This window comes from Tinamus guttatus, unplaced genomic scaffold (genome assembly GCF_059628265.1).
Source record: "Tinamus guttatus ecotype Peru unplaced genomic scaffold, ASM5962826v1 Tinamus_guttatus_pri_ptg000596l, whole genome shotgun sequence".
Taxonomy (NCBI): Eukaryota; Metazoa; Chordata; class Aves; order Tinamiformes; family Tinamidae; genus Tinamus; species Tinamus guttatus.
Genome location: NW_028289130.1, coordinates 3,030 through 74,129, shown reverse-complemented (window position 1 = coordinate 74,129; position 71,100 = coordinate 3,030). Strand labels below are relative to the sequence as shown.

General features: G+C 45.2%; 1 protein-coding gene and 1 pseudogene across 3 annotated transcripts; both read left to right on the top strand.

Annotated features, from left to right (window-relative positions):
* Positions 1-26,287: 26,287 nt before the first annotated feature.
* Positions 26,288-48,725, top strand: KIAA1958 (KIAA1958 ortholog). 3 transcript variants are annotated; one of them, XM_088534741.1, is made up of 5 exons: positions 26,288-27,428; positions 27,769-27,789; positions 29,564-29,599; positions 32,152-32,186; positions 47,518-48,725. In XM_088534741.1, the coding sequence occupies exons 1-5, from the start codon at positions 26,288-26,290 to the stop codon at positions 48,559-48,561; spliced, it is 2,277 nt and encodes a 758-aa protein (XP_088390867.1). In that variant the 3' UTR covers positions 48,562-48,725. The 3 variants fall into 3 exon arrangements, with proteins under 3 accessions (XP_088390867.1, XP_088390869.1, XP_088390870.1); XM_088534743.1 differs by lacking the exons at positions 27,769-27,789; positions 29,564-29,599; positions 32,152-32,186 and adding an exon at positions 37,439-37,453 and having other exon boundaries at positions 26,288-27,421; XM_088534744.1 differs by lacking the exons at positions 27,769-27,789; positions 29,564-29,599; positions 32,152-32,186 and having other exon boundaries at positions 47,516-48,725.
* A 13,531-nt stretch (positions 48,726-62,256) lies between these two features.
* Positions 62,257-69,751, top strand: LOC104565998 (uncharacterized protein KIAA1958 pseudogene; annotated as a pseudogene).
* The last annotated feature ends 1,349 nt before the right edge of the window (positions 69,752-71,100 follow it).

Genomic DNA, 71,100 nt, shown 5'->3' with positions numbered 1-71,100 from the left:
CCGCAGGTCTGGAGGAGAGCAAGTGGGAACAGCGTGGCCCGAGGGGAAAATCTTCAGTCCCTCAGTGGCCTGGGGATGATTTGCCCGTGCCAGGGCCAGGCAGGACTTCACTGTCCAAACGCAGAGCATTTGCAATGCTCTGCAAAGAGGAAAGGAGTCACTTTCCTCATGGCCATTGCAGATAGGAGGGGAGGCAATAACTTTCAGTAGGAAGGAAGGAATAAGAGGAAAGGTTAGGGCTAGAACTCAGAAAATGCTTTCTAATAAAATATCTAGCAAAGCCATGGGGTAACCACCTAGGGCCGTGAGGGGCCTGTCGCTGGAAGGCCTCAAAAACAGGTTGAGCGAGCAGCTGTCATGAGGGGCAGGGGAACTCTCTGATTCTGCTTTAGTGGAGCCCTGTGTTACTGGGATTTTTCTTTTGTGATTAAACCCCTTCATCCCTAAGAAGTTCTTTTCTTAGAGCAAGTATGTAATGGATTTTTCCCAAAACGACTGAAGGAAAACAACCTGAGATTTATTTTCCTTAAAGGAAATAATAACTTCTCTCATAAAGAGAGTCACAAAAAAGTAATGTCTGAATCTGAAGTTCTAAGTGACCATGAAGCACAGCCAGCTATTTAGCCTCTCAATGTAAACCTTGACTAGCTATGAACTGCAGGTGGATGCATGGAGGAGAGTCAGTGGAAAGCAATAGAAAATACTGCAGATAACAGAAAATTCTAATGTTGGCGTGTCTTCACCTTTATCATTGCCATGCTACTGATACCTTCCTAGAAGTAGTTGTTTACAAAAGCACTTCAGAAGAAAACAGTTTTAAAGCTCCTCTGTTGCTTGAACAAAACTACGTACTTAAACATTAGCTGAACTATAATCATGTGCTTCAGCACTGTTGTGCATAGGGAATTTCCAGAACGACAGCCTAAACGAAGGAAAGCTGTGTTTATGGTATGCACTCAGTGTTCCAGCATTTTCTTAATTTTTCTGTTTGTCTCATCTCCTTAATCCTACAATTGCATATCTTAATTTGTACACTTCTGACATCTCTGCGGTCTAAGCACAGAGAACAAAGAATGTATTTATGTTCCCCACTAAGTTGTCCCCTTGAAGTTGTGCTGAAACCCTCATTGCACCGTGATAGTTTGCAAAATCCTTTGCAACACACCATAAGGCGCCAGCATATTTTAGCTGGTAACACTCCAAATGTCATAGCTTCGATTCTGCAAAATATTGCAGGATGGAACTAAATTCATGAACTATTCTCAAAATGTAGAAACTGACTATTTTTTTTCTTCTTAATCTGTGATCCTTGGTGCTCAGCCAGTTTTATGTGGAAGACGCTGAAGTGTGCATTCAATGAGGCTATTTTCTACATCATGCAAATTATCCCTCTACAGCAGGCCCTAGTTCATACCAGGTCAGGACACTGTAATTTCACAGATTTTACAGTAACTTAAAGCTTTTTATAGAATCTTTGGTTTTATTTATTTTTTTAAGTAGGAAACCCAGTATTTCCTGTCTAAAATTCAGATTTCATGCTGCCTGTCTTTAGCCCTATTAGGAGGAAAAATCATGTCTGGCATTTTGGTTTTACTTAAAACATATTTTAGCCTCCTCTTCTGTAATTAAAAAAAAACAAGGATGCCTTTTTAAAACCTTAGTTCTTACTCACAGACTCAGCATTAAACTCTTTATACCCAAAAGGCAAACATTTATTGTGCAAACAGTAAACTACAATTGAAATTGTTCTGTAATGTGCCCTCCATAGACTGTGCCAGATGTACGAATCCTAGCAATTTCAGTAGACTTGATGAGTGTAACTGAGTATCCTTTTTGAAGGAATAGTTTATCGTTTGTTCTTTCCTTATTTTCATATCCTATTATATTGTGATATGCCTTTGAAAGTCTGTTGTTTTTTGTTTTACACCAAATGCTGGGAATAGCTTTAAACTTCCTGCTCCTCACCTTCCAGCTGCGACACGTCAGCCTAGATCGCAGCTGAAAACTCTTCACTTGGCTTGTGAACTCTTGCAATTCTAACCCTTTTGAGAGAGCTATGAGATGTCCCTGGAAAGAAGGGGTCTGGTGCTATTTTGTCTGTATATTTCTTTGCACTTGCTCTGTCTTCCCACCAAATTTTAGTAAATATGAAAATAAACAGTCATAATTGCCACCTTATCCCCCTGATCGGCTGAATCGTGCCTCATTCTTTCATATCTCTACAGATAACTATTGTGAAATAAGTGCGTTTTTTTTTTTTAAGTCTTTATAATGGATGAATGTTAAATACTCACCAGTGGGCTGGTGATTTCCAGATCTTTTAGGTTTAAGAGTATTTGTATATAGACAGAGAGTCTGCTGACAAACTTAAATTTAAAACTCATGTTCTCCAATCAGGGCATGCTAAAAACCCCATGTAAATAACCTGTGTTTGGAACCTGTCGGTTAATAATTTCTTTTGCACAGCAGAATATATCTAAGAACTGTATAAATGGGGTATTTTTTACTGAAGGGAATATCATGGATTAAATATATAACATAGGTATCCACCCATTTTGTCTGACATGATGCGTCGTGCCAGCCTGAAAACTGAGCATCCTGCTGAGCATTTGCTGAATGAGTGGTGCGATTTTATTGAAACAGGGGTAACTGATGAAGATTTTATAGGAAGAATTTCTACACGGACGGAGTGGTGAAGCCCTGGAACAGGCTGCCCAGGGCAGCGGTGGAGTTCCCTGTCCCCAGCAGTGTTCAGGAAACCTGTGGATGAGGCACCCAGGGATGTGGTTTAGCAGGCAGGGTGGGCATGGGCTTACGGTTGGACTCGGTGATCTCGAAGGTCTTTTCTAACCATGATGATTCTGTGATTCTGTGATTTCTTTGCTGGTGAGAACTGGACCCAAGGTTTAGACTTCACAGCTTTGTCTTGATTTCCTGGTGCGTAATTTATTAGGGGACTGTGAATAAAGAAGCCAGAAAGTTACATATGCAACATATATATAAATCCACAGTATGTGTAATTCTCCTCCCCTTATACTGCTTATATTTATACTTACTTGTCCCTAAAGGCTCAGTTCTTTAAAATACTCCATTGTCCCATTTTGGCACGATTCAGCAAAATGCAAGTGAGAGATCCTTCCAGAAACAGAGGGACTGGTCAGTTAATATTTGCAAATTTCAGTGGATAATTTAGTCAGTGCTCTTTTTCTCTTTTTTCTTTTTCTTTTTCCTTTTTCTCTTTCTCTTTCTTTTTCCTTTTTCTCTTTCTCTTTCTTTTTCTTCATTTTCCCTGAATTATCTGTTAGGATGTTTTTTTCCATCAGCTTTCTTGCCTGTTCATATAATCTGTTCTGCAGTATGGAGACTCACATCTCACTATGGAGGGATACAGCTGGCCTTCTTTGTAATGAATTCACATGTTCAAAAAAATCCGTCTGGCACAGGAAAAATATTTAAAAGTTAAATTTGGCTTTATGGTTTCTTTTGGACTTTGGAGTGAACACATTACAGTGAGCACTGCAAATAAGTTCTGCTTTGGAAGGGCTCCATGTGAGAGTGGAGCATTACTGGATATAGCATGAGACAATTTATATGGAAGGTGGTTACTTACCAGGACCTTTATTTGCAAGAAACATTCCAGAATTTAATTGAGTTCCCTTAAATATGCTGCATCTAGTTTACAGTATTGCATATACTACCATTAAAGTATTCCATTTGTACAGCCTTTTAATGATGGCTAAAATTTGTTTCAACCTAGCTGGAGGTCAAGGAGAAATAGCAGCTTGGAGCCATACAGTGAAGATATGCACTATTAATCATTGTAAATTTTGTTTTGTTTTTCAGTTGACATTCAATGCTTTCTGTTGGATAGTTAACCCTAAGCAACCTGCTTAGAGTCAGGCATTTAAAATTGTCTTTCCCACTGCTGACCTCCTAAATACTGATTAAACTGTTCTGCTGTGTTTGATTAGCTCTTCAGTTTACAGGCCATTTAGCTGGAGTGAAAGCATTTACATGGAATAACACTGTTCAGCTTAAGACAGAGAATAAATTCCTGGGACCACTTCAGTAGGTTTTATGGCATTAAAAGGTGCGGATCAAGAATGTGCGTACGTGAAGTGCTGGAAAATCTCAGGACTTGTCCTTTGGACGGATTTGGGAGGATTTGCTCTTCCCCTGGAGCAGAAGTCCCTGTTGCCCTGCCCATGGAAGATGATGACTTCCCTGGCACTGCTCCTGATAGCAGCGTGCTGCCCAGGGCTGTGCACCTCACACCGGGTGTGAGGAACATGCTTATTGAGAAGATACGTGCTGGGCAAATTGCTCTGTGTTTTGCTTCATGAGTGTTAATGCGATACTACTATAATAGTGCAGTTGAGAAGCTGGAAGTCTGAATGAAAACATTTAGACATCGGCTGTTCTGTGTCTCTCTCTGGCTGCCTCTGCCTGTGATTTCACCCCTTGTCTATGCTGTGTGGCATGGAAAGCAAGGTTTTCCTGTTCCCACTGGTGCAGTAAGAGGTAGAGCTATAATCTTACTCTGTATCTCTCCTTTTGATCAAATGACTCTTTTTCTAGCACAGATGCTTGTTGGTCAATGATCTTCATTGACAGTGGGATTTCTTCATTCCGTAGGATTTGCTGCTGTCTTTTTTTTTTTTTTTTTTTGGCAGACAGTAGTTTTCTGGAGTAAGTTGGGATGCCCAGTGCATATCCCTGCTCCTCCCCCAGGTCATTAACCAAAAGACTTCCCCATGCCTCTCCATGGGGATGTGGAAACATCTGTATGTGACTCCTGAGACCCCGGTCTGAGAAAGCCAACTAGGAGTCTGCTCAAATGCCCTATTTTTTCCCAGCCCTCACAGAAGTTATTTTCAGGGTCTTGAGAGTTGGCTGGCAAGTCAGTGAGAGGACTTGAAGGACAAACCTGGTTCCCTTACCGGTGCTCAGAAAATTTCCTGTAAAGTTAATGGTAATCTTCTGAGGAAAGCAAGCAGCAAGGAAGTCCTGGCTCTGCAGAGAGATTGGCACTTTTGTGTAGACAGACCTGCCCCTCCTTGGGGTTTTGTGTGCATTTTCTATTAGCCCCAAGCACAGGGTAAGAGTTAGAAAGAGAAGTTAGGAAGAGATCACCTAGAGAAGCACCTAGGAGAATACCCATCTAGACTGAAATTAGCCGCTGTTGCCATACAAGTCCTGTCACAGGAGCTATTATCTTGTGACACTCTTCTCATGCGCTCTGGCCTGCCCAGTTCATGGTTTTGGGGTGCAGCGGCAGTTTCTAGCTCAGAGCTTATGTCCTGGGACTTCTGTGCCCTGGGGACCAGGTTACCCTGGGTCTGCAAAGCTGTTCAGTGTAAATCCTCCTTCCTGCTGACCAACAGCTGGGAGAGTTGGACCCTGGCCTCATGACCAATGTCAGTGTCATCCGATAGCCAAGGTCCCCTCCAGAGGACAGGAAGGACCAGCGCTCCCTTTGCCTCCAGTGCTGCTGTGAATTGAAACCTACTCTCTCTGAAATGAGGCATTTGTCTAAACCTTATTGAAGATTAAGTAATTTGAGTCATATGGATCACTTCCATTTGCTGGATTCACGTTTTCTGTGGATTGACTATTTTGAGGAACTCTCACAGCCCACAGGACCTAGCAGTTTTCCTCCATGAGTACTGTGCAAATGTGATCCTACCTGGTTACCTTTGGTCAAGTGTTGGTTTTATTTTTGTTTCTTTGGGTTTGTTTCCTCCTTAATTATTATCTGTAGAGCAGTAAAAGATGCTTCTCAAAAATAATAGAAGTGTACCACTTTTCCTGTTTTTATGATACTGTAGGGAATTCAGAAGGTTGTCAAAGTAAAATCTCTGCTAATATGACATCATCCTATTTGAGAAACACTGTAATGTTTTTGTTGATTTTTTTTGTTGGTTTCTAGGGACAACATTACCACTTTTCACATGGTTTGACCCATTAGATTGTTTGGTAGAAACTATCTGTGTAGACAGCAAATTGAATTGATTTTACATTTCCAAGACACTTAAGATAGAAAACAGAAAAGACAGCACTAGATAAACATGCTGCATATATAATAATATTACTGCCAAGGAAATTTAATTCAGTCCTCAGTGATGGGTATGGGCAGATGTGTTGCATTCAGCTAGAGATAAGGTAATGCGTGCAGTGCAGTCTCAAGTAACTAGGAACAGAATGAAATAGATATTTTGCATTAGTTGTGTATTATTTATTGTAGCTCATATAAATGTGCAGCAGACACCTGATACTAGCACCAACTGCCTGGTATCAGATGCTGTGTCTGCATGTGGCAAGGGCAGGGTGTTGCTGTTGTTTGAATTTTCTGGACAAGAGTTGCCCCTGACCAGCTGGATTCAGAAAGAAGGAGAGAAGGAAGAAAACATGAAGCAGCAGGGGAGCCTGCAACTGTGTGAATAGGAAAGCAAGCTCTGGTGCACTAGGTAACCTTGTAGTTATGTGATTCTGCTCTTTGTATGTGAGATGAGAGTCTCAGTCTCCAGAAGGTTTATCTCAAAAGCCACATAAAGCCACATAAAGAAAGAACTGACTGTACTTCCGTACAAATCTCCAGAGGTAAAAACAGGTTTCAAATCAGGTTACCTAAGCAGGAGACTGAAGCTTCCCTCAAAATACTATGGCACGCGATGGTCTGCTTTGATTCCTACCCCGTCTCCCTTCAGCAGTGTCGCGGGGCTGTCCTCGGCGGGGTGTCTTTCGCAGCTCAGAAGCATGACTGCTGTTCTGCAGAGGGAGGAACTAAGTCAGAAAGACCTGCGCTGAAAACGACTTCGTTGCTTAACTCATTTCATTCAGTGTGAAATCAGAAACAGTGGAGTCCCTAGCTAATTTGAAGATGAGAAACACTCTCAGCTAGATGAACTCAGGCTCTCCAGCGCTGACTCAAGGGGACTTAATTGTTTAAGTCCCTTTTTACCTGTTCAGTGAAGAAGGGTGTCATGGAATTGGGCTAAAGCTGTTCACTTCTACTAAATGTATTGGAAAAGACTTTGTTTCAACATTTTTCCTAAGACAGAATACAAAGACAAAGCTTGTGCTTTGAAGGCTTTTTTTTTTCCCTTTGTACGATCGTATGGCTGATATTTCAGCTTGCCTGTGCAGTGACAGGTTTATAACTCAAGGAAAACAGTCTGTTCACCCCCTAATGATCAGAGTTGTTACCAAAGCACAAAGTCACAACAAGCCCGTCCCCAAGAAATGGAGACTGTGGGTCTGGCAATTTAACAGACCAGAGAGGTACAAAACAGAGAATTATGTGTAGCTCTTCCATCTGCATCACTGGGAGCTAGATCATTCATCATCCCTGAAGTCATGTGAAATTGACTTCGGAGAGAGATTCACTCTGCCAGCCTGTTAGAAAACTTGCTTGGTTATGAACTTGGGCAAAAATAATGAGAAACGCGTTCTGGAGAACACAGGGCTCTGCTGAAGAGTCTGGTGTGCCGCAGGCCCGGTGATATCTGCACCTCTCCACATGCAGGGAGGAAGCATTCGAGAAAAGAGGTGTAAGATCTGTGGGAGAAGCAAAGCCACCCAAGACTGAGTCCTGTTGGGTTTATGCTCTTGAACTGTGTCAGGGAGGAGACGAGCAGTACGAGGAATAAAGGAGGCATAAACTACTGGCTACAACCCATGTTGTGTCTGGACAACGTCATGGGCTCTCCTGGCAGTTTAAAGATAATCTGCTCTCATGTTCCTTTCTTGGCTCTTATGTCAGCAAGGGCTGGGAGCAGAGTCCTCCTTACCCACGGACAGGGTGACAGAGTTAGACTTTCATGATGAGACCCATGAACCATATTTCTCAGTGTCTGTTTGGGCATGACACTTGAGTGATGCCTTGAGGAGAAAAGAGCTACAGCAACATCATACCTCAAAATATAAATAAACAGAAGGTGGGGGGGAAAGAGTTCTCCAGCGCTGACCACTCCTCTCTGGTGCTGTGTGTAGCACGTGGGAACCTCCCGTGCTTCTCTGTACCTGCAGCATGCAGCGTGCCAGACGTGTCTGTGCAAAGGAATAAGCCTGCTTTTTGTTGTCGGAAAATGAAAGATTGCTTCTTTTCTCTTGCTCATGGGATGCATTTGCTCCTTGCCCGAGGGGAACATACAGTAACCTGGGCAGACAAACAAATTGACCATGAATATCCTGGGGCAAGGCACAGTGTTTGTTCTAACATAATTGTGTTTTGTTCTGTTTTGTTTTGTGTCCATAAAGCCCTCTGCAGTGCACGCTGGGGGCTGAGTGGGCTGGGAGTGGGAAGGGTCAGAGCGATGGGCATAGAAGATTTTCAGCTGTAAATGAAACCCATGGCTTGTCCTGCTGCCAGGTTTTTCCTCACAGTTAGCAGAAAAGGTCATCTAGAAACTACCATAAAGGGTAATCCTTGATTTTCTGTGGTAAGGTTGGTTTGAGAAATCCCACAGGGGCTGTAAGTTTAATCTCGGCGATGTTTGCTCATGCACTGCCCCTCAGGAGTGCTTGCCCCTGCTCCACCGTGCTGTATGAGGTGGAGAGCGCGTGCAGCTCCAGCTTCTGTACCCTCACCAAACTCTGCCCTGTTTTTGCAGTAGTGCCCACAACGGCACTAGTGATGTGTCCTGTGGCTTATATTCACCTTATAAAGGCAGCGGGGATGGGGAGGTGCTGTGGAAATCAATGAGTGTGTACACTGTCACTTGGCTTCTGGCCTACAGCCTTGGCCTGGTGCAGACCTCCCTGGCTGCATCACGTGTGGCTACAGGACCTGTGGTCCCAGTGCAGGAGCTGGACACGAAGGTGGTATGAGAGTGCCCCGATCTCCAGGACTTCCCGAACAGCCGGAGCAGAAGGGGGGAAAGTCAATGTGGAGCCTTATGGCCTCTCCCGTCACTCCAGGGGAACCCGCCGTGGGCTCGGTCGTGCGGCTCCGCTGCCCTCAGGCATCCTGTCCTTTTCTCCAGGCCCTTACGATTAGTAGTAGCATTTTGGGGGCAGCAGGATGCTCTGCGGCAGAATTTGGGAAGTTAGGCATTTACATGAGCCTGCTTGAACCTGGCAGTATTTGAATTAGTCCAGTAAAGACTGATTTTCCTACTAGTCCTTGTTAAAACAGGTCTTTAACTTTCTGTAGAAGCACTAGTTAGGGGCAATTTTACTCTTTTTCACTGGACAGTTTACTCCAGCAATAACATCAGCATTTCTGTTCCTCATGGAAGTTTGCTTAAAATATTTCCATTTTTTTCTGGTGACTTTTGGCTGACATTCTCTGCATAAGTATAGACCTTACCCTAATGCTAGTTGCTGGTATCCCAGGCATTGTGCATTAAAAATACTCTATGAGTAACAGAAATGAGCTGTTTGTTTTTAAAACACGAAAATAACAAATATATTTATGGAACAACAAAACAGAAAGTCCCAAATGATATTCCTCCAGATGGGCCCAAGATGGGAAGCTCCACAACTGAACTGTGGCTGTGGTTCGGATTTGCTCCACAAGTGTGTTGTGATAAACACCCATTCTGCTTTGTGTCGGGCAGGTCTGTGTCACCTGCCCAGCAGAGGTTTGTCAGCATGGCACTCGCCTTTGAAGACGAGATGTACCTCTTCCGCGCAGCTGCCTCACTTTCCCTGGTAACCTTAGGACTGAATTAGGGCCAAACCATTTATTTTGAGGCTGTTGAAGACGCTCTCCATGGGGCCCTGTGTGGGGTTGACCTGCTCTCTGCCCGAGCCTGGCCAGTGACACAGGGACTGAAGCGTTTTGACGGAGCGCCCCGGGAGGACAAACCTGAGCAGCTTGTGGGAAACCCTATCCTCGATGGCAGGTTGCTCTGATGCCCCCTTTTTGTCCCCTGCCCTTGGGGAAGAGCTTTGCCCCCAGCCTGCACAGTCTGTGTGCACAGGAGGGCAGTGGGAGGGAGGGCTACTCGTGCATTTCTTGTATCTTCAAAGGGCTGGCTCAAGTGTCACATTCTGTTGCTAGCAGAGAACCAGCGTTGCCTGCCAGAAAATGTGTATGTCCCAGGTACTGCTCTTTTATTGCCCTTCTTACTCCATCCATTGAATTGGACTCCAAACGTGAACAAACAGAAGCCTTAGCTTTGTATAACTTTTTTTTTTTTTCATGGCTAGTTACCAAGCACAGTGCTCTTACGAAATGTTTAATTTGCACAGCTGTTGTGCAGAGAGAGAAATCTGTTGATTGTCCTTTCCCTATCTATCATCTTTTAAAAGTGTGCAGCCAAGAGTTTTTAATTTCTTTCCTTTTTGTTTTTGGCAGATTTATTCTTGCGCTGCACAGCTATTCTAAACACAAGCCTTTTAAAATGCTCTGCATGTCTTTATTTTTGTTCGTATCTGCTGTAGAAGTATTTCTAGGCTTGCTTGTTCCAATCTGGCAGATATTAAGCAGGTTAAATTTCTCCTGACGTCCCTAAGTATTTTGCATGTTTTGGTGACTGCGCGATTAGACTCCAGTATAGTCTGATACTGCTCTGTCTTTGAATTGAAATCTGATTTAAGCAAAGCAGGCTGCACCTCAGAAAGCCAAAATGAAGACAGCCATACTTCAGGTTTCAAACTGCTTTGAGGGCTCGGGTGAAAGCAGAGTCTGCAGAGGGAACAGAGTGATTATCTTCTATCTCCTGCTGCTGCTTGCCTTTATAAAGTGTCAAGCTAAGGGCAGAAAATCTGCTCATTTTCCCCATGCTAATTGCCATGTGGCCTGGCTGAGGGTTTCTTGCAGTCCTGTGACTCTTTAAACAATATTGTCATGTGCTGTAGGCACTGGGAAGGAGGGACACCTCTTGTCCAGAGTGCATAAATGTTCCCAGTATACTCCGCATTAGGGAGACCCACAGGTGCCCCCAACAGACTTTCATGACCCTCTCAACCAGCTAAGTAAGTGGACTGTGGCCCATGCGAACACAACTTGAGACGCCTGAACTTTACAGATGTCCTCTGCTTTTTGTAAAGCCTATGGGTACATCGTTCCAGTGTAGTTTTCATGGACATTGACCATTATTGGCAATTTGGTAACAACCAGACTAATTATAGAAGAAATAGCATTTTTTCCTCCTCAAAAGTAGTATTTCGGTGCTTGTGGATCCATTCTAGTAGAATGGTTTAATCTGAAAGAGTGGACTCTCAGAGTGTGACTTGTCTAGATTGCTGGCCAGGTAAGCCCCATCAGCCAGAACATGTATTTCTGTCCTGCAAGTTCATCTCGCTGCGTGCAGCAGCGCCTGTCTGTGCTACAGCAAAGTCTGGGTCACAAATTCTCTCCAATCTTTTGCTGAGCCAGGACAGAGGCACGCTGGGCCTCTCTTGGATGGAGAGCAAAGTGTGTCCTTCCACCTGGCACGCTAGCAAAGCCCCCACGAAAGGGAGTGCTTTATCAGGGGCTGCTCAGCGGCATTGTTGTTGGCTTTGTACATGAAACGGGACTCCTGCTGAAGGTGCCAGCCCTCTCTGATCCGTGGAAGTCAGTGCATGAATGCTGCTGAAACCTTAGACTGAACTGGCAGGATCATCAGGGCTGGGACACTAAACAAAGCGGGGACATGAGCAGCTGTTCTGTGGTTTCGGTGGTAATACTGAAACCGAGATCCCACCCTCCCCTCTGCCGGGGCGCTCCCTTTACTTGCACGTGGGGAGGGAGGACAGGAACTATCCCTCAGACCTGGCAGATCTTGTTTTCTCCTGCCTTGCACGTGAGGGAGTGGCTGTTCAGGTGCGTGCAGAGTAAAGGTGAAGCAGTGTCCGTGCAAAATGGCGCTGAAAATCAGCACAAATCTTAGTTCTGGTGCAGGGCAGGGAGGAAATGTCCTGAAGTCGGAATTGTGAGTATCTCCCTTAGTGAGGGCGTGGAGTGTTGGTGCCTCAGCATGTGATCCTCTTGGGTTGCTCCCCATCGCATACAGATGTTGCGACCCGGACCGAGGTCTTGCCTTGGCAATGGCAGATAAGTGCCATTCAGGCAGGGGTGCTTATGGCCTCACCTCTTGTGGCAAAGCTCACTGCTCCCCCTGCTAGTGCTCCTACTGGTGAGCACTGGCAGCTGGAACAACCCAAAACTCATCCTGAACTCGATGTTCCTGAGGGATGTGAACATTGCCAGTCATTGACATCTGGAAGTGAAGCTCAGTAATTTACTCTCACTGCTAGTCACAGGTTTCCAGGTCCCCATAACATCAGGTTCATGTCCAGCTGCAGCCAATGACCTGCTGATATCTTCTCTCCAGCCTTCATGTTTGCAGAGGGAGTATGGGCAATGTGCAGGTGCAGTGTGCAGATGCCTAGCATGTTGTCCAGGTTTGCAAACACGTGTCCTGTGTGAAGAGAGCTGAGCTGTCCTCACAGGTTGTCATCTTCCAGACCCCCTTCCAATTGTCAAGGGCAATTTAAGCATTTTAATCTATATGCATTTTGGCCATGTGGGTTTTGCTGCAGACTTTCCTGGCGGAGAAGGGACAGCCGGGAGGGAGCTGACCATGGCTATGTCCCAACATCTCCCTGCGGCTCCATCCCAGAGCCGTGTTGAGCAGCGAGACCTGCGGTGTGTGCAGGGCCCCGCTGGCCACGATCGCGCAGCCCCGGCCGGGGCATCGGACGAGCCCTCAAACAGGCCGTCTGCTCTGGGGAAGCGTCGCAGACCCGCTGCTCCTAGGAATGGGAAAAGGCACCGACACCAGAGTGCACAGTGGAGACTCTTTTGCTTGGAACTGAGTGTAACACTGAATGGTCACCAGCTCTGCCTGGAGCAGCTCCTGCCGAGGGCCGAGGAGAGGAAGCCAAAGAAGAGCTTTTGGAAAAACAAAAACGAAACTCAGCAGCAACTCAAGAGAGCCATTCAGGGAAGCACAATGCACGCAGCCTCTGTGTTAGCGGCACTGCATTCTTTCTCATCATTTCTCTTTTTCATTTGGTGTCTAACTTATAAATAGGAGCTCATGTCCCTCCTCTGTATAGTTCAAAAATAGTCCTTCCAGGTTATGATTTATGTCCCCAAACAAGTTTAACAAAGGTATGTCCACATATTGGCTGAATTTGCATAGAAAGTTGTGTCTGTTACGTGTGAGGACTGCCTGTCTGCAAATGTGAATACACCGGTGACACAGTTGGATATCTGGGTATGCAATTTGTGCATAACCTTGCTGAAAAGCATGTAAAAATAATAAGACAGTGTACCTGAAATCCATGTCTTGCCTGACCTATGCTCTTCTTTTCCTGTTGACATATTTTCTAGTGTTGCTAATTAATTGCTAGCAAGTTGTTCATGTCTGTAGAGAGACTGAAGAAATTAGATATTGATATAGAATGACTATAGTGTATGACGCTTCAGCTTATATTTATGGGATAAAGCTTTATTTTTTTTTGTGATGAAATGGCTTTACATCGACTATATATTTCATACTAACTCTACCCAAAGCCAGATAAAAAAAAGAGAAACCACAGAAAATATTTAGTTGGAGGAATAATGAAGCGGTTGTAGTAAAAATATTTTCTGGGATCTTTGAAACCCATTATGTTTTAAGAAATATTTTGGTTTGTTGTCTGTCTTTTAATTGGCAAGTGAAGAGAAAGTCTGGAATGCCACAGATGGAAAGATTTCTGTTTTGAAGTTTTTATTCTGTTATCTTTGGAGAAAATAGTTTACTTACATGCATTTATTGAAGGTGGTTAGTGGTATGTTTTTTAAGTAATAGTATTCTATTTGGATAATGGTGATTGCAGCATGTCTAATTTTTGATGGGCAGAAGGAGAATGCATCTTGAAATAAATAAACTGCCACTTGCTGTTACAGCTATTCAGCTGTTTTTGTTAGCATGCATTTTGTTAGAAAGAGTTCTCGCTGAGGTTGTGAAATTGTGAAATAACCAATTTCAGCAGAAATGGGTAATTGTGGAAGGGATTTCCTCTTCTACTTCGTGTACTAGATCCAGCACAAATGAATCATAACATGCTAATGAAAATTGCAATGCTAGAGATATGTATTCCTGTTTTTTCTTACAGATAATCCTTCCATTTGCATAGAAGTAATGAATATATTGTTATTTTTGTTTGTTCTGCCAAATATTCAGACATCTAACATCAGACATGGTACATCTTAAGTAACATGTTGTTCTGAACTTCAGTAATCCAAAAATGACTGTTGGGTTTTTGAATCTCCAAAAGGAAATAAATGAGAGCTCTTGAGACTTTTGTGTCTTCTGTGCTAGAGATCTTATTCCAAAGAATGCCAGACACCAGTGTATCTATATGCAAAGTGGCAGAATAAATATTCTGGGCATTCTGTCTTTTTCTTGATCGCACACCATCCCTAAATCTCCATTTTGTTCTGGTCAAATCCTGTTTAAGAGAATTGTTCTTAAACACAAATTTAACTCTTTTGTCCAAAATTTTTAAACTTGCCTTCCTGAAGCTTTGGCAGGTTTTCAGGTACTTAGGGTCAGATTTTGCAGGTGTTTACATGCTTTCAGGGATTACTGAAAACCACTTTCAGTGCCTTTGATTATACAGGTCAACTGACCCAGCCGAGGCCTGAGGGACCCTTTCAATGTGTGTCCATCTAGGCCGTTGTTGGTGGAGTCCCATTAGGTCAAACCTCGCAAACCAGATCCAGGGCAAAAAAGCCTGGGAAAGCTCCGTGTCAGAGGTCTTGGTGTTGTGGCCTTTCCCGTGTTTCTTCTTCAGGAGGCTGCTTGCTCCATGGAGCTGATCCCGTATCTCTGTGCAGATGCAGCAGCGTGAGGCCATGAGTTCCTCTGAACTTTCAGGTGCTCTCAGCAAACACATCTGAGGAAAACTGAGATGTAACCGGTTTTAAACTTGGATTTAAACTTCAGGATAATCCAAGCTGATTAGACATATTATGTTAGATGCACACAGCTGGAAATGTTTCCAGAATTAATAATAAAAAAAAGCAAATAGTAGGCTCGAGGAACGATAGTATTCTGTCAATTTTTTATCCACTTGCTGTTGACTACAGTGTGTTACCCAATATTGCTAACTAACTGGATTACATTTGAATGCAAATCCTTGCCTTTACTGGCTCATCTCTAAGGCAGCTTTCATGTCACTGATTTTTCTACACCACTTCACAGCCTTTTTTAGTAACTTTATTAGGGACTCAACTGCACGTAATCTGTTATGCACGGTCGGATACCAGCCTGTTCACAGATTAATCTTCTGTCTTTTTATTTTCTGTGTTCTTAAAAGTCTCTTCTTTCTTGAAAACCTTTCTGCAAGGTTTTCTGAGGATTTTGATATCAAACTACAGGGCAGGACCTCAGCCTGATCCCCCTTAGTGTAATAGTAAGGATCATTATTGATACTTCAAAAAGTGCACTGTAAAGATATTTTCAGAATGTTATTCTTGCTGAGAATTCAGTCTCTGGACCAGAGGCCAATCTTTGTTAGACTCAAAAACAGCTCTGTGTTAAAAAATGATAAGTCTAGGATCCTTAAATTCTAGGATATAAAGGGCAATTTCATCCTCGCATAGAAAAGTTGAGTTTCTGTGATTGTTCTCACTCTGTGCAGAAAAAAAAGCTCCCTGTTTTTGTGTAGACAAGTAACAACGTGATTCCACTGGCCCCATTTAGCCAAGGAGGCAAATACTGTATGTTTTCAATATTGTCATCACTGCAGTATGTCAATTCTTCTCAGTTTAAACAGTCCCAAAGTGAGAGAAATCCTGCTTATAAAAAGTACAAGTCAAATCTGGAACCGTTACATGTCTCACAGACAAAAAATACTTGTGTTTTCTTGTGAGAAATAGCATGGTATAGCGCATATTGTCTGGGCTAGCAACTGAAAGCGTTAGTTTTCCACAAAGGAGAAGGGAGAGTTTGGCCTTTACAGCTTGTGGGTAGGCACACAATGGTATTCTTGGTTTTTTTTTATGAGCTATGTGCAGAGTTTCTTTTGATGTAAGTTCTAGGAAAAATGAGGGACCAAGGAAAAAGTCTTACCTGCAAGCTGTGTGTATGATCTCTCTTTCTGGAATTCTGGAATTAGAGAGAGCTTCACGCAAGCTTCATTGTAAACTCAGAAAATTAGAAAATTATACAGTTTAAAGATTTTCAAATGCACTGTGCTTTTTTTGTTGTTGTTTTAGAACACCACAAGCTGGGCCAAATACTGGTGTCTTTTATACAGTGAGGTTTTATATTGAGACCATCCCGAGAAATGGCGTGAAGAAACAGGCAATTTTGGAACTGATTTTAATAAACAGTACAAAAGAACCACGTCACGATACATAAGCCCCCTGTTAGTTACATAAAAGCCAGGCTTTTTCAAAACCTCAACCCTTTAAAATGTTATTGTCAATATGCTTTTCAGCAATGATTTACCAGAAAATGTGTTCTTTTCTTTAAACACGCCCTTTGCTGAATACAGAGCTAGCCAAACACGGGAGATGGTTAGGCCTGGCTTGATGCTGCAGCAAAGTTTCCTCTCCCTCCTTACAGACTCTAGTGCCTGGCCCGGGGCTCTGTACTGGCGCCCGGGCCGCGTTGACGCAGACGCCGCTGTTGGTGGAGCTCGTGGAGGTGCTGCCGGTGCGGCCTTGGCCCAAGGCCTGTCCCTAAAGAGGCACCCAGCGCTGCAGACCGAGGCCCGGCGCTGTCGTCTCCAAGCCCCCGATCCGTCCTCGTCCCGGAGGCTCGGCATCAGGCCCCGGATCATCCCGGAGGCTCGGCATCAGGCCCCGGGTCATCCTGGAGGCTCGGCGTCAGGCCCCGGATCATCCCGGAGGCTCATCAGGCCCCGGATCATCCCGGAGGCTCATCAGGCCCCGGATGCGCCTCTGCGTCCTGGCTTATTCACCGCGAGGCCAGTGCTGACAAAAGCGAGGCAGGGGCAGGTTGCCTGTGTTTCTGTGGTCGCGCCACCGTGTCGCGCCCCGCGTGATGCCGTGCTGCAGCTCCTGCATAAAGCATAGCCTGAAACTGCTCGAAGCAGAGGCGAGCATTTCTGTCACTTACGAGGGAGGCAGAATGGGAAGAAATGGGGCGAGAGTTTTTATTCCTGTTCCCTGAGGGCTTCCCCGCTTTCCTATGTTTCAGTCCCTCTCTGAGGGCTGCAGGGTGGGCTATGGGCTTTGGTGAATGCTTGGGAATTCCTGGGGAAAATCTGAGCCTCAAAAGAGCTGAGCTCGTGATGGGCTTTTCGTTCCCTCCAGAAAGGCTGTTCCCCAGGGCTGAGACACATCTCCACAACAGTCCGAGCACAGCCTGCGTTTTCACACATGACTTGCAAAGCTCTGGAAAGAGCTTTAGAGGAAAACAGGGAGTCTTGTCCCATGTGCAAGTAATGCAGCATGTAAAGCTATCCACTCATGATAAACTCCTCAGCAAGATATTGTTGGAGCCAGAGAATGGTAATTCAGCTGTTCCCCGAGCCACTCCTTTTTTTATATTAAATTTTGGCAGACAAAACTTCACTGGACCCCAAAAACACCATCTACCAAAGATAACTATACAAAAATTTTACGAGGAAAGGAGCTCACTTAAATCAGTTCCGGTTACCCAAAGAAGAAGGTCCAAGCTCACCCATCCAGGCAAGGGATGCAACCACATTATTTCTTCAGCAACTCATGAGATAGATAGATAAACATTGGTTCTGATTCAGTGCCCGCTCAAGTCAATGGAATCTTGCCTTCAGTGGTTTTAGATCAAGTGCTCCTTTGGCATGTGTTAGCTGGCTGTATCCCGACAGTTGTTGGTATCTCCTGTGTAGCCTGTTCCTTCTTCCAGAGGGCTGTCCTGCACTCGCACAGCGTACTTGTGTATACCAGAAATGAGCAACAGGCCTGTGATGATAGAAATATCAGAGCTGGGAACCTTCATTTTCACTTCATAGCAGTGCTTGACTTCACAGAAAAAGCATTTCACTGACAGAAGAATTTGGATTTGAAGGTGTAAGTGAGATCCATTACATTACATTATGCAACAACTATGAAAGAAGATAGAGACCCAATTAATGGCAATTGCACAGCTTCCCGTGGTCTTATATTCAGTGTGGACTTGCTTAGATCTTTCTTCTTGATACATCTTCTCTCCTGCTGCCAGCAGGAAGGTCATGAGTGTAGCAAGTAGAGGCGGGAGATGATACTTCCTCTCTGTCTTCTTCCCCTCTTCTGGAGTTTCAACCATTGTAGGAACACTGAAGTGAACGGAAAGTGAATTGTTGTTACCTGTGTGTGTTTATGTTTTTAAAAGCTGTTTAAACTCGATGCATTTTTATTTTTAAAATGCTACTTTGTAGAAGTTCTCCTAAATATAAATACATGTACACTGCATATCTACATGCGTATTGCTGTTTGGATGATGTACATCTATACATGGTCATCCTTGGCCCTTGCAGCAGCCAGCATTCTAAAATGCAAAAGTAAATATGAAGCGGCTCAAAGGGAGGTGAGGCATGGCTAGTTTCATCTTTATTGTGGGGGAGTATAATGCTTTGGCATTTCAGGAATGCAGAGCTTGGTGTGTGGGTTCAGTTTACGAACATTTGAAGCTACCAGCTTTGTTTTCACTCCGCCAAAACTCATCCACTGTAGAGGGGCAATGAAAATTATTGCATGGGTACAGCCTGCTCAAAACTCATTGGAGACATGACCAAGACAGGGAAGGTCTTCAGATTAGAATTTAGGCTATAGCCAGGAATAAAACCACGTACATGCACTACGCATGCAGTTGTGTTTATTCAGTGGTACATGCATAAGCAAAAACAGTACCAGTTGTAAGGGAATGTTTACACATGAGATTCTGGCTATTCATTTTGTGGGTGGAACTTGAAGCGTAAGTGTTGAGGCAGCGAAAACAACTGCAAAGAGACGAGCCAGGCAGGCTGTATTTCACCAGTGATGCACAGCATTGCGTATGAGTGGGGTGAAACAACAAGTCTGAATGCAGCTCTTGGAGGGCAGGTAAATGGGGGAATCACTTCCGTGCTAGGGCCCTGCCGTTTGTCTCGTTTCAGTCTGTGCCACTAAGGCACATGGTAGTGGTAGGGTAGTTCATGTAGTAGTCAGCAAGTTGGTACAACTGTTAGTGCTAGAATTCGCTTTCATTTGTCAGCCTGAAGAAACACAGCTGTCACGCTGGGGTACAGAGTCCATCTCTTCTCCCAGGTCTCTTCTGCAGACGATGGTGAGAAATGTCTGTGCTAAGGAAAATCTCTGTTTTTAGGGGCTATAAGAGAAGGCTTCAGGGATGAACTTAATAAACACCAAATTAAACAACAATTTTGATCGTGTGCTATGTTTACACTCTTCATACTTACATTAACACTATGTTAATAATTTGAGATCTTAGTGCTTAAAAATACCTCAAAATCTTCGCCTCGTCTAGCTGCACACTGCTGAATTGTAAGTGGTGTTGTGGATTAATTTTTTACAGGGTTTCCTTAGCACTGCCGTTCTGGGAAGATCATGATGGAGCATGGCCTTTACTGGAATATGCAGGAAAATGAAAGATGAAAATGAAATGAAAATGAAAAACCTCAAGTCCAGCACTGCTAAGTGCTTGGACTTCCTTGGCTTTGCAGATGCATGTTCAGCGCCTCTAGATGCATCCACAAACTGCAGCAAGCTCACTTTTCTTGCTCATCTGTGTCTTGGAAGGAAAATCCCTCCTTATAATGAAAAAGTGGTTTCTTACCATTGGCTGATGATCCTATTTCCTGCAAATTAAGATAACAAAAACAGACCTGTTCTCCTGAGAACTCAAGCCCAAAACTGCGAAGCATAGGAAATGGCTTGGACGAAGACGCATAGTTCAAGAATATATTGAGAGAGCCACAGTGAAGTGCAAGGGGCAGCGTGAGGACTGGGGCAGTTTGAAGAAACCTTAATTTAGAAGTTGGCATCTAGATGAGAAGCGAGGGTCTCAGTCGATGAGGTCCTGCTCAGAGAGATTTCATTGCACTTGCTGTACTGCTGCTGCCTTTTCACTTGCTCCTCTTGCTTTTGGCCTTTGTGTGACACTTCAGCCTTGCTGTGCAGCAACAAGGCTCATGAAGCTGGCCCTGTGCAACAGAAATCTACTGTGCTGCTTGTGGCTTTGCATCTGGTTAAGCATCAAACCCAGAGTCAGGTCCCTCAGTTCTGTTGCTGATGGATGAAACATGTAATTTTGCACAGGAAGCAGCTCTTGGGAGGCTCACAACCCTGTGGCAGTCTTCGAAGTGAGAAGAAGACCAGGCACCCAGCCCTAGTTCCAATCAAATCCTTCTCTTTCTCAGAAAACAGAATTTCACCAGCAAGCTGTTTTCCCTGCCTTCTGCACAGTTTCTGTGCTGAAGGCCTGCCACACTTGGCAAGGAGAGTGTCTTTCCTAAAGACTAGCCATCAGCTGAGGAGGAGCTGTGGTCTCACCAAACGAGGGTGAGAAACAACTGAGAGATTTTATGAATGGAGAATAGCACTGTCTGCCTAGGAAGATGCATGCATTGTCCTTTTTTCTTTCTACTTCACCCCAAACTCAAGAGTTCTTTGTGCTGCTCATTGGCTATAGGAACCAGAACTGAGGTTCATTGTGGATGAAATCCTGACCCACTTATTTAATAGCAAAACACCCACTAGAAGGCCAAGACACAAGAAAAAGGGCTCAGACATATGCAAAAGTAAAGTCACAAAGAGGTGTGCTGGAAATGTAGAGGTGGAAATTAGCATGCAGGTTTTGTTTTGTTCCCACTATATACCCTTATTTATTTCTAAATCAGCTGTATCATTTCTTGTGAAGCTGCTAAAAACACGTGTAAACACTACAAGATTACATAATTTGAAAGCAATCAATGAATTTGTTAAGGTGAAAGGTTGTTTTTCTCTTAAAGTAACCAGCTGTTGTCTGTACAAAGCTGCAACGGAGCAACAACAAATGAATAGAGCTGTGGGAATTCTCTGTATTTTAAAGATGCATAATGTTGTCAAACTATTCCAGGGGCTTGCATATCCGCCCTGAATTTGTGAACCTTTCCTCTGTAATTTACATCTTTTTATTTCCTTGAGAAACATTCAGTTAAAAACATGTTTTCCTAATTGAGGACAACCATGTGCTTAATATCAGAGATAGAAGCTTGTCTTTTCCCCTGGTGCTAGCACACCTAGTCGATTTACTCCTAGTTTCTAAACTGTAACTGTTTTCTGCAGATAAAAAGCATTTAAATATTAGATTTTGGCTATTGTAACTTTGATTTGAAATCCATGCTATCTAAAATGAGCAAATGAAGAATTCCTTTTAGTTTTGGTATTCAGGTTTTAGAGCTTTTCTGAAGCTGTTGGAAAGATACTTCCTGTTAACAGCAAAAATGATTTTTTGCATTGTAATCTAACTTGAGAATTTGGGCTTTAAGACAATGCTCAGTAGCGCTGATCTTGGCATAACATCCCAGGAGTTGGCTAACGTAGCCGTCCGTCTCACAAAAATCAGTACAAGTTCCTGAAATGCTCCTAAATAATGGTGGTAGAAGGGCTGGTAGAAGGGCCTTGAACATGCCAACTTGGGATGCACAGGCTCTTCTGTGTTAGTCTGTGTCGACTTGTCTGGTTATTCTGGGCAGGAAATCTGTCACTCCTTGCAAGTCTGTGGTAGGGCAGGATGTCAGTAAGGTTTTGTGTCATCTGTGCAACAAAATGTACTCCCTGCCCTTCCTGAGCGGCAGGTACACCAAAGCATGCTCCAGATGAAAGAACAGGAGGACACATTGCAGGTTTACCTCTTTTCTGCCAAGAAAAGAGCCTCCCAAGAGGTCCTAGGCCTCCCAAGACACCAGCAGGAACATCCTCATGCACACATAAGATGAAGAGCTGATGCAGCTTGGTCATTCCTCCCAAATGCTGCTAGTTTCTTCTCTGGGCAGGATAAAGGGTTCGTGGTGGCCACAGTTACCCATCGCTGTTAATCCTGGGATTGGCCTGGCATCCCGTTCTATAACCTCCCTTCTAAGGGGGGCTGTTCATCCTGCTGTGCGTAAGATCGGGTTGCAATTATATGAGTCAGGTCCCATACTGAAACAGGAAGGATGGGTTTTAAAGGTTCGTTCTTACATTACCATTCACTGGCCACCAACTGAATTGCTTGGGGCAAACACCTAGTTGTAGACACAGAAAAGTGTTCCTGTTGCAAAATCGATATTCTGGTTCAAGTTCTTACATACCTCAAGGAATGGTGTTGCAACCATAACTCTGTCTGGCATAGTATGTGCTGTGCACATATTCCTCACTACAGTGGCACGTTGTAAATGAGATTGTAAAAGCTAAACTTATCCGGCTATACAATCTGCTTCTTAATTTAGAGTCTAGGTAACTGTAGTGAATTTCCAGAACCTAGAGATGCTTCACACTGACTTACATATTGCTAGGTGCTGAACTGCAAAGACAGATCCTCTTAGCCATTTTTAATGCAGTTAAAATGTTGGTGCTATCCACACTGAAGATATGCAGCTTCTATTTGCCATCTACTCTGTCATTTCCAAGTCCCTGCGAGCAGGGTTTCAAGCATGAGTCCCCTTACCGAGTCTTGCCAGTCTGAATGAAGGACTTATATAATCTTTAAAATGTGATTTAGCAAATAACACCGGACTTCCAGCCAGCAACATGCTGTCTAAAGCTCCCTCTTCTGGAAGCCAGTTCTTTCTGTCCTCTGTGAGAACTCCATAGAACTCTTGAGTCCCTTTCTTCTTTCATGAAGCTTTCAAAGCAGACTTTCATGTCAAGATGTGTTCTTTGGAGCCATGAGAAATAGGAATTTTTCTGCAGACACCTTGTAACTTCAAGATTGCTTTGGTGTTTACCACTTTATATCTCCAAATTGAAGGATTTATGACTAGTCAGGTACTCGAGGATGGATTTGCTATGTGTCTATCAATCAGCCACATTTTCTCCTGGTTGAATCTGCTTTGCATTGTCAACTTCTGCTGCAATTTGTGAACCAAACACACGTAGCTCTCAAACAATTATGGTTTCGGATTTGTGTGTATGTGTATGTATTTTCCTGTGGTGGGATTTTCTTCCAAGTCTTTTCATTTATCAGTCAGCAGAGGAGCTGATGCCCATTCAGGACTGACAGTGCATCTTTAAAAAGTTTAAAATAAACAATAAAATGAAACTTTGGATGTTTTAAAGCTGTATCTTTAAAAGGAAAAACACTTTTTTACCTAGTAAGCTTGCAAGCCCGGCATCCTCTTGCATTTATTGTGCTGCATAAAGGCAGCAGTCCTGCAAGGAGTTTTGCATTGCAGATAATGCTGTGGTCTGGATTACTGCTGGTAACACTACATAAACTTATCATGTAGGGAATAAAAGAAGCTATTTTCCTAAAGATGCAGCTTTTCCCTGTTGGTCCATTATCGAGGACTTTCCTCCACGGTCATGTTCAGGCCCCTTGGCCAGTTTCAAAGGCATTTGAAAAAGACCTGGAAGTTTGTAAAAGATCTAGAAATTGCCACACTGCCTCCGTTCTTGACCTGGCAAGAAAGACATAGGGTCTGGGTACCAGTGAAGCCCCCGTAGTGAGTCTTACCATGGGGAAGGCTTCCCTATTTGGGAGCCCAGTTTTGTTTAGCACAGGCTGCCCCTGGACTGGACAGCTAGAGAGTGAGCACTGGGGAAATGGAGGCTGCAAAGCCATTCGATGTAGCTCACAGGTGGCTGCACAGAGGAAGGCAAGCACTAACTCTGCTCATTTTAGGGAAAGCATTTTCCAGAGGCAGTTTGCCACAGCGTAGTTGCGTTTTTGAGCCATATTTTGGTTGGTTTTGTGTCTGAAAATACTGCTGCAGAGGATGACAGGGGACAGAGTGAGATGTAATACCAGTGTGAATGCTATGTTTTAGTTATGAAAACTGCATGAGGTGAAAGCAATGGGAAGCCCAAGTGTTGCACGTTATGTTCACAAAGCATGGGAGGAGAAAGGTTAGGGAGAGACTTGCAGAGACAAGCAGAAACCACCAATTAAATGTAACTAGCTGAGAAAGTTGATGGAGTTACTTCTCTGTCAACAGGTATAGACAAAGGGAGGCCACCAGGCATTGTGTATGGTCTGACAGCATTAGGCAGTTTGTATGTCCTGATTACTTTGATGGAAGAAGTTTCTTTAGGTCATGAATAATTTGAAACATATATTTAGCAAATTAAAATTGTATTGAGATGTAGTACCTTGTTTGAAAAAGTGACTCGGGCAAGAAACAGCTGGCAAGCCAGGGCACACAGATATTCTCAAAAGAATATAAATGTACAATTTATCTCTATTACTTTAGAAAAGCAGTCACTCAGAACATTTTCAGTCTGTCCTGTGCCAGATAAATGTGCAGTTTTGAATGATGATATCTTTTGTATTATTGACTTTATCTAGCATTTCGAATGTTCTTATTTTTTAAAGACAGGACAACTGGGAAACTGTCCGTTTTTGTATAGATAATAACTAAGGCTCTGGGTGAGGGCTATGTGTTGGTAACTGCTGGTTTTCAACTGCTGAATCTGTCCAGGGTCATCTTCTGCAAATTACCTAGCCAGCTGAGTTTGGTCATTTGCAGGCACAGTCCTTAAGAATTACACAAGGGGATTGTCATTTCCTACCTCACATATGGACTCCTAAGTATCCCAGTAGTGGGACCTGTCTGGTGAGATGGTTTTGTCCAGTCTGTCTTGATGTGATTAGTCTAGGACTCTACAGACATTTGATTAACTGTGTCTCATTTGCTTATTTGGTACTGTATTTGGTATCTCATTTGGTAAGAAAAAATAAAAAATATTGCAGTAAAATACCTGAAAATACTAAAATATCAGAATAATAGGAAAACGGGTATTGACTAACTCAAAGCTGAAAGTGTGTGGAATACAGAGCAAACATTTTAAGAAAAAAACAAAATAAAATATATTTTTCTTAACAGTAAGGAATCTGTGGACAGTTTACTGCAGAAAGAGATGATTTTCAGTGCATACTAGATGACCATGTGAATTTCAAAACGGGGCATTCCCACTGAAATGTGTTGTCTGGACTTTGGGGGCACCAGCAAGCCACAGTGACCCAAGTGAAGCCCCGTAGGGCCCTTTTCCACCTTACCAAAGCCTGGTCCTCATCTCAGCCCGGAGATGAGGCCATGGATCTGTGCCCCGTGACGCTGCAGAGGTGCCGCGCTCCATCCCTGCCGTGGCCCAGTCCCTGCCCAGCCACAGGCCTGACTTCATCCCTACTCAGTCCTACATCACCGCGGCGGTGCCCAATTCCCAGGCAGGAGATGCAGCTGCTGTGCTCCCTTGTGCTGCACTGGGGCAGCCCTACCACCACCAGGAGCCCCTCAGCCCCGCGGAGATACCTGCTCCCGCAGCATCATGGCCTTCAAGCAGGGTCTAGGCAGAACAAGCACAGAAGTACCCTGTCCTTATGCTCATTTGCTTATCAGAAGCTTACTTTTGAACTTACGTACTATTTTGATATCAGATACATTGGAAGATCACTCAGGGGAAAACACAACAAAACCCCCCAGATCTTTCAGAGTCCGTTAGAAAAGGTCATGTAGGTGCAAACTGAACTTTGCCTCTTCCTTGAGCTCCACAAGGAGCTTCTCCTTGAGCTTTTTGCAGCTAATGGGTGTCAGCATTGCTTAAGAAAGAGTGAATTTGTTTTGTCCTTATATGGGAAAATAAAGTTTTCAGGACTTCATGCTAATAGCCTTGAAATCTGTTGAAAAGGGGATATCTGAGACATTTGAGAAATATGCATAAACAAAATAAAGTGTCATAAATATTCAGGGGATTTTTTGACTTGGTGCTTGTAAAACAAGTTTTGCTTTTTAGAAAAATTTCTATGATCAGAAAACAGAGATTTTACTTAATTTTCATCCATTAAGCATAAAGACACATTCACCAGCTTTTCAGTTGCCTTTGGATTTTAGTTGAGATTTTAGCCTCATATTATACTGACCCAGACAGTGAAGTTGCTTGTTGAGGACGGCGTTTGACGGAGTTCTCGTTGTGTACTGTGCTGGTATCTCTCCCCTTGGGCATGAAGGTTGGTTTATGGGCAGAGTGAGGGCAGAGACTGCTCCAAAGCAAGTGCTATGAGGAGTGCACATGAGATGAGGATAAATGGCCTTGGCCAACCTTGTGCATACAGCATGCTTACCTGCACGGCTCTGTTTTTGCTTTGGGGCCGCTCGGGAGCGGGGCTTTGCTACGTGCCTGGAGGCGCGCGAGCTCTGACCTCGTTGGTGTCTCTGGTTGCTTTGGCAGGAGGGACCCTGCTGATCCGGCACCATGGAGGACTGCCTGCACACCTCCTCTGAAAACCTGTCGAAGCTGGTGAGCTGGGCCCACAGCCATGGCACCATCTGCAGCCTCATCCCCAACCTGAAGCACCTGCTCTCCGAGGGCGCGCACGGCAACCTCACGGCCATGTGGGGCTGCAGCGCCGGCCATGCCTACCACTGGCCCCTGGCGGCCACGTGCCGGGCCGGCTCCCAGGAGCGCGTCTGCTTCCAGGACAGCCGCAGCTTCAACTCGGACAGCCCCAGCATCATCGGGGTGCCCTCGGAGGCGCAGGCCAGCCCGCTGGAGCGCTACCCGGGGCGGCCGGGCAAGGCCAAGCTGGACTGCACGCGCACGCGCGACTCCTGCGACTTCTCCTACTGCAGCGAGCCCTCGGAGCTGGGCGAGGCCGTGGAGGAGTACGAGGACGAGGCCACCCTCTTCGACATGGTCTGCGAGTCCTCCGTCACCGACGAGGACAGCGACTTCGAGCCGCACCCGCAGCGGGCCCCGAGCGCCTCGCGCAAGCGGCCGCCCGCTGGCCTCTGCCCCGCCGCCCCGGCCCTGGCGGCCGACGAGGGCGGCGGCGAGGTCATCGTCAAGAAGATAAAGCAGGAGCTGCCCGAGGACTACTACATCGTGGCCAACGCCGAGCTGACGGGCGGCGTCGACGGGCCGGCCCTCTCGCTCACGCACATGTCCAAGCCCAAGCCCCAGGCCCACTCCAGCGCCTCCTACCCCTGCCCGGCCAAGCCGACGCCGCTGGGCGCCCCGGCACCCGGCGTCGACCTCGACCCGCCGGGCGCCTCCGCCTCCTCGCCCGTCCTGCCGCGGCCGCCCGCCCAGAAGCCGTCGCGCGGTGCCGTGGCCTCCCCGGCGCGGGGGGCCGGCCCGCAGGCGCCTGTGAGCAGCTCCAACACCGCCGGGAAGCCCATCAGCATCCCGCTGTCCGCCCTGCAGCTGCCCGGGCAGGAGGAGCCCCCGGGTGCCGAGGACGCCCCGCTGCCAGTGCCCAACGCGGCGCCGGGCTGCGAGGCGGCGGCCACCTCGCCATCGCTGTGCACCGAGCCCGAGGTCAGCTCGAGCCAGCAGCAGCCCCACGCCGGCCTCGCCGTGCCCGCCGAGGCGCCGGCCGCGCCGGCCGTGCCAGGTACGGGACCCGCGGGGAGATCCCCGCGAGGCTGAGCGCACAGTTCCCCCTTCGCGCAGGGCTGCGGGGAGGCGTTGTCTCACCAAAGAGTAGCTGGGGACCCCCTTTCTCCTCCCTCTCCCGTCCTGGAGGAAAATTAGGATTTGGGAGAGCTTACGTAGGAGCGCCTGACAAAACTAGGCATTGGCATTGTCATTACGAAAGCCCTTGTGTGAGACGAGCTTTTGGGTGGTGGGCGCAGGATGTGGGAAACGGGGAAACCTTTGTACGCTGCGTGTGAGGAGTGTAGGGATGACAGAGCCCCGTGGGGCCGTTAGTTTGAGAGGTCAGGGAGAAGCAGTCTTATCTGCAACAACCGTGGGTCATCGGGGTTGATATGGGGTATTTGTGTTCATTTGGGCTGTCAGAAAAGTGATGTTGGGAATGTAGAGAGAAGATTATCTGGGGAGAAGTTTTAAGTCTTCATTGCACAGGATCCCTGACCCATAAATCAGAGCAGCCTGGAGCGACTGGAGAAAGACAATCATAACGCTGAAGTTTGAGGACGCTTAAGTTTAACCCAAGATAAAGATTTTCCCTGTTCTTGGGGCAAATTCTCCTGTAAAGTGCCCATCATTTTTTTTTCCTGTGTGTGTGTTGGCAGCATTGTTAAGGGAAGAATATCTTAAAAATAGCGTACTTCTGTTGAAGGACTCTCCTGTGCTGGTCCTTCTCCAGAAAAACTCAACGCTGGCCATAGACTTTGTGAGTGGACACCAGCTTCTCCAGTGGACTTGCCAGCTCTCCCTGGTCCCTGGTGCAGACAGGGCTGGCTCTGCTCTTCTTGGCCTGCCATGCCATCCCGGGCAAGAGGTGAGGGCAGCGGGGCCCTCGGTGCGCTGCCAGGGAGTCTCTGGTCAGGCAGAGCAGAGCCAAATGCAGAGAAAAGTATTTCTGGCTATCCACAGTCCCTGTGTTAGCCACTGCAAACCCACATTTAACAGGGATTTAACAGCCTGACTGACACTGCAGTCCTGGCACCTTGAAGCCTGGTCAGACATTTTTAAATCTAGTAAAGCTATTAATCAAAAAGAGCTTTCAGATCTTGTTGACAGAGAAAATGCTAGGCATAATAAATACTTTTACTAGGTAAAATCCCACAGAGCATCAGAAATTAGAGAAGGTGGTCTTTGTCTTTTTCACAGCTGAGCAAATCACTCTTTCTGAGTCCTGTGTGGCTACATCTTTGACACGATACTTCATGGTAGCTCAGTGGTTTAACATCCCGCAAGGAAATTCCCTTAAAAAACTTCAGATAATTTAGAGCTGATTCTGCTAGGCTCTCTGTGAGACATATGGGATGCCAAATGCCAATCTGTGTTGCATGGAAAACTGAGGTTCTTCAGTTCATTGCATTTCATTGCTGTATATACCCGAGGTGGTTTCTGCCATCCTGCTCCTGTGACCTGCTTGTTCTCAAACTTGCAAGCTGGGGCATGTGGTTGCCTACAAATCTAGGTAGAATATGGCTGTGTGCATGTGTGTTACCTTTCAGAGTGTTCAGTTTTCAACAGACTCACTAAAAAAACCACAATCCCCTCCAAATTGCTATTGCCAGAATTTAATATGAGTTAATTTAATTACCAAGACCTGCAGCAGTCTTATCTTTTAGAGCGCTCTTCTCTGCTCTCAGAAGCCAAACCAGTTATTCCTGCTCAGAGTCAAGCCTCTCAAGAGTGGACACAGAGGCACACTTTCACATATACAGTTTCCAAGTCAGGGCTGGTCTGCATGCAGTGAATCATCATGAGGGCAAAGTGAGTTTGCGCCTGCCTGAAACTCACTATATGAACCAACCCTAAAAACCTCACAGTGCTTCTTGGAAAGACAGTAATATTATCTTGTTTTACTGCCCAAATAGCAGTTCAGTCAGTTAAGCTCTCAATTCTTTAATTTACTGGTTTGCTCTAAATGTTATGCATTTCCTCTTTTCAACCTACGATAGTGTTTTAATAAGCTATTATATACTATTCCCAGAGGTCACCGCATTTCAGGAAGGGTAAAATGCGCACCTAAAAATTGTTACTCGTGTCAGTGAAGTCTTCAATTTCAACAGAGCTGGTTCATTTCAGGAAAAAGTGTTGGCCTTGATTAAGATGTGATCCCCAGAAAAGTTTCCGATGGCAAGCTAAGTTATTAAAATACATGGTTCTGCACAGCAGATTCCTGCAGGTCTGATTAAAGATTTCAGTACAAGGTTGCCTCTTAACAACAAGTGATTTACTGGGGGTGGTATGCAGTATATAGAATTTGAGTGATCCTGAACTACAGCAGCAGGTTTATCCTATATGGGAATGTTTCTGTTCTGAGCACACTTAAACAAGGACGAATATAGTTCTTTCTTAAGACAGGGCAGGAAACAAGGGAACCCATGCCTTTTGTTACTTTTTAGACTTAGTGGTAGTGCTTAGTGCTTGACAAACAAAAAATGCGGTTGGAAATGATCAGGGAATTTAAATTCTGCCTTGCTCCTACAGTGTTACCTAGCTCTAAAATAAGATAAGAAGTTTTATTGCTGTTTTTTCTCCTAAAATTGTTCCTATTTTTTTGGTCAGAAAAGAAGCACAGGGCTTTAGGCACCAATAGATGCCACCTGAAGGAGTAAGTGTCACTTCAGGGTAAGAAGGATGGAGTTTACTGCAGAGGAAGGCAAGTTTTTTTCCTCAGGGAAGTGGGTGTCACTGTTTAAGCAGAATTGCTGAGGTGTCTATGAGGAACACTCATCTTTCTACTGATGACTGAGAGCAAACATGCGTTATGTATTAGTAAGAGAGTGCCACAGCATGTCTCTTTGGTCCAACATGTGCTAGACCATCACTGTAAGTACAGGAGCAAAGACATCATGCAGTGACACTAGAAAGATTGCAAATCCATATGTACAAATTCTGCAGGACAAAAGAATAGTCGCTATGGACACAAAACAAAAAAAAGATTCTGATGACTAAATGAGACTAAAAGTATGTCAATTCTGTCACAAACCCATCAAATCATGCCCTGCAGGTACCAGCACAATGTCAGCATTGAAATCCATAGCTGAATTTGCCGTGGTGCTGAGCAATGTCTTAGATGCTTTCCACAGAGCTTGGAAAGGAAACAGATGGTCCTCGAACACCTTTGCTTTATCAGTTAGTGCCCTTGTGCCAAACAATGCCCTTGTGACCAAGAAGGCCAGTGGGTTCCTGGCCTGCATTAGGAGGAGTGTTGCCAGCAGGTCGAGGGAGCAGAGGTCCTCTCCTCTGCTCACCCCTGGTGATGCCACGTCTGGAGTTCTGTGTCCAGTGCTGGGCTCCCCAACACAAGAGGGACGTGGAGCGACTGGAGAGAGTCCAAGAAGATTAGGAAACTGGAACATCTCTTCTATGAGGGGAGGCTGAGAGAGGTGGGGCTGTTCAGCTTAGGTAAGAGAAGACTGGAGGAGACCTTATTAGTGTGTACGAATATTTTAATGGAGGATATCAGACAGGATGGGACCAGACTGTTTTCAGGGGTGCCCGGCGATAGGACAAGAGGCAGCAACCACAAACTGAAATACAGGGAATTACACCTGAATTTGAGGAAAAAAAGTCTTGACTGTGAGGATGAGCCCTGGAACAGGTTTCCCAGAGAGGCCATGGAGTCTCCATCTTTGGAGATACTCAAAATCTGTCTGGACATGATCCTGTGCAACGTGCTCTAGGTGTCCATGCTTGAGCAGGAGAATTGGACTAGATGATCTACAGAGGTCCCTTCCAACCTTGTTCGTTCTCTGATTCTGTTTCACCATGTCCCTCTGCTGCAGTTATCAAATCCTATCCAAGTGTTGAAAGTGTGCAGTGATGAACGGTGCCATGGCCTGCGCCGGGGCTGGTCATTAACCTTTCTGTCTTTGAAGGATTTATGATGTCTCAGCTCTGAGTTCCTCCCTGTCCTTTTATTTTCTTTTTGGTGTGTCAGGACCCCAGATCAATAGGTAACATACTGATGTCTTGGTGAATACCTGGTTTTGGTCCTATGCTCTCATCACTGGCATAGTGCTAGCAGGAATTGCAGCCTTTCAGGTTCGGTGTGTGTCTAAGGTGGGTTGACTGACTGTCCTGCTGTGTTCTACTGTCACTACTGGCAACTGTGGCTGTTCGTATAATGTCAACTTCCCATCTCCTTTCCTCTATCTGAGCTGGTCATTATAAAGTATGATATATCTAGGGGTTATTTTATGTTGGTGTAGGGAATTTAAGTAAGTAAGTGGAATGTTTTTATGTATTTCTCAACAATCGAACTGGGATCTTTTTCTTTGCTCTGTCTGTCTCTCATGTGTAGGTATAAATCAAATGGGAGCTGAGATCCTTGCACGATCACAAGACTCAGGGATATGAGCATGTATATGAGCATCAAAATGTTACAAGATGTAAGGGAGAAAAAATCCCACAAACCGCATGAATTTCCATTACATATAGGTTTATCTTACATTCTTAAATCACTATTACAATGCAAGCAAAAAAACAAGAGTGTCAGAATGCACATTACAAAGAAGTGGAAGAAAAAAAAAGCCTTTTTTAAAGGTATATAAAGCATAAGCCATATATATGGAAGGGCTAAATTAATCCCTGTTGTAATTCTTCTAAGTCCAGTGGAATTGTGCCCAGGATGAAAGTAACACAAGGCAAAAATATCCTGTTAAAGAAAATTACGAAACATTTTTTTTAAGATCTCCAAGAACTCTTAAAACAATTGCTAATAGATGTCTATGTTCATAATTTACACACCAAGATTGATGACTTTTGGTGAGAGTAACTCTTGCAGCCTGCCTCAAGGGACATGTTGCTGAATGCGGTCAAATGAACGATTAAACTGTTTCAGGAGTGAGACACTCTCTCAGCACTAGAACAAAGAGTTTGGAGCCCGCTGGTAAATCCTTAGGTCCTTAATTGATTTCTATTTCGGCTCTATTTCAGCTCCAGTAGCTGAACTAAAAATGATAAGTGCTAAGCTACATAATTACAAAATAACATAGCACCTTTTTATAAGTTGCAAGGGTCTGGCTTATTTAGAAGGAGAAAATCAGATTGTCTGAATCATCACAGAAAGGAAGATAGCAAGTTGATTAACCACCTTCTGCACTGCAATTGCCTTCTGATCTTGCAGTGTGGGCTTGCCTGGAACACTCATGCTGTTAATTGTCTGTTCTCAGATAATCCTCACCTGGGTCAAGAGCATGATATGCACATTTTAAAATTTGAAATTGTGAAACTATTGCTGCAATATGGCAGCATGTTTTATGAAGCAGTTCCTAAGGAAGTATTTACCAAGTTACTAATTCTTGCAGATGAACTCTGAAATGAAGATTTACAACCATTTCAAGTTTCCACACGCATTTTCCAAAGTTGAAATTCCCTTTAGGCACAGAAGGCTCGTGGCAGATGCTGCAACCCTGAAGATCAACCATGGACTTGTAATGTAGAACATGTAATGTTCATGCTGTTCTAAATAGTAAGTATTTATCAAACGAAGCAACTATGTATACAAACATTAGGCTGCTGCTTTGCTTGATTTCTGACCATGTTTTTTTATTTGCCATGGATCTCCCCTGAGTGAACTCCTTGCAGTACCCCGAGAAATCTACTGGCAGAAGTATTCCTGTATGTGCCTGTATTTTGGAGGAGAACATTCCTGTGCGTTGACACTGAGAATAGGCTCATCCAGGAGACGTTTGGGGATGGGTTTTACAGTGTATGCCCGTAATAAAAGATGTGCAGACCCGGAAATCCAATGTGTGGAATAAAGATATTTCCCATGCAGGTGGTGGAGGCCTCTCACCTTTGCCTAGAAGGAAGTTGAATCCATTCCCTCAGAAAGCTCCACTATATCCATGATCCAGCAGTTCTTAAGGATTAAACCTGTAGAACACTTTCAGCTTGGCTCCAAAAATGGTTGGGATTTCTGAACAAGAAGAAAATTTACACTTCTTTTAAATAAATATTTTTGGTTTAAAAAAGCATAAAACATCCATTGCTAAAGAAGATGGTGTGTCATAGTGAAGGAGAAAGTGGCCATTTCAGTAAACTGTTGTGTGCTAAAGCATCACTGCTCCCTTCCAAGCCAGAAACTTTCCCTCCTCGCCATTGCCCCAAATAGAGGCAGAAAGACAAAAGGTCAGAAGAAGAAGTTAGAAGCCAAGCATTTCTTGCAAAACCGCTGCAAACTGAGTGATCTGGTGTTCCTTTTGCTAAAGTATATCTTAAGCGAACTTTATTCTGTGTAAAACACTGTATTTTATGAAACTGATATGTAAAGGAAGAAGATAATGACTTTATTGATTCCAACTGTCCTGAAAACATAAGGAGATGGCAAAGAAAATCTTGGAAGTCTTTAGGAGGCACCTCTTAATCTTGGAGAAATAGAAGATCATTGAACATGATACTTTTGATCAGACAGCCATTTTTTTGTGTGGTCTTTAAACTGTCCTGTTAGAGTGTGAAGCTGTTTTCATCTTACGATTTATGACATTCTAAAGGAAGAAAAGAGAAGAGGGATCAGGTTGGGCTCTTCAGAGGAGATGCAGTACAGCAGCCGAGGGTAGTGCTCGAGGGGCTCAGACATACACTTCTGCACTTCTCATGAGTCTGTGTCTGCTGAGACAGGAAGGGAGCACAGGACCTGTCCCATGAGGTCAGCATGATTTCTGGAAGTGTATTTCAGTCTGGGATGAGGTGCATAGTAAGCATGGCAGCTGAAGAAGTATTTCATATATGTGTGTGAGGTTAAGGCTTTTAATAGCAGCAGTAAACCTTGGGGCAAAATATTTTCACCTGTCTTCATGATGGGAACATGCCGTTTTGGCATAAACTGTTCCGCAAAACTAGCACACATGACTTTTCAGTTCTATTTTCACAGAATCACTGAATGGTTCATGTTGGAAGGGACCTCTACAGATCATCTAGTCCAGCCCCCTGCTCCAGCAGGGACACCCAGAGCACGTGGCACAGGGTGGCATCCAGGCGGGTTTGGAAGATCTCCAGAGAAGGAGACTCCACAGCCTCTCTGGGCAGCCTGTTCCAGGGCTCTGTCACTCTCACAGGAAGGAAGTTCTTCCTCATATGGAGTTGGATCTTCCCGTGTTTCAGTTTGTCCCCATTACCCCTTGTCCTGTCACTGGCCACCATCGAGAAGAGTTTGGCTCCATCCTCCCTACGTTTTCCTTTCAGGTATTTATTGATCAGATCTCCTCTCAGTCTTCTCTTCTCCAGACTAACCAGGCCCAGCTTGCTTAGTCTTTCCTCATGCACAAATGCTCCAGTCCCTTAATCATCTTTGTGGCTCTATGCTGGACCATCTTGAGAAGCTCCATGTCTCTCTTGTCCTGGGGAGCCCAGACCTGCACCCAATACTCCAGGTGCGGCCTCGCCAGGGCTGAGTAGAGGGGCAGGATCCCCTCCCTTGACCTGCTGGCAACGCTTCTCCGGATCCGGCCGGGATCCCATTGGCCTTCTTGGCCACAAGGGCGCATTGCTGCCTCATGATTAACTTGATGTCAACCAGGACTCCCAAATCCCTCTCTGCAGAGCTGCTTTCCAGCGGGGCTACCCCTAGTCTGTCCTGGTGCCTGGGGTTATTCCTGCCCAGGTTCCTGTTCAACCTCATGAGGTTCCTCTCTGCCTAACTTTCCATCCTGTCCAGGTCTGGACAGCGCAGCCCTCGGGGGTGTTGGCCACTCCTCCCAGTTTGGTGTCATCTGCAAACTTGCTGAGGGAGCACTCTGTGCCCTCGTCCAAGTCATTGATGAACAAGTTGAACAGCACTGGGCCCAGTACTGACCCCTGTGAGACACCCCTGGCCACAGGCCTCCAACCAGACTCGGCCCCATTTATCACGACCTTATTTTCCTCATAGATTATTTTTTTCTCCTCTCACTAAGCTTGTGCTATCTTGCCATCTACTTTTTGTGCTTTCAGTGCAGCTAGAATCTCCTTTAATGTGAAACAGGCCGATAAAAATTTGAGTGTATTTTATGTCCATTGAAGCAAAGTAATAATTCTGAACACAGAAAACCTTGTTTGAATTTTTTCCAGTGCTTACAAAGGAAAACAGAAACATGGTGACAGATAATTTATCATGACTGACAAAGCACAGAGCAGTCTTGCTAGAAAATCCTGGAAGCACTGAAATATGGTTAAATCTATTTTTTTTCCCCAATAAAGTATGCTTAAGTGAAGCATATATTTAGTCTAATTGCTGAACGTGTTGAACTAGACTGTTAAACTGGAGCCTCAGGAGTGAAAGTGAGTGATCTTTTCTTCTTTAGTGATTGTTTCTTGTTGGAGCGCTTTGCAAACTGCTCACACAAAAGCTTCTTCTGATGCTGGTTGTTCTGCCTAGCTTGAAAGGGGCCAGTGGCTTCTGTGGGAAATATGTGCAGAGCTGGATTTTTCTGTCCTCGGTGAAACAGTCGGCACTTGTCTGGAGCCAAGGGAGGGTGCCCTGCAAAAGGGCAAGCTGCGGCTAATGACAAAAACATGATGTAGATGCAGCAATTCCCAGGCCCAGGCTCCCACCGAATCCTGCCCCTGGTAGGAAGCAGGAATGGGGAACTGGCACTTTCCACATTGCATGTCCTGCCCAAAACGCTGCTGCTGGTGCTGCAGGCCTGGTCAGTTTGTCCTCGGCAGCCGTGCTCGCGCTCATGCTCATACTCAAGCGTCTGCAGCTCCTCGCTGCTGCGGGAAAGCGGTGCGCACCGGAGAGTGTGTGAGCTCTGTGCTCGGCCCTGCCAGGAGCAGGGAGCCTGCCAGGGAAACGAGGATCAGGCCTTTTAAAAGACTGAGGCCAATCACAAAAATGAGCAGCGAGTTACTGACCTCATGAAGGAGCCGTGCAGGCTCAGCATCTTACTGCTTTTTTTCTCTGTGCAGGCTGAGAGATCCTAGGCAAACCTGTAGCCACTTAACATTATGTGCTGTTATTACACCGTGAAGCTGTAAACTGTACGGGCTGAGCCAAATTCCTTGCTCTCTGCCGTCTCCTTTCATTGATGTCTGGTTACATTTTCTTAAATCACCAGGTGGGCTCTTCAAGTGGGTCTATGGCGTCTTCTTCGGTGTGTTTGCTACACAGCCGTAGACAGCCGATTCCTTTCGTTGTTTTTAGGGATTGTTTCTCAGTGCATTGTGGTAGCAGAGCGCATTTTTAATGAGAAATGTGAATATGGCATTTATTTAAAACAGCGAGTCCAAAGGAGCAATCTCAGAGTGCAGACGAACGCTTTTCAGTAAGTGCTATGTTTAGAAGAGGAGAGTCTCCCCTGCAAGCCTGACATGTTTTTTTTTTGGAGATTAGGGATACTGTTGAGCAACTCTTTACTGAAGGAAGGGTGCTCTGTACCCATGTGTCAAGTTTTATTCCTCTTGGAATTGTGTTAGTACTTCCATCAGCTTCATAATGCTATGGTTTGCTCATTTGATGTATGAACTGAGTTGGTCATCTGTATCGCATGCCAAGGCACTGTTTAGATGGATTGAATGTTTTCTAGGTGTTCATCTGCCTGAAAAGGCTTACCTGAATCCAGGTGTAATGCTGTTATTGGTTTGCACAGGTTGTCTGCAGGATCAGAGGCCTTGGATCAGAACAAAAGCACCTTCAGAGCATCTTTGAGAAGTAGTTTGGTTTGCCCTCTGCTCAGTCATCATGATTCTCAGTATTTGTAATGATTTTATGTTGATGTTTTATGTAAGTAAAATTAGTGCATATTTTCCCTGTAGAATATGCCATGAACCTACTATTATGTATTTGCTTTATATTGCAATATATTATGTATTATATAATATATATATAAGTGTTATATTCCCTTCCATGGAAAAACATGGTGAATGATAAGGCACAGACATAATGACTGATAAGAACTGAGCTTAAACCCCTGGGTGACACATCCCCCCGGAGCAGAAGCCATCCATCTTCTGGGAGCAGAAAAGCAGGATTTCCAGAGGGCACTTTCCTGCAAGGAGTCTTTGCGAGATGTTAAAAGGGCAAAGGCTGAGGCTCCATTCTGCTCGGCAGGGCTTCAGTTTCAGGCTGAGGACCCACTCCTCTTGCAGAAACCTTTCTCACAACTTACCCAAGTTAAAGCTGAGTGGCTTGGGGCGGTGACTGCAGATTATGGCCCCTTTCGACAGTGGTTTTGGGGGCAGCGGGTGGTTATTCTGCTTGCTTGTCCCCAGAACTGGCTGTGCTGGTGCTCACGGCCGCTGGTAGTGAGTGCCTTGGGCTGTAGACTGCAGGCTTTGTGTTACCTGCTTAATTATGGACAGGCCGTGAAGCGCTTTGGCTGCATCCGTAGTGGTTTGCTTCATTCTGCTGCCCTGGCTGCTGCCTGGGTGCTGTGGTGGGCAGGATGGCTCTGGGAATGAACCGGGAAGCGTGCGGGTTCCTGCACGGAGGTTAATTTCATTCCACCCACGACTCGGAGCATTCCTCCTCCGAATGTTGGAGTCTCCATCCTTCAGGCATGAAACTGTGGGGATTTTTTTCTGTCATTTGTTCTTAAGTAATGTACATACAGTACTCATCCTACTAATCATTTGGCGTTTTGCCCTCTGTGCTGACTACACGTCCGGGAGACAAATTGAGAGACAGGGAAGTTATTCTCCATTTTTTCCTGTATGCTTTGCGTTTTGCTCATTTATTTTAACTGTCTGTAGAAAGAGACAACTTCTTGCCTCTTTTCTCTTTCCTGATTTCAGATAGCCCTCAGAAACCTTACAGTCTGTCAAACAAGCTGTCCCATATACCATCCAGTTACAGAGTTGTTACATACTTCTTATTCGTGCCTAAATATAGTCATAAATATATATGTCTGTAATTAAAACCACAAAACTTTTGCCTATGTATGTCACCTCTTGCAACTATTATGTGATGCCATTTTTAGTATGAATTCATTCAGGAGCAGGGGAACTGATTGCTCATATACTGTTCGGAAGAACAGATTATTTTTATGCAAATAATGATACAAACAAGACTGGAAAAAATGGACAATACAATAGTAGGAGAGAGATAATAACAATATTTTGAGCAGTAGAGAGGTGTGTGCTCTGTACATGTGTGCATAGCTAGAAAAGGTTTGGAACTCCTCAATCCGTTTCAAGAGATTTCATTCAAATAGAGATGCAAAACGCAGCTGAATATCTGTTTTATTAGACCATAGTAAAGTAACTCTAAGCATGTATTCAAGGACCAAAAACACAAGTTGTTCCATGAGCAGCAGACAAATGAGGTCTAATTTTGACAAATACCTGCTCTCATCTCTTAACCCTCCTTTCAGTGCAGCATTTCAGGCTGTTCCCAGGTCTCCAGGGACTCCTACCCTGGCAAATGCCGGGATGTGCGTGGCTGGTCTGGAGCAGAGCCCCGGCCGGGGAGGGTCGGATGCAGCTGCCAAGCAGAGCAGCCAGTGCCTCAGGTGCCTGGTCTTTCCTTCAGCTGGGGTGGTTTCACTCTCTTCAGCTCTGTTCTCTGTTTATTCACCATCAAGCTGGTAGGAACTTCATGCGTTTGAACTTCTTCCTGCTCCAGATACGACAAGAGTTGTGTTTGCAAAGATTTAAGTGAAGTTCAAGTGCACTGGGGTGTTCTTCTTTTGGAGTACATGGAGAAGTACAAACTGTGAGCACGGGCTGAAGGCGGAAAAGAAGGCTGAAAAACCCACCTTAGAAACCATTTTGCTTTTAAGTGTGACACTTGACTCGTTCTTGAAAATCTTGTAAAAAGATGGTCCTTAAGTTTTGCCCTCTGACCAAGTGAGGATGCAAGAAATATGTGCATTAAAAATGTGCATAGCTTGCTTCACTCATACTGGAGAAGAAACAGTGCAGGCAGCACTGACAGAAACTGCAGAAAAACAAATTAGCCCAGTTGGGCAAAATTGCCAGGAATTTCAGAAATTCAATTTCACTTGCAGGCTCTGCAATAAGTCAGTCTGAATCTGTTGCTTTTTGAAATCAAAGGTGGTGGTGAGAGAAGAGGCATCGAAGTGCAGATCTCCACGGAGCACATGCTGTGCCCTGTGTCACCAAGACTCAAAGGCAGTGGCTGCCTACACGTGTTACCCGTTACACCTGCAGCAGGTAACTAACGCGCATGGAGCAGAAGAAGGTACCCTTGATTCATTACCAACAGCAGTGTAAGAAAACAGAGAGAGCAGTGTCTGCGGTCTCTAATAAGCAATATATCTCCCAAACACTGTCAGCCTTTGTAGAAAGCTCCACAGCATGATTTATTACATTAATTACAGACATGAGGGGCTCATGTTCCTAAGCCTGAAACTGCAATCATATTCTAAACGTGGTTTAAGAATACACTTTGGCCAGGAGTAAAGTGCAACCTATTATGATTAATGTAATAAAATATTTATTACATACCTTTTTTTGTTTAATAATTCTCTACTTGGCATCCCAGCCAGACTGCTTCATTCCAAAACAGTGAAACACAATTAGATTTCAGATAATGAAGATCCTCCTCAGCTTTTTATCTTTCTCTTTAGTGTTGTTCTTATTTTTACATCCCTTTGTTCTGGTTTTCCCATCTTGCCTCTTCCTCTTTATTCCCAACCCATATTTCCCAGGCAGACTCTATAGCCTCACTTGTTTCTTTGAGACCTTTTGCACTGCTTTCTCCATTGTGCTTATTAACATTAGATATATAAGCGCCCAAGTGCAATGAGTTTAAAACTACTAGTCAAGAGTGTGATAAGCTCGGGTGAGGCGAGATGATGTTTAAGGAGAAGATCAACCTATAAGGGGGTATGTATGTGTCCTGTTTCCCCTTCACCTTCTGCTGGATTTACAGCTGCAGGCAGATGCTAAGCAGTGACACGACGTGTTATTGGGTTGGTTTGGCCCGTACCAAGGCAGGTGCTCTGGGGAGGTGTCTTTACTCGGTACTTGCTGTGACTTTGCTCCATGTTATTAGAGTGATGGCACAAATGGCCTGGAGATAGGGTTCTCTTTTCACGTTGCTTCTGGTACAAACATTAATCTTGGAAAGACACAATTTGTGTCAAGGATTTCCCAACGTGAGCATCAGTGTCATGCTGTTGGACGGGGTCCATAATGAGCAGGAACAACCTCCACTCAGCGGTTGCTGAGGCACAAAATTCCACTGGTCCAAATTTTCTAAAATACCATATAAATTGTTGGCTGTGGCTTTGAGTAGTAAACCTACTCACTAGATTGATAGGCTGAGCAATCCTCATTTGCAAGAGTTATTTACACACCTAAGTCTAGATTTACAATATGAACATATAAAGGTGAAAACTTATGGGAAATGTTGTCCCTCTGTTTTCTCATAAGAAATGTTTTTTACCATGAGAATTTATATTTTTCCATAGCTCCTGATTATGTTTTGAATAATGAATTCAGTTCAACTAAGGAACAGTTTCTCCAAGGATCATTTTTTGTCTTCCCATTTTGAATTACTGCTTCTTGTTTTTTCTCTTAGCAAGCTTTAATTCTAGTCATCTTACACAGATACATGTTACCTACTCATGCCGTATAAATATGCAAGGACTTCAATCCAGTTCATTTCTACATTTTTGTGAGTATCCTGGAAGCACTTAACTGTGTGTGTTGTTGAACTGATTTGGGAGAAAAATAGTCATTCTGCAGAAAATCTGTGTAAGAAAATCTTTCTCTGTCACCACGAAAGTTAAGTCCTTTTGGAAATGAATTTTTCATTTCTACAGTGCATCATCCAGCTTTCAGGTCTTGGGGTAAATTAGACAAACTATTTTAATTCCTTCTGCTACGGATCATGCAGTAAATAACAGGATACAGGGAACATTTCGCTATGGCTCTAAAAAAAATCCTGGTGAAAAATGAAATATATTTTCCACAGTTAAATATTTCACATGAAGAAAAAAAAAGTGATAAAAAATGGCTTGCTCTTTTCAATTGAAATCAGTATTTTGAATAACTGTGAAGTTAGCCATTACCTGCAGTTTCATTTGAAAACAATTAAAAGATTGTGCTACCAAACGCGAATGCTTAATAAAAGGCATACTGCATTATTCAGTTGGTTCTTATTTATATTTGCTTCACACTGTCAGTAGCGTTTTGCCACTTAGCACTTCCAGCAGCACCCGGATTTTACCAGCTTGCTTGAAATATATAACTTGTGCTCTGAAGGAGGAGGAATTGTATGTTAGAAGTGAAGGTGTTCAAAGAAAGTGTGGTCAGTTATTTTGAAAAGAATGGGGTTTCACATTTTTGGAAAAGCTTTCTAATGTTTTATGTTTGTGGTCTAGAAAGCTGCAAACATGGTTTATATATCCTGTCATTCCTAAAGAATTGTTTTTCTGGATTGTGGTCAATTATTTAAGAGTCGGAAGATTTATTTTACTTTTTTTTAAAGCAGGTAATGGCTAAAATGTAAATATCTGAGAGATCCGATTGGGCATTAAGCTTGGAGCTAAACCTAGTCCAGGTGATTAACTGGGTCCTGGGCAGCTACAAAGGCAGACAGTCTCTAGTCCATCTTTGAAATACATTTTGTCTTTGAACTTTGTTTTATCCCTTGCCGCAAAAGATCTTCTGCTTCTGCTGCTCTCCCCACTGTCCCTTGGGGAGCAGCTGAATCCTCCTGCCGTGGAAGCAGTTCATGATGTTGGGCAGTCCCGGCAGAGCTATATGTATACATATTCTTATGTATATGTATATTCTTGATAAATGGAGGTTGGGAAATTAAGTGGATCTTGGTAGACATGAATTTCATAGCAGCACCGTTGCAATGCAAGGGAAATGCATCCCCTTTTAAGTGGTCATCAGGTCACACCAGAGCCTTGCAGAGCAGCTTCAGATTCAGAGGGGAGCAGGAAGCCAGGGAGTATCCCCCATCCCAGAAACGGCGCTGTAAGGAAGGCGCCTGCGGCCGAGGTGGAACGCGAGGTAGTAGAGCCATGCCGTGCTCCTCCTTTCCCACCAGCCCTGCCAAAATCCAAACTAGGTGTTTGGAAATGAAGATGACATTCTAAATTTTAAAGGTTTGTTTCCAGAACCTTTAGTTTGAAATAGCTAAAAAATAATACACGAGTCAGGTGGGGAAGACAGGGAGTCAGTGCTGATTTAGACTCTTGGTTAATCATTGCTAATATCTTCTTTGTAAGAGATGGATCCAGGAGAACTTCGGTTCTTAATCCCTTGTAGGTCCTGACTCCAAATTTTCTAGGATTTGAGAATGATTTAGTGGCCCCATTAAAATACAGGGAAATCACTATCGATTCTATCTATCTAAAGCGCAATTACTGTTGTGGAAAATGAGGACAAACGGAACACAAGCACTAGGTTCTGAGTGAGCATCCATTTATATTCTGTACCTTGCAAAAATGTACAGTTGACTAAGGCTTGTTTTAGTGAACCCGATTTTTAATTTCAGTTTATAAATATTGACATGGTCATTTACTTGTTATCTGCACTATTTCATTCTGTGTGGAAAACCAAATGCTTCTAAATTTTGGAATCATCAAACTTTTTTTCATTGACGATTTTGCTGGAGAATGTTAACTAAATAGAAGCTTTTTTTTTTTTTTTTGTGAAGAGAATACAACATATTTTACAAAAAGCCTACAGATTTTTCCTGCTAATATAATCAAGTTTAGCAACAAGTTTAACAGCGTTAAACTATACAGACTTTGACTTCAGTGAAATGCAAAAGGAAATATTAATGCTCACATAGGATTTTATAGCAGCGTCAGATGCATAGAGCAAAAATTCAAGAAAAAATACAGGAGCAATTTCTTTTACATTAGCACCCACAGAGGTAAGAAGCTGTTAGATGTCAAACCTAAAAGCCTGATGTCAAAAGAGCTGCCAGGCAGTCACTGGGCTGGTTCCCCTCTCTTGCCAGTGACTCACCAAGCCTAAAGTTAAATAAGTTTCATATGCAATGGCACATGAACTGCAGTCTGTTCGGCCTTAAGAATTTGGAATGTAGTTACTATTGTTAGTTATGAAATAATTGCATTAGAACATGCGTATTTTCCATGAAAGCCCTTCACTCCTGTGCTGTTTGGGATTTGTCCCAAGGAATTGAATCCTTAGCCTGTGGAAAATATGGCATAAATATTCTTGAAGGGCATAGCTCTCCCTGAGTAAAGTCTCCGTTAATGTCAGGGTGGCTCTGTTAAGGCTCAGGCACACTTGTGCCAAGGAGACCTCTTACCACTAACTGTTATTTATTATATTACATACCTATGATGGGAAGGGAGAATGGATTTCGCCACATCATGCCCAGCCTTTTCCCAGCGCGTGCCCTGCTCTGTTGCTGCCCGCCGTGGTGTGGTGCTGGCCGGGGAACTTCATGTGCCAACAGTTCCTCAGTAATTGCAAAGTTCAGAGCCACCTTGCAGAGTGCTGACACTGGGACCACCAGTGCTTAGTTCCAGCTCTGTGAGAAGGATCATCGATGGTTGTAGATTAGCCTGGGACACTCTGGTCCCTCTGGGTTGTCTGTGCTATCCCTGTCAAGTCTCTTTTATCTTTGTCTGTGTTTAAACTGGGGAACACGGGAACTTTTTCAAGATCCTGATCAGGAGTTTGCCCCAATGCCATAATAAAGTGAGACTTACCAGCTTTCTCTCACACAGTCTAGTTTTATTGCAAATAAAATTTTCTGTGGGACTAGGCGTGGATTACAGCTACCCTGCCCAGGAATGGTATGGGAAGCAGGACCACAGGGGTTACAAAACAAATCAATTTAGTTCATCTGTTTCTGGTCCTGGTCTGTAACAGAGTACGTACACCAGAGGCTGTGTTTCTACAAGAATAAAAAGTCAGTAAGCATAGCCTGGCATGATTTTGGTTGGTAATTTAAGACTATTTTACTAACCAAAACAAATCAGACTATAAAATGAGATTATTTATCTGCCCTAGTGGCTAAAAACAAAATCATAGAGATTCTATAAGAAAAGCATATATGACACTTTCCCTCTCTCTCGTCCTCCAGCTCAGGGCCTTTCTAATTCAGAGAAATGGTCTTGTATTTAGTTGCCCCCAGTGGTTTCTCCCTGAGTATGTTTACTCTGAAGGCTTTGAATACCCTGCACCAAGGACTTGGTGCTACCGTGAGCGCACAGAGCAAACAGATCTGTGCAGAGGTCAGGGAACTGGTGCAGGTACCCAGCTGTGCTCTGCAGCTACCAGCAAGACCACAGGGAAACAAAAGAGGGAAAGGGCAAACTCTGCCCAGAAGAGCTTGGTCTCTGCTCAGCAAGATGCAGCATGGAGAGTGCAAGCAGATACCTGGGAGATGTTGGGAACATTCCTGTGCCAGGACAAGAACGTTTGCTGTCATTACCCAGGCCTGGGGATGAAGTCCTGTACCTCAACAGCTTTCCCATGTTCTCAGATCCTTATCACAATATATCTATATTCAAAAATTCAGTGTGATGACATCTGAGGTTGTTTTTGGTCTTGAGTTCTTAGTGACTGAATTATCCTTCATTTAGCCTTTCTTTAACCCTCAGTCTAGGTAGATTTGTCAGTGCAAAATGACATTATACCTATAAAAAATCCTTCTGTAGCGAGCAGAGGTAATGAATGCCAAATACCTAGAGCATGGTACAGTCTTTGGTCGTGCTCCACATTATGTCCTCCAGGCAAAGAAGAGAGACCAGATAGTCTAGATGGGTCTATTACAAGATTTTTAAAAGGCCCATTTTCAGACTGCATCCAAAGGATAATTTTTGAGGTCTCCTCGTCCTGTTAGAGACTTTCATAGAGGGGGTACAATGTTGGGCCCATCTTGAGCAGTAGGTTCATCAAGGATACAAATGGTAGACTAGAGAAGATTATGAAATTATCTGGAGACAAAAAGTTTGGCAATAATAAAAGGTTGCTTGGGTTCCATCTGTGTTGTATGGGAGAATGTGATTAGCATCCACAAAACTCATGTTACCTCTAAAACTGTTTCCACTGAGATCTTGGTGTTTGCAGATGTTAAGATGACTGTTTTCAGCACTGTGATTTCTGCTTGGTTAAATGAAGAAGTAAGGTTTTATTCAAGTGAAAATGCATGTCTCCTTCCTCTGCTATTCTGGGCTCTAAGGAGCTGTCTTACCTGAGAGGCCTGATCTGCCTTTGCTGCAGACGAGCAGCACGCACAGGCGGTGGCAGAGGACCAGCTGGTGTGTGGTGGCTTGTTCACTGGTGCTCTGCTGGCTCCGTCCGTTGGGTTTCCTTGTATCACTGCATTGCTGCCAGGCACCTACAGAGGTGCAGCACTCCCACAGAGTAGTTTGCTGGAGGTTCAGGCTGGATTCTCAGTCCAAACAGATGCAACTGCTAGTGAGGCTGGCCAAAAAATCTGACCCATCATCTTTAACATTTCTCACCCATATTGTGGAGAAACACAGCAGAGGTCAATAAGAACACAGTGTTGCTGTGGTACTGGGGTTTTTTAATATAATTTTGAAGGGTTTTTAATTCACCATGGATTTTATAGCTGTTAGCTGCAGATGATGATTCCCTTTGCAGATTAAGAAAAGGTGCCATAACATAAATGATTGACTGGGTGTCACCGCCGTGTTGTGACAGGCCGTCTTCCAGGAAAGAGCGACTGATGACATGTTTAAAACCAAGCCATTATGTGCGCTGTTGATATAAAGCCCTATTTAAAATGGGGGCTGTCAGTCAAAGTGCTGATTGCTTACACAGCGCTATAGTCAGCGCGGTGAAAAACGTGCTGGAGTAAATGTTTGTTCTGAGCTCGAGACAACTTTGACTTGTTATTTCCAGCCTTAACCTAGCTGTAATAAAAGCATCGATTCCATGCATTGCCACAAGCAGGAGGCTTCAGCGCTATACGTGGCCTGACACGAGCCTGGCCTGACTACGGAAGCAGAGGGAAGTTCACCTGGCCTCATATAACTTTGTGGTGTGCACGTTGGGTGGCAAGTGAATGGCAAGTGTTACTGCAACGGCACCGAAGTGCAGATCCCGGGATCCCTGTGGCTGTCAATGAGGGGCTTAGCGGCAGGAAAGGGACACGCACGTGCGTCAGTGTTGTAACGACGCAGCGCAAAAAGGGACTTGCCTTTTCACCTCCTCTGCTTATTACGTGGAAAAGAGAAGAAGAAAGGTCCGCTAACAATTGCACAGAATACTTAAATCATCAAAATTTTCATTCTTGTTTTTGCTGTTCATTATTTTCTAAAGTCATCAAGGTTTGTCACATTCACGAGGACAGTTCTGCCTTGTGCTGCAGATTGCGTCCTTGTACAGATGGATAGCTGGACATGCCAACAAAATAGGCCTTAAGTACCCACACCACTTAGCACCTTTTCCTTTCTATGCCCCTCGTCTCAATATCGGCCAGAAAATCTTTTGCCATTAACATTAATCCTAATGTTAGGTAGTGATATTTTTTCTTTAATTTATTCTATATTGAAATAGATTGTCTATCATTTTTACTCTTGTACATGTGTGAATTAAACATTATACTGTAGTACTTCTACCTGCCAACCCTGTTAGGCTGTGGGCATTATTTTGTACTGTATATTTGTCTATATTTATTTAGCACTTTAAAAAAATTAGTCTGATTAAAGATAATCCTTAATTTTATAAATATGATGCTTTATTTACTTTTTGTAAACAAACAAACAAATGAAAAATTGGAACCAGTACCACCTCTGGTTTCACAAATGAAGGAATTCATTCAGAGTGGGTTGTCACTTGGACTGGGCCCTGTGCATGGCATTGGAATCCCCAGAAAAGCTTCCTATCTTGCATTTGTTCTAATAAGCAGATTGCTCCTAATCCCAGAAATCTCCACGCACAAAAGTATGCCCCGGTGTCATGATGAACTCATTTTGATTGTTTTTTTGCCGTATTCTAGTAACATCATTTGTGAAACTGAAGTTGGCTTTTCAGTCATGCGACAGGTAGGTAATGATGCTTTCCAGCGCTCTTTGTGAAATTGATTTTTGTTTCCTTTCCTTTTCCTTTCTAAGGAAATTTATTTGGGCAGCGGGCATGTTCCGCAGACTCACGTGTTTTGCTTTGTTCCGCCTCTTTCCCTTCTCCCTCCTCCAGAGCAGGACGAGAGAGCGGCGGAGCTGAGCCGGGAGCAGAACGAGAAGACCATCCGCAGCACGCAGACGGCGCTCCGCAACTTCCGCGAGTTCCTCATCTCCAAGTACCCCTCCGAGACGCGGGAGATCTACGTCATCCCCTGCAAAGAGCTCGACGCCTACCTCGCTTCCTTCTTCGTGGATGCCAGGCAAAAGGACGGCTCTGAGTACGAGCCCAACAGCCTGGCCAACTACCAGTGCGGGCTGGAGCGCTATCTCAAAGAGCACAGGTATGGGTACAGTATCACCAGGGATAAGGAGTTCAAGAGGTCCCAGGAGGCTCTAAAGCAAAAGCAGATAGAGCTGAGGTGTAAGGGGAAAGGAAACAAGCCGCACAAGTCCATGAAGCTCACCTTTGCTGACGAGCTTATCCTGCGCAAAAGAGGTTTGTTGAGCCGGTACAATCCCGAAGGGCTCCTGAACCTCGTCTGGCTGAACAACACCAAGGCGTTCGGGCACTGCACAGGTTTCCATGGGTCCACCCTCAAGTGGGGAGACATCCGCCTCCGCGTGACAGAGACCGGGCTGGAGTACCTGGAGTGGATGGGGCCGGACAACGGCGACGTGACGGCCAAGAGCAAGCGCGGCGGGACGGACTCGCGCGTCTACGCCACGCAGCACTCCCCGCAGACCTGCCCCGTGCAGGACTACAAGGAGTACGCGCAGCGGCGGCCCCCGGCCATGCGCTACGAGGACGCCCCTTTCTACCTGTCCATCAAGCCCGTGGTCAACCTGGCCGCGCTGCACTGGTACAACTGCCAAGCGCTGGGGAAAAACAAGCTTGCCAAGATGGTAAAGACCATGTGCGAGAAGGGCAACATCCCCGGCAGGAAGACCAACTTCAGCGTCTACCAGAGCTGCAGCACCCTCTCGGAGGCACAGAGCAACCAGCTGGTGCTGATCTGTAACAACCTGAGCCAGCAAGCTGCCCAGTCCATGGCGAGCCACCCCAACACCGGCAACTTCATCGTGTCGGCTTCCTACGACTCCTCCTCCGACACGGCCTGAAGGAGGGCTATAAGCCCAACAGTTTATTCCTTTCCTTTCCGTTTCAAGCGTTGCGTTTGTGCCCAATAATACGCATCAACTGTGATTGTACACTGTTCCCCCCGCCTCCCCCAGTCCTCTCAAGTGTTAATTCACTTTATAAAAATATATAAATATATAATATATTTTTCTTCTTACAAATAAGTCAATAGAAATAGTTTAGTAATACTAACATAGTATTTATAGTGTTAATACAAAAATGAAAGGTACTTATGTGTTATGATATAATTGCAGATTTTTAAAGGGCAGAAGTGGTTCTCAGGCAATAGAAACTGCAAGATAAACTGGAAATAATCATTTTCAACATGCACATGTCAGTGAGGGTAAATCCCCAAGGAGGCTTACACATAAATTCTATTTTAAAGTATTTTTTCCAAATTCTTATTTTAACCTCTTATTTTAACCATTTTTAGAATGGAGGAGGCAAACTTGTCACTAGCTGCTGCTTCTTATCTGCTGGCTTGTTCTTGGTCAGCAGGACCAATAAATAAGAGATACATCAGTGACAGTTTGTGAAACCATTTAGAACAATTTCTGTCTAATTTTTGTTTTGTTTCCTAGTGCTCATTTATACTAGTTGAAAAAAGGAATCCCGAACTCAGATAACAAGTATTGTTAATTTTTTTTTTGATGATGATGATGATTTTCAGTGGTCAAAATGTCACTGGCCTTTAGTCTAAAAAGTACTGTTTTCAACCATATGCAAAAGTGTAATGGCAAAAACAACAACACTGTTATATATGTAATATTAACTGTTTAAAGTAAACACTGGTCACTAGTATTTTGTGAGTGTGTATACTTAATGTAAAATCTACAGACTTAGTGACACTCTTTAAGTATTCTGGGAATACAAGAGTGCAAAAAAATTCACAGTCTTTCCCAAACCATGCAGAAAAAAATGCATCAAATACATGTTAAACCATCATTTGAGTTCCTCAGAAAATAAAATAGAGAGTGTAATTACAGTTTTGAGTTTAGTTTGGAAAATGAAAAGGCCAGATAGATAGTTTAAGCACTGGAAAACAACACTGAACTAAATTCAGCTACACAATCTGTTTCCATTGCAGACAATGAAAAATGTGTTTGCAAATCTGAAAGCAGAATTTGGGCCTTAAAGCTGTGAAAAAATGAATGCTACTTTTCCAACCTTTCAACTCTGCAGTGTAAGTGTTCTCTAAGTACAGAGAAGACACTAACAAATTAAATATTTCAATGAACCATTGTAATTCTCGAACTTTAAAATAAGGTATGTTTATTTCTGTAGTAATTCAACCAAGTTTATTCAGCAATACAGGTGGAAATGTTCTGCTAGGATATTCTAGTGCTGTGAAGATAAGACTTTAGAGAAATCTACTGAGGTGATCTAATGTCCACTGAAATCAGTGAGAGGGTCAGCAGTCTCAGGGGACTCCCCATAGATGTTGGGTCAGCTGTCACTGAGAATTTTTTCATGTGCAGCTTTTGTTTTAGATTGTGTTTCTTTATGCTTGCTTGCTGTTATTCTTTCATATTTTTTCATATTCTTTAAATCTGCAGCTGTGCAGTGAATTTAATTATCACTAGTTCCAAAGAAAAGGTGAAATAAAGGTAGCAAAAAGAAGTAAAAATAACCTACCAGGTGCCATTTAAAACTTGCTTTGTGTGTGCTAGGTTGGAACATTCCTGCCTGGAAGGAGGTGGCAGAATGTCTGCACCTCGTTTAAGCCTTATGGAAGGTGTTTTTGGAGGATGTGGGGATAGCAGATGTTCCACTGGTAGGTCTAAGAGCAGAGATGTCCCGTGTAGCCAACTTCTGGCATCATCTACAGCTTCTTTGCGGTTGGCACTGTCTGACCCTCTTCTCCTTGTGCTCCACACAGGACAAATCCAGGATGAAGTTTTGGTTTCCTGCATGCCGCCTGCCACCTGTGCCTGTGTTTTGCACAGCACGATGGTAAAATCGCCAGATCTGCAGTCTCTTGCATCCGCAGGGAAGGCAGTGGTGTGGAGGGCGCAAATGGACATTTTTGTTGCAAAGTCTGCACGGCTTCTCAAGAGCTGAGCTACTGAAACCAGGGCCTGCTGCCTCTGTGGCTTCCAGGCCATGGCAAATCCGGCTCTTAAAGGAAGGAGAGGGAAGACAGCCAGGCAGGTGTGGGGTGTAGTGAGCAAGGCAGCTGCCCGGCTTCTGCATGATGCCAGCAGGCTGGCTGCTGTGAGCACAGCCCCGTCTCTTCATGGAAGTGCCTCGAGTGTGTCGCAGCTAGAAGTGTTTCTGCAGTGCGGGTTTTGCTCTCAGTGGGATGTTGTTTCTGTTTTCTGCTGGGGAGGACTCGCACAGTTGCTGTTAGTATGTGCCAGGGCTGTGTTAGTGATGCCGGGGCAGAGCTCCAGCAGCTGCTGGGAAGGTCTCGTCCTGCTTTGCTCCCCCATCTCTGGCCACTTCCCATGGTGGTAGCTACTGCAGCACCTTCCCCACCTTCCCATTCCTGTGCCTGGGTCCTCTTCTCCTCCTGCCCCTCGTGACTGAGAGGAGTTGCCTTGAGCTCGTCTTGCAAGGGGGAAGAAGTCCCCCCATGCTGCAGCTGCCTCGTGTCTTTGCTCAAGCTGCACAGACTGGGCCTTGCAAGGAAATGGTTTCTCCCACCATTACAAGACTAGGGGATTGGAAGGGCTACCCCATGGGTGTCATTCTGTGGGTAGGGCTTAGGTTTCTTGCTTCAGAGTGGGCTGCTTCACATGGCCTGTTTAGCATGGTAATTGCACGGATTTTATTGTCTCCAAGAGGCAGATTGGTGGCAGCCTGTTGTGCTCCAGGTGGGTCTTTGAAGTCCTGATTCACATCAGTGCTGCAGTTCAGTCTCACCACAGACCTTGGCTGCATGGGCAGGAGCCAAAGATGCTTAAGATGACCCAGGAGTAAGAAAGGGGCACTCCTGGATTTCGAGCTGGGAGGGTATTTCCCACAGTTTGGGGTTTTTTTCAGCCCTAAATAAGGTGTTGCTTTTTGTAGGAAACAGTCGAGAGATGGTTTGTGCCTAGCCAGTGCTCTGGGTGAAGTAACGTCTCTGATGATAACCTAAAATTAGCAGGACAGGTCAGCAGCTCGGGCTTGTCTGGTTGGGAGATGAGCTGTGGGATGTGTGTGCTTGTTGCGAGAGCCTCAGTAGTTGAAGCGTATTTGTCCTTTGCTTGGTGGCATCTCTGTTAACTCCAGCTTCCAGCTGGTGCTGATGGCAGACTGCCTGTCGAATCCTGACAGGGCAGCCCCAAACAGGCTGCTTCGTGAAGCACATACACACGGCCACAATATGATACTCAGGCAGTATCATGCCCCCAAAATAGATGTATTAGCTTTGAAGAGCATTTGGTATTGTCCAGTCTTCATCTGTGGGCAGCTGCAATGAGTTGAGTGACTTTAGCTTATTGAATTGCCCTTCTTGACGTCCCTCAGTGCTGTTGGACAAATGGGAGGAAGGTTTCTGGTTTGGGTGACGGACGTGTTGTCAGGAGGCTAAGACAGATATCTCAGTTACTTTGGCTCAGATGACTGGTGGTAACTCAGCTGTTGTACCTGTCCCTCCAGACGCTGCCTGAGGCCTCCAAACCTGCCCGCCAGCAGGCTGCGAGCTCGGCGTGCTGCTTCCCTGCAGATAAGCCGTGGTGGAGGTAGCGCTGCCGCCTCCTGCGAGCTTTCCCCTGCCTAAGCGCAGGGCTGGCCGTCCCCAGCGCGGCTCTGGTGACCAGCACCTTCCCCATGAAGCCAAGTGCAGTTTGCAGAACACCGCAGCGCTCCCGGCCGACACACGCGGCCTGCAGGCGGTGGCACCGCCTGTGTGGGTGCTCTGCAGGAGGGTGGCTGTGCCCCTGCATAAACCTGGTGTTCAAACAGAGCTGCTGCCCTGCAGCAAAGGCACGGGTTCTCACAGGGAGGGGTAGCTGGCTCCAGAGGGGCTCCTTTTCCTCTCGTCTTTCCCTTCCTTCTTCTTCTCACTGACCTTTCTGTGATCTGGGCACCTTCAGTGATTCAGTTAAACTAACTAGCCTGTCAGAATACTAATACAGCAAAAAAGGAGGCAACCACCTGGGAGGAAGAGAGGTAGAGTTTGCCCTTGCACTTCCCGCAAACACTCATGCCCCTTATGAAAGAGCCCGAAATGCTGTGTGAATGGATCTGCACGGGTTTGGAACAGGCCTTCCCGGGCATCCCTCTCCGGGGAGCTGTGACAGCCGTCCAGGCTCTGCCTGGTGCATAGTACATGGTGTGCGTGGTGGGTTGTACGTGGTGTGCGTGGTGGGCTGTGCATGGTGTGCGTGGTGGGCTGTATGTGGTGTGCGTGGTGGGCTGTGCATGGTGTGCGTGGTGGGTTGTACGTGGTGTGCGTGGTGGGTTGTATGTGGTGTGCATGGTGGGTTGTATATGGTGTGCATGGTGGGCTGTGCATGGTGTGCGTGGTGGGCTGTGCATGGTGTGCGTGGTGGGTTGTACGTGGTGTGCGTGGTGGGCTGTGCATGGTGTGTGTGATGGGCTGTGCATGGTGTACATGGTGGGTTGTACGTGGTATACGTGGTGGGTTGTACGTGGTGTGCGTGGTGGGTTGTATATGGTGTGTATGGTGGGCTGTGCATGGTGTACATGGTAAGTGGAACATGGTGTGCATGCTGAGTGGAAGAGGGGAGACCTTATCACTGTCTGCAACTACCTGAAAGGAGGTTGCAGTGAGGCAGGGGTCGATTTCTTCTACAAACTAAGTACTGAAAGGGCAAGAGGAAACGGCCTCAGGTTTCAGCAGGGGAGGTTCAGGTCAAGCATCAGGAAGAGTTTCTGCATGGAAGGAGTGGTGAAGCCCTGGAACAGGCTGCCCAGGGCAGCGGTGGAGTCCCCGTCCCCTGCAGTGCTCAGGAAAGGTGCAGATGAGGTGCTTAGGGATGTGGTTTAGCTGCAGGGTGCTTAAGGGGCTTAAGGTTGGGCTTGATGATCTCCAAGGTGTTTTCCAACCATAGTGATTCTGTCATTCTATGCACTGATCCATCCTCCTTTGGACAGTAAGTGGCTGTGATTGACTGGTCGAGTTTTCCCGTCACTGACATCCCCGCTCCTTTCAGCCTCCCAGTTCTCTTCCCTTCTCCCTGCATTTGCAACATGGGGAAAGGGGGCTGCTGTTTGATGGATAGTTCCCTCCCTGCCTATCAAGTGACCTTGTGTTTTGGGGATAACGCGTGGACTGCCTCGCTTTGGATGCACGCAGGTCGGGGGATGCTGTGGAGGCATCAGTGTAGGAGTGTGCCCATGCAGACAGATGGATGCCTCCAAGATCTTTCACTCCGTCCACTGCTGACTTTTGTTGGGTGTTTGAAACACTCTCTCTTTTGCTTTTTGAGGGAGAGCTTTCATGTGATGTCTCTGACTCCTGTGTAGAGGTCCAGACCAGCATCTGTGCACAGTTTGGTCTTCCAGCGCCATCCTCAAAACAGGACTGAAATTCCTGAAGTTCAGGATCCTGAACTGTACACACATCTTGGGCTCCCTCTCCACATGAGAAGTCCTGGGAAACGGGATCTCCCTGGCACTCTGTGCTCGCAAAGGACATGTGAATGTATGGGAAGAGGAGTGCATATAAAATGCAGAAATGTCATTAAATTGCCTGAAATTAGCTAGTTGTTCTCCAGCACCTTTCCTCTCAGTGCAATGCTGGAAAACTGGAACGACCCAGAGCCCAGAGGCATTTGTGAGCTGGTAGGAAGGACTGACCTCAGCCATTCATCAGGGCATGTTCAAAGCAAGAGGGATATTTATTGCTTTAACTTCTTCTCTGACGAGAACAAAAAAAATCACAAATTTTCATCACAAAATTTGCTTGTTACATGAATTGATGGATTTTAACATAGTTTCCAGAGATTCTGTCTCAAGAGGGGAGTTTATTTCCTGTTTTCTCATCGAATTGGCAAATGTTAGAGAGTGATACAGGCAAAATTCTGTTTGTTTTGTTATACAAATGTCATTAAATGAACTTTCTGTGCATTGGAAATGAAGTTTCAGTTTCAAGGGGATTAGAAGGCTTTTGCCTGATCTTTTATACTGGCACTCAGCACTCATTAAACAGCATAGCATCCAAAAAAATCAGTAGCCTTTCAGATTTGGATTCCATCTTTTGTAATTCATGAAAGATTTGTTCACAGCATCTGGGATCTCTAAGAGACTTGTGTAGTAGGTGCTAACATTGAAATTGAGTAGGATAGAGTTTCAGGGGGAATTAAAGGAGATGTTTAGTTCTTTCACATTACTGTGGAAATCCCAGCTTTGTCTATTGATTGCATTCATGGGATTTAAGTTTTTTTACTAGTGCTCTTTTATACTATCTATAAATGTCGAGCAAATAGCCAAATGGCTAAGTGAAGAAGAAAAAAAAAATCAGAAAAATATAAAATGTTGTTTTGGAAAAAGATGTTGTGAGTGCTATTTTCACACCGTAAAAATAAACTCTTAAAATTAATCTTGCAGATGTCAACTTTGCCATTTCAGCTGTTCTTTTTGACTGAAGAGAACTCTCTATCATTTCCTATGCCTAGAATTCGATCTACTTTATTAAGGCAGGTCTTGCGTAGATCTTCCAGTCATTACAGCGCATTCCTAGCTGGCCTAGATGGCATGCAAGCAGAACTGGCTCCTGGTCCTTTTTAAATTGCTCCTGCCAGAATTCCCCCTTCCCTTCTGCTCTATTTAATGTCTCTATTACATGCCAAACTACCAGCCTCAAGGAAGCCATTGCAGGTTCATACCCCAGCCCTTGCATCCCGAGCAGTGGATGCAAATAGCCACGACAGGAAAAGCACTAGTGACTGGATTTGAAATGATTGTGATGGCAACTGTTGTGTAGGACGACAACCCTGAGGCTGGACATGCCCTGAAGCACCTTGCGGAGGAGCCGCTCGCGTCATGCCCGCTGCTCATCCTGCAGGCCTCGCATCCTCACCCTGTGTGGGAGCTTCCTCCGCGAGCGGCTCCACGTGAGCCCTGGGGCGGGAAGCGCAGGGTGCGAGCGTCCCGCGCTGCATTCCGGGGTACGGAGGTGGCTCTGGAGGCTCTGGAAGCAGGAGGTGGCTCTGGAGGAGCCTGGCGTGCTGGGGGTGGTGAGGACGGGCCTTGCTCCGGTTTGCGGCGCTGTCCTGCGCCGCAGGGCGCCGGGTTCTGCCCGTGCCCTGCGCTTCCCCCCGGCTCCAGCCGCCGCAGTCCTCATCGCCACGCTGTGCTTTAATACCCTGCTTTGCGTTACGCTGGGGTTAGAAAACCTATTCCGTTTGTTTCAGTGGAATTTAGTTGGTTATCTGGTGGCTTTAATTCCGCCTTGGAAAAGCACTTTTGCTGTGACAAGCCTCGGTCTCATGGTGAGCTGTGTTAGGGGAAATAACACTAAAGCAAGACTTTTTATCTTTCCCTGCATACTGTGTTTAATCTTTTTAATCTGATAATGTGAATGTGTTTTCTTCTATTTTATTAATTGGCAAGCTTAGCACTGTTTCTCCCAAAACAGCCGTTCATAAGCATATTTTGCTCCCGCATTACCGAATTTCTATCTAACAATGTGAATTTTCCTAAGTGACCGATTCATCCTCAGTATTAAACCTCTCTCTAAGGCGAAGTTCAACTCATTGACTTTTCTAACGTTGCCTGAATTGTAATCACAACTCAACTTTTTAAAGAACTGTTTTTAAAGAGGTAGGTTTTGTTATTTTGTTTTGTTTTATAAGATGTATTTGTTAAAAAAAATTCAGTCTTGCCAAATAATAATAATAATATTTCTATGCATTGTGTGATTCAGTGGTGTTGTTGTTGAGATGTTGCATGTTATGTAGATCTGGCACCTGTACATTTATGTGATATTCTAGAGATGCTAACTGTTGCTGCTATAATCACCACCACTGTCGTTAACTGAAAAATTTACTAGGAGGCTGTGCCAGCTAGCAGGTTTTATGTGTGTCATGGTAAAAATGTGCATTCTGCTGTTTATTTCCTGTTTTAAGACAGTTTTTAATGCCTTCTGTAGAAGGAATCAATATGTTGTGGTAGACAGGAGGTGCCAAACTTCCAATATAGTGTTCTGCACAGATGATCACTTATCAGGATGATGCTTAAAAACACATTAAAAAAAAAAAAAAGGAAAAAAAAGCAAAAAAAGCAATTCTTCATTTTTTTCTGCAAGTGTCTTCTCATTAATTTTAAATTAAAAAGAAAAAAACTTCATAGAGCTAAAAAAAAAAAAAATCTTTTTTAAAAAAACTCTTCCCCAGCTCCATGTACTGCACCAGTACGACAACTGTGAATGTATGGGGCAGGAAGGAATGTGTAATCCCAGATGTTCCCATTAGTGACAGATCCAGTGATTAGCCGAGCCGTTTGGAGCAATTGCGGAACATTCTGAAAATGCCTTTTAATGAAAGCAATCCTGTGATTAACACCAGAAACTGGTAGCAGGGCGACAGTTGTGGGTCTGCTCCTGCAAACGAGGGCCAGCTCAGCCAGGGGCTGGGTTCCACTCACCTTTCTGTCTCCATGAAGCTGCTGGAGCCCTCAGACCAATTCAAGATTGTTGATCTGATCCTTTACAAGGGTTTTCCTGACAGAAAAGCTTCCTGCTTATCATTAATTCTGACATTTCATTTTCAGCTCCTTTTCCACCCTCTGCTTATAATCTGGCAGTGTAACAAATAGACACACACACATGCACAGGGCTGAAGGATTATTTCTGATCTGGGTGAGACTGGCAGGTTACCTCCATACGATCCCATGATCCTATAGCAGAAGCAGGGAGGAGGGAAGTGCTAGGTACTCGTCTGTCACCTTTCTCTGCCTCAAGGCATGGTCACCTATGCCTAGACGGTTCTTCAAAATGCTATTTTATTTGTAAAAAAACAAACCAAAAAAAAAAAAAGGAAGAAGAAGTAAAAAAAAAGTTAACCATCAATTTTGTGACTTTCCCGAGAGGTAAAGTAACTGGTAGCTCGTGGCTTTGTGCTCCCTCTGCCTAGGCAGAAGCCAGCAGAGAACAACCTCGGCGTGTTTCTCCATGGCTTTGCTTCTCCACGAGCCATTTACCCATGAACAAACGCCTCGACTTGGGTCAATGAGAAGTCCTGACCAAGCGGAGCTCCTGCCTGTGTGGCCCTAACATTAAATATTCAGAGCAGTGACGCAGGGTCTTTTCACCTTCGCTTCTAGTTATAGCTAGATCTTGGTCTCCACCAGTTGCAGTAACTGGCTGGCCAGCTGGTCTGCCGAGCTGCTGCTTCACGTTGGCCCAACTTTCCAAACAACATCCTGGGTCCTGCAGCACAACAGCTACTTTTTTTTTTTTCCCTCATCTTTTTCTGTTCTGTTGTGAACCTAGACTCACCTGAGTTTCCTTCTGCTAAATTTGAAACACCAAAATGATCGATATCGTTTATTTGGTGCTTTCCAAGCTGGAAATGCAATTGTAGGTCTACATTGTAGACGTGGCTCTAGACTGCTGTCAGTGGCCCCATGCCGGAAGCTCTGTTGCAATTGATCATTTTTTGTTATGATTCACTGTTCTTTGAGTGCTGGTATTAATACTGTGGTGGATTAAATATCACCTTCCAATCACTGTGATGCCTTCTGTGTACATGTTTGATTGTCAGTCTTATGGTCTGGTAATTAATTGCATGTTGTCTGAATTGCACTATTTTGCAGGACATTTTTTTTCTAGAGAGAAAAAAATGTAGCATTTTAGGCTCAGCTTCTGAAAGGAGCCAAGGGGGGATAATTCGTCCAAACCTCAGTGGAAAGTGGGGACTTGTTTTTTCTCAGAACCTTTTGCAAGCCACAAAAGCTTGCAAAGCTTAGCTATTTATGAGATAGATCTTTGCATGAAAAGTGAAACGTTTCTAGCGTTAAAAATGCAGCTTTCTGTACACATGGCACCTTCTTAAACAGATTTCTTGACCCATGTTTGAAAGATCATAGTAACCATTGCTTGCTGAGGGGAAGTAAGATTTTGATGCTAAATTCTACAAATCCAGAATAATTGAAGGGAAGGGAGAGATTATTGGGTTCTTTTTTCTAAAACTCAGCAATATTATGAGTTGCCACCCATTTTCAAAGGCAGCTGTTTGACCTCATTATACCCTTTCTGGATGAAATTGTGTTCCACAATTGTGGGCTTGGGGAAAATGGACAAACTGACCTCAACAGCGAAAGTGGGGAAAGCTGATGTAGACTCCGTTTGGCCTCAGAACCCAGGCTGGTCTCCAGAGCTGGGAATTTTTACCTGTCAGCTGGACGTGGTTTGACTTGGAGCAGATAGATAAGGTGCAACGTGGGTGTCACATTGCCATCTCTGCAGGGCATTCCTGAGAGGGAAACTTCACACGGGGCAAGGTCTTTGACCAATGGAGACCTATAGGGGCAGTGAAGTAATTTATGCCATTTGTGCCAGTTGAAATATGTTTTTTTTTATTATTTATTTTATTGCAATACACTTTTTTTTAATTAGGATGGAGCAAGCATATGTTGCATTGCTGCCTGCTTCATTGCTGTTCTCTTAGATATCTCCTTAAAAAAAGGAGATGCACTTTTGTGCTTTGAGAACAAAAGGGCACTCAATGCTAGGGATAAAATAAAACCAAAAGGTCTTTTTTTAACGGCATGTGAGCTTCTTCCCTTGCTCAGCTGCCAGGCAATTAGGCTTTTGAAAATAGTGGGTTTGGTTGTGTGTTAATTGGAATATGACATTTACTTTAACTGAGCTGCAAATTCCAGAGAGATTCTGATCTTTATCACACTTCAGCTCCATTTTTATTACCCTTCTGATAATCTTTAAGAGGTCTGGTTCTGCTGCATTAGAGATTGATTTCACTGTCTGTACAATGTTTGCTACTATTGTAGTGTGACTTTTTACTTTTTGCTTTTTTAATATTTGTATTAGTACAGCCTTAAACTTACAGAATTAAAGACCATTTCAAGCATAATCAAGGTAAAGTCACTGATGTCTGCGATAAGTGCATGCTTTATTCACAGTATTTTGTCTGTAACTAGGTGTAGTGACCAATTCTCCTTTATTTAATAAACAGTTTCTGCAAAGCTGACTGCTTTCTTTAATCAAATGAAAACAACTTATTTTGAAACACATTTTAGACAAAAAACCCCGCATCTCTCTTGTACTTTTCATGTATGAATACTGGTGTAGTTAGAAGGTTCCCATGGGCCTGTGAAGCATTTTGATTAGCAAAGTGCAAACAGGCACACCAAGAAATAGTTGCTGTCATGCCCTGTTTAACTTCTAGGTTTGGGTTTCTGAAAACATTTAGGCAATTGCATAAGTCCTTCCCTGCTCAGGAATGTACTTAAAAGCAAGCTTGATTTAACCATGTGCTTATTTAATCTTACTTCAATACAATTGGAAACCTACACCCTAAGAGCTTTTCTGGTATAAAGATGTTTTCCTGAATCTGGGCCTGTGGTCTGGTTATATAAATTCCAAGGCATAGTTTGGCTTCAGATGTTCTACTCTGCACTTAGAATTTCAGTAACTAGTTCTGCTGTCTACACAGCTTTGTTTTAATGGCAATCTAGAATTAAGTTAATGTGCACCCAAGAATATAAAACAGTTGTTTATCAACACTTAATAGTCTCTCCACAAGGAGATTTTAAAATTAAAAGACAAGAAAAGTAAAGCTAATGGAGCTAACAAACCCTTCTACTGTATCAGAGAAACATCCCAAATGGAAACACCCCTGAGAGCTGCAAGGAAATTCCACCAAGCTGCCGTTCATGTGGTGAAAACTCTGCTTGAGAATCAGTCAGAATATCTTGGATGCTGCCAAAAAGTAAAATGGGAGAAAGAGAAAAGCCAAATCACTCAGACACCTGCCAGCTAGAGGACAGCAGCACGTTTGGGCTGGTGTTGGGAAGTTAATGCAGGGCAGCAGGAACCGGATGGCACAGGGGTTTCCTCAGGTGGGTGAAGGAAAGGGGGAAAATAATTTTCATCATTTATTCTGGAGCTGGGTTTACATCACCTGGCAAAGTCTGCTAAATAAATCCGCTATCCCCAGCGGCAGCGCTGGGATAACGGGGCTGTTCCTTTACCCAAGGCTGAGGGAGCTCTGCTGAGCGTATGGGGGTTATGGAGAAAGAGGAGGCGCCGGTTCGTGCAGATGCGGGTGAGCACCGCAGCGAAGCTGTGGCGGCCCCGCTGCTTTGGGTTTCCGTGTGCGCTCCGGCTTTGCGGCTCCTTCCGCACCGGGACCCGCGGTGCAGCCCGTGCCCGGCGGGGCTCCCTCCGCTCCCTCCGCGCTCCCGCGTCCCCGTCCCGGGAAGCTCCCGGTGGGGCGGCTGCACGAGCCGCGCTCGGGGACGGGACGCAGGATCCCGGGGCCATCGCACCGAGATGTCCCTGGGTGCAGCCGAGTGCCCCTGGAGGCTGCGCTCTGGGCACGGCTTGCGGTGCTGCAGCCCTGCAGCGGGCGCAGGGTGCCCAGGGCAGGTGCCTTCCAGACAGGCTGGGAGATGCCAGTTCACACATCAGCAGGGCAGGGTGTGAAACAAGCTGATTGTTTACATTATAATGTATGTCAAACACAAGCGGAACTTGGCAGATGTCCCTGGAAAGATACGCCAGATTTCACGTTAGAGTAACCCAGTGGTTTGTTACATTACAATCTTAATGACTGATAGTATTGGCTAGCACTCAACGAGAATATTTACAAGAAAAACAATGGCTACATCTGGCCACTTGTACATGGGATGTTTACTCTTAAGTAACAAGTTCTTAAAAGTGCCTAAAAGGCACTCAAACTGTCATACTGCTGTTTACTCTCCTAAGGCTGCATATACCTGGAAAGATCTTGAAGGCCAAAACCTATGGCTAATGTGACTATTCACTGCAGAATTCCTTGTGTACTTACGAGTTTTTAAGTTACTGTTGTCCTCGAATGGAACAGCAGACAGTATCCACAAAGGCAGAGAACAGGACAGGACAAGGTGAAACTGTGTGGATAGCAATAGTGCTTAAAGATAGTCCCTAGCATGAGCAGGTAGGTGCTGAGGAGAAGGGCTGCTGATAGCTGTGAGGCAGTTAACTCCATGATAGGAAGTTCACCCACATTCGGAAGGAGATTCCTGCACGTGGTGCTGGGTGAGGAGTGCCCACAGACATCCATGGAGGCTCAAGGGTGGCCAGATGCTGCTCTGGTGCATGGGGCTGCCCAAGGAATCTGTTTGCAGGTCAGGTGTCCCCCGTGCTCTGAAATGGACATCTAAGCTTTGCTTCGACCGCAGCCTTTCACCTCCTGCACCTCTGGTCTTTCACGTGCTGGAAAACAGATTCATGACATGGTTGTAAAACAAGGGTCTCTGGGACGTCAGACTGCTCAGGGTGCAGGTCCTCCAGAGTGTGCAGGTCCTCCAGAGCGTGCAGACCCGATCGGACAGTGACGCCCGTGTGTGCAGGACGTGCTGACGGGGACACTGGGAGTTCCTCTGAGCTCACCTCCCGGCAGCCAGGCTGCTCGCAGCATCAAACCCCCGTGCTGTCTTTGAACAACAGTGTGACCTGCCTGGGGTCCGTGACATGTGTCAGTGGTCTGGCATGAGCTGACAACAAAAATATGCAAAGCCCACAGGGAGCACACATTTGGATGACTTAAGAACATCCAGACATGACAGAGATTGTTATTTTTCGTATTTACGGTAGGTGCTTTGTAATTAGGATGTTTGCTTCCTCAGAGAGGGGACGAATACAGTCGCTGGCTTCTCTGGTCATGGAGATGGCAACTGCTGATCTGCAGGGTGAAGAGCAGCAGGACCTGCGTGAGGATCTGTCTTTGCTTTCAGGGGTTAGGAAGAACATAGAGGTTTACAGAGAAATCAGATTGGAGAACTCACCGGTTCTGATGGTATCTCAGTAAGCCTGTTTGGCAATCTCCTTTATTCTCCTACAAAACACACACACAGTACAACTGCTGACCCTAGCATGGAGCAGAGCACTGGGTGTCTAGACACTTGGAAAGTGCCTTTAAACATAAAAGTTCTGGCATGAGGTTCCCCACAAACTATCAGATAACAGCACAGCTTTCTGGATAGATGCCGGGTATGTGCATGTTTTGGCAAGCAATAACAAACGTAAGTATTTTTTTCTCTTCCATACGATAAATCATTTCAATGATAGTAATTTGGAAAGAAGGTTCTGTGCCTGTACAGGTGGCCATTTCATGCAATTCTACAAGTTTCTGTAAGAACTGTTAACATTGCTGAAGTGCCATCAGGCGAATCAAACACAAACATGACTTTCAAAGGAACCATTTATTGTTACTGAAGCATTCAAGTGTTCTATTTTCACAGAATCACAGAATGGCTGAGATTGGAAGGGACCTCTAGAGACCATCTAGTCCAACCCCCTGCTCCAGCAGGGACACCCAGAGCACGTGGCACAGGGTGGCATCCAGGCGGGTTTGGAAGATCTCCAGAGAAGGAGACTCCACAGCCTCTCTGGGCAGCCTGTTCCAGGGCTCTGTCACCCTCACAGGAAAGAAGTTCTTCCTCACATGGAGATGGAACTGCCTGTGTTTCAACTGACACTCATTACCCCTTGTCCTGTCACTGGCCACCATCGAGAAGAGTTTGGCCCCATCCCCCCTACATTCTCCCCTCAGGTACTTATTGATCAGATCTCCTCTCAGTCTTCTCTTCTCCAGACTAACCAGGCCCAGCTTGTATAGTCTTTCCTCATGCGCAAATGCTCCAGTCCCTTAATCATCTTCACGGCTCTCCGCTGCACCGTCTCTAGAAGCTCAATGTCCTTCTTGTACTGTGGGGTCCAGACCTGCACCCAATACTCCAGGTGCGGCCTCACCAGAGCTGAGCAGAGGGGCAGGATCACCTCCCTCAACCTGCTGGCAACGCTCCTCCTGATGCGGCCAGGATCCCATTGGCCTTCTTGGCCATGAGGGCGCATTGCTGCCTCCTGGTTAACTTGGTGTCAACCAGGACTCCCAGATCCCTCTCTGTGGAGCTGCTTTCCAGTGGGGCTACCCCTAATCTGTCCTGGTGCCTGGGGTTATTCCTGCCCAGGGGCAGGACCCTGCACTTGTCCTTGTTGAATCTCATGAGGTTCCTCTCTGCCCAACTCTCCATCCTGTCCAGGTTTTCGCATGCATAGTGCGCATTCTCTAAAAAACATTGTTTGAAAATAAGCCCTTGAATAAGCTCCAGAAAGACAGAGGCAAAAGTCATACTAGAGGGTGAGACAGCAAGACTCAGAGAGACTCAGGTGCAAGAGTTCATCTGTGTTGGTCACTCATGTCGTATCTGCAATGCTGCCAAGTCAGAATATTCTTGCTTTCACAGAACCTTGTGAATTACACACAAAATTGCTGTCTCATGAGGCTTAATCCAAAAGGATCGATGTGATTATAAATCAGAGTACCTGTTCTTCCAGCTGCAATATTTGTAAGGCCGTCTGGAAATGAGATGTATATTCCTGGACACGTGATGTTTTTCTAAATACTGCTTGAGAAATGCTCCCAGTGCGAATCCCTGTCGTGCTCAGTGAGTGTGTAGGTTTTGTCAGTGTCTCCTGACAGTGGCCCCAAACCTCTACCACATCCTGCAGGAGGGTTTGGGCACCATTTGTGGTGAGCAGGAGATGACCTGGCTGCTGCTGGGCAATGCCAGGTGAGGAGCAGGGTGGTTTGGTCCCAGTGCTGAGGTGTGATGGATGCAGGAGGGGTCCCGTGCATTGGTGAGCTTCTGAACCAAGGTCCCAACCGTTAGCAGAACAACTTTGCTAGACTGAATAGCATGAATTATTTTCTCCCGGAAAACAGGACAAAAGAAGGTAAATATTCATTTTGTGGATAAAAAAAAAAAAAAAGAAGCAAGGGAGATCCATTTCCCTGAAGGAGTGAAATATAATTCCAACTCCAGTGCTCTGATGATAAAAAACACCCTTATACACCGGTCATTTCAATGTCATTGTTTTATTTTATCTTTAATTGTGCCAAGTCTCCTTTATTATAAGTATCAGAGCTGCACACTGATCAGAGAAGCCGTTGCTTTCTGAGCTGGCTATAGTTTCCAGCTATAGTTACAATTTAAAATGTTTTGAATATTTTTTAAGTAAGGGCAAAGTGTCTAATGAGAATTAAAATAGCAGTGTGATGTAATGGGCATCACCAAGCACCAGATACGAAATGTCCCTTCACGACCATCTGCCTATTCTGCTCTGGTCTGGTTCACTGTCTCAGGTCAGGACTGGGGCAACACTAATGACAAGATGTTACTGTTATCACTAGCAAGTAGTAGAGGTCAGCCTGAACCAGAATCCCACAGCTTGAAACTCTGAAATTTTGACAAATCAAGGACTATGACTTAACAGCATGTGAAAAGTTGTGCCTTGGAGAGGTAGGAGCACTGTCTGACAAGTCTGTCTTCTGCTGCTGATCCATGAATCATCCTGACAATACTCTGATTAGGGCAACATAGCTTTCAAACCTAGGCCTGTCAGAAATTAAGTACCTGTGGGACTAATTCCCACAGGTGACCCTCAACGAGGTTGGCTTGGTGCATTCTGTTTTCCAGAGGAGTTTCTTTTGTAGGATTAGGATTTTACCCACAGTACTCTTGATTTTCCAGAGAGCTCTTCATGCTTTCAGAAGGAAATTCAGCAGAGAGAGTGTGTGAAACCACTGAGCAAAGGAACTTCCATCCAGTTTATGCTCCATTACTTTGTTAGGTAGTTGCATGTTCTGCAGCAAGACCCCCTGAGCTCAGAACAGAGCAAGGCAGGTGCTAGATGATACAAAGAGCGGCCACCAGAATAAAAGCATAGGCCAAGGAGAGTCATTCACCTTGAACAGTTTGCAAACACAGGCCCTTTTAGAAAGAAAGAAAAAAAGACTTTCAGCCTACCTTTCAGTTCCAAAGACAACCCTTTTCAGCTCTGCAGAGAGGGGCCTGGGTGTCATGGTGGACGACAAGTTGACCATGAGGCAGCAGGGTGCCCTTGTGGCCAAGAAGGCCAATGGGATCCTGGGCTGCATTAAGAAGAGCGTCTCCAGCAGGTCGAGGGAGGTGATCCTGCCCCTCTACTCAGCCCTGGTGAGGCCACATCTGGAGTACTGTGTCCAGTTCTGGGCTCCACAGTACAAGAGGGATGTGGAGCTTCTGGAGAGAGTCCAGCGCAGGGCCACAAGGATGATCAGGGGCCTGGAACATCTGCCCTATGAGGAGAGGCTGAGGGAGCTGGGCCTGTTCAGCCTGGAGAAGAGAAGGCTGAGAGGGGATCTAATCAGTGTATATAAATACCTCAAGGGAGGCAGTGAGGAGGATGGTGCTGGCCTCTTTTCAGTGGTGGCCACTGACAGAACTAGATGTAATGGCCACAAACTGAAGCACCAAAAGTTCCACAGGAACTTAAGGAAAAAATTCTTAATCATGATGGCGACAGAGTGCTGGAACAGGCTGCCCAGAGACGTGGAGTCTCCTTCTCTGGAGATCTTCCAAACCCGCTTGGACGCAGCCCTGTGCCACGTGCTCTAGGTGACCCTGCGTGTGCAGGGGGGTTGGACTAGATGATCTGTAAAGGTCCCTTCCAACTTCAACCATTCTGCGATTCTGTGTTTCTTTTCTGTGCTGTTGTGTTTGGAAGGAAGGAGTCCCCTTGCATCTTACACATTTTGACCTCTGCTTGGTCTCAGTGCTTTCCATCCTAGAAAAGCAGTTTTCAGTCTATTCCACTCTTCAGTGGGTGGCCTTGGATGAGCTTGCATGGTAGCTTGGGCTGTTTAGATGCGCCCTCTGCATCGTGTGCTTTTCACAGCAGTCTTTCTTGGATTCCTAAGGAGGAGACTGTGGGTTTTCAAGGGACTACAGATTACATATTGAGGGCCCTCATTCTAGAGCTGGCCAGGTCCCACTGGGTCAAACAGCAAGTTTATGTCATTAGCCATTGCGTAAAGTATCCACTGATCTTTCTTGCTTTTGTTTGCAGTGGATTCTTCAGACAGATTTATTAAGTTCCTTCTGTTTACTGTTTAAGCACCTAACGCTGCAGCGACAGAACCTTGTCCTAACTTGCAGAGTTCTTACCATATCTCTAGGGCTGCAGAAACTCTTGTCTATGGCTGCAGAGCTGAAGGTTAGTGGGAGAAGCCCAGCAGCCCCCTCCTCCTGAGGGCGCCCTGCTGCCTGCTGAGCTGAGCGGGCAGCCCTTGGTGAGCACCCCGTCAGAGCTGACATGCCTCGGGCTGCTGAATCCCTTGGCTTTGGGCCAGTGAAAGATACACTTATAGTATAGTGGCTCTCATAAAATTATAAGTATAGTGGCTCTCATAAAATTATAGCAGTACCATAAAGATGTATTACTCTTTCATAAGTGACATTAAGTGTCTGAACGTCTACAAGAACGTGGACAATCATCACCACTCCTCTTTCAGTTCCTGCCTGTGAGGCTGATGTTGTTCTTTAAAGAAATGCACACCACCTATCTCCACCTAGCTCATAACACTCATTTTGTTCCTCAGTAAAGTAAAGCATTCCCTGTTACTCCTTTGCGATTACCTGCTGTGTGTGGCAGTAAATTTTTAGCCCAGCGACAGCTTCAGGGTGACTCCACATCGGTCCCTTCTACCGCATCTGACATTTCAAAGGACAAACTTGTGGGAAGTCTTCATGAGGATCCTCTATGTCATCTTTCTTACAATTCCCACCCTATGTGAACAACTCCAGGTTGTTCTTAGCCAAATTTAATATGTTGCCAGATCAAGCTGTTTTTATTCCCCCTTTTTATTTTTGTTTTCTAGCATACTCAGCTAAGCTCAACAAGTTTCCTGTCTTTAATTTTGAAGACGAGCTCAAGTACCTCTGTATCAGTGCTGTGAGCCCCAACACCACCAAGACTACCCTCCATGCTCTCCACATGTGGAGGCACTGGTGCAAAGGACTCAGGGAATACATGGGCATCACCAAAGTCAGAAAATTTAGCTTGTTCAGAGGTTGAAGCGAGCCCACCTTGTCAAATTAAGTTATCATAAAGTTTGGAGAAATAGCATTGAAAAGAGATGGAATTTCAGTCTTCTTCAGGCTCTCATGGCTTCTGGGATCTTCCAAGTTTCTCTTTTAAAGCAATAATCTTTCCTAATTTACTACTTATTGTCTTTATCATTGACCCAGCAGCTTGGACACTGAAGGTGATACAAGAGATTTCTGAGTATTTAAAACTTTTAGGCGACTTTGTCCTCACACTGCCATGTGACCTGATTTCCTGTTGTTACCTCAACAATGCAGCATTTGTGTGTCATAGACATGACATCCAGCCCAAGACTCAGCCGCTGCAATTCCAAGTGTCTAAGGACTTCCAAAACGAACTCCCAGCAAAATCAATTTACTCTTCAAAGCAAGAACTCCATCTGAGGCCCCCATCCACAAAAGTGGAGAGCTCTACTCGCATTTTTTAGACTAGCTTTCTTTGTTAGGTTGACCTAATTTTTTGTTATTGTTGTTTTTTGTGGTTTTTTTTTTTTTTGAGAAGAATAAACTGTGAATAAGTGTGGCCGACACAAAACTCCCATAAGACTCCCAAGTTCTTCCCAGGCGTTGGTGGCCGAGGTCAGGGCCCCTCACTGCAGGTGCCTGTGCCATGGGATGGCTGCTGAGGTGCTGCGCTCCATGCTGTGCATCCTGCTTTTGTAGAGCTCCTTCCAGGAACCTTGTGCCTGCAGGTCAGCCCGGTGCTCACGCAATAGTGACATCTCATGGCCCAGAGAAGCACTGGGATCCCACAGAGAAAATGCTGGGGGGTTTCTCTCTCTCCTTCTCTCCCTTCCTCTATTTTTTTTTCCTCTATGTTTCTTAATTCTCATATTCAAGAAATCAAAGGCAACGTTGTCTCTGTTTTCTTCCTATGACTTCAAGCACCTCATTATGATCAGCTTAACTCTCCACTTTAATTAAGAGATTATGAAGATTATTAGTACATGTCAGTGCAAAGTAGGACTGGAGAGTTTCCATGACAAGAACATTACTGGAAAAGTACGGAGCTTGAGGCTCCTGTTGTATGTCAGACATTTGCACACAGCGACACCTCAGCACTGAAACCACCCACCTCAAGAGGGTCAACAACTCAGCTGCTTTCTCTGAGTCCCTGCTGGCAGCCAGTGAGACAGGTCTGCTCAGACAGGGCTGAACACGAAGCGTCTTCCCAAGGCTCTAAGGCTGCACAAGCCCTATTTCTGGGGAGGCCTGGAGGTCCGCAGCAGGTTTCTCCACACAGAACATGGAGAAATCTTACAAGTGCATCTTCCACACCTTCCGTGTGTCTCCTCGCACACCAGTGCATTGGCACACCTTTTGTTTCCCTCTTGCTCTAGATCCCGGCTGTGAAGCTGAATGAACTCCTGGAGGATTTCTATCTCACTGTGAAGAAAATGGATGGATCAGATTTTCTGGCCACATCGCTCCATGCTATCCGCTGGGGCCTGGGCAGGATCCTGAGCAACTCAGTGGGTTTCTCCATCGTCAGCAGCACATTCAGCTCCTCCACCAGCAAGCTCAAGCAGAAGTCTGGGGTCCTCAGCACGGCTTGCACGGCTGGTGCTGCTCCCGCAACGTCGTCTGCCTTCCCCTGTGTGACCAGGAGGAGACGTAGGGGACGGGGTCCTGGAGACAGCAGCCCTGTGGCCTGGCTCTCCACAGTGGTGAAACATGACAGCCAGTGCCTGAAGATGTGAATGCCGCAGGAGCGTGCGGACCTGATGAGTGGTGACATCGAATTACTCAAAGACTCCCCAAACAGGCCTTTTTTTTTTTTTCCCAGAATGGATAGTGTGACGCGAGGAAAGAGGCTGAGCACAAATAAAGTGTGTCATGGCCAGACATACCCCGAGCACTCAAGAGGCCCCAACCTCTGCCCTTACTGCACTCCCTACAGGTGCCTGCACGCGCATGGGGACACGTCTCCGGGGCTCGACCTGCCTGCCCGCAAGGAGCAGAGCAGCAACGGGGACGTGGGGCATGAGGAGCAGAGGATGGAGCTCCGCTCCCTCCACGTGGCCGTCCCCAGTCTGGCAAAGAAAGTGAAACCGGAGCGCAGAAGTTTTACTTTTGCCTCCTTCACCCAGGATTCCTCAGGTTGGCCCTCCTAACTCCTTCCAGTAACTGTGTCCTCCAGCTGCTCGCAGCAAACATGTCTAACATGGTACAGAGTGCCACTGAGCTCCAGAGGGTATTTCAGCATCCCCAGCTATTGAGCAAAAGCCTGCTGTTTGCCGGGATCCTCACTGCAGATGCTGTTACTGATGAAATGAACACTACGAGGATATCTCCAGATGTGAGCTCATAAACACGTGATTGAGAGGTCATACTGCAGCACACGCAGGCACGCTACAGGAGTAAGGAATGCAGAGAAACATGGTGCCTTCTCACACACGTGCTTTCAAGGACTGGCTGAGAAAATGATTTCCCACTAGCCTCAGTGTGCTGTGAGGAAGGTGAGTTGCTTTTGAACAGCAGCATCAAAAAGTGGAAAGAAAGGGAATTACATACTTGCTGAAGAGGACCACACGTGCTGCTTTTTTATTACTGGATTAATATAACTTGGTTGTGGAAAGATGGGGCTGGTCCTGATGAAAAGTAAGGTTGTGGCAGCTTTCCACGGGTAGCTAGGAGGCAGTGATGTTCACTGCTCTCTCCTGCAGCTTTTCCAAGCTCATGTGATGGTAACGGGGACAGGAGCTTCTGCTTGAATGATTTATTTCAGAGAAGCACATGGGGCAGAATATAACATACTGTGGGAATTGCTTCCAGAAGGAGTATGCTGTTCCTCATTACTTTCCCTTGTTTCACTGATGATGGGGCATTCCCTGATTAAAAATATCCATAAGTATGGACTGAGCCCTGCAGAGCAAACCACCAGTGAAGAGTGTGAAAAGCAGAGTCTGAGCTGAGACTGAGTTAACTGGTGTTTGAAAGAGACTTGACTACCTCAAAGTATCATTCTCAGATCAGATCAGATGGGATCAGTGTGGACAACTATCCAAGACCTATTCCTCAGAGGTGCTGGCCTCCTGGAGCGCTTTATTCAGTCCTCGACCCAAACAGTGCCATGGCAATAAGAACCATGTCTGTAACTCAGTGGCACCCCTCTGCTTTTGCATATTCTGTCTTTAACAGTCAGTATACATCCTAGGAAAGCATCTGGCTTACATCCAATACTCCCAATGGGAAAACAATTTCTTCTACAAGTTTTGCAAATAACTGAGTACTCCATATGAGAAAACTGAGCAAATCCCCAGGTATGGAAGGTGCCATAAGTCCTCAGATGGGCTTTGAGTTATCCTGTTCATGGTCCTTTCTTGTTCTTGCAGATACCTTTGAGCAAATGCTCACAGTGCTTCTGGATACCCTGAGGTTTTTATAGGGACATAAAGTCAGTGAAATGAGAAAAAAATATTACTAAGTGCTTCCAGAAGAAAAAAAAAAAGTCTTGATTTTGTCTGTCATTTTCC

Bases quoted from the DNA above. Each gene is read 5' to 3' on its own strand.
- KIAA1958 (XM_088534741.1), top strand. From the start codon at position 26,288: ATGGAGGACTGCCTGCACACCTCCTCTGAAAACCTGTCGAAGCTGGTG. The intron at 27,429-27,768 runs GTACGGGACCCG...AGGGAGAAGCAG, and splicing joins GGCCGCGCCGGCCGTGCCAG to TCTTATCTGCAACAACCGTG. The intron at 29,600-32,151 runs GTTATTAAAATA...ATTTTTTTTAAG, and splicing joins AGTTTCCGATGGCAAGCTAA to ATCTCCAAGAACTCTTAAAA.